General features: G+C 38.3%; 1 pseudogene; it reads left to right on the top strand.

Annotated features, from left to right (window-relative positions):
- Window positions 1–24060: 24060 nt before the first annotated feature.
- On the top strand, window positions 24061–25406 carry LOC111541190 (annotated as a pseudogene).
- Window positions 25407–62474: the final 37068 nt, after the last annotated feature.

The raw sequence follows: 62474 nt of genomic DNA, 5'->3' as shown, positions 1-62474 counted from the left end.
AGATAGATAGATAGATAGATAGATAGATAGATAGATAGATAGATAGAGCTAGGTAGCAGATATTTTAAGGAATTGGCTTACACAATTGTGGAGGCTTGGTAAGTTCAAACTCTGCAAATCTGTGTTAGTTTGCTAGAGTTGCCATAACAAAATATGACAGTCTGGGTACCTTAAACAACAGAAATTTAGAAATTTATTTTCTCACATTTGTAGGGACTAGAAGTCCAAGATCAAGCTGTCAGCAGGTTTTTTGTTGTTGTTGTTGTTGTTGTTTGTTTTTTATTTTTTCCTGAGGACTCTCTCTTTGGCTTGCAGATATCTGTCTTCTCAGTCTGTACTCACATGGGCTTTTCTGTGTGTGTGTGTGTGTGTGTGTGTGTGTGTGTTGCATGCACACGTGCGCATGCATCCCTGGGCGTCTCTTTGTATGTCCAAATTTCCTCTTCTTGGACGAACAGCAGTAAGATTGAGTAAGGAACCATTCCAGTGGCTTCATTTTAACTTAATCACCTTTTAAAGATCTTCTGTTCAAATACAGTTTCATTCTAAACTACTGGAGTTTAGGGCTTCAGCGTACAAACTTTGGGGGGGAACACAATGAAGCCCATAACAGATAGGACCTGAAGGGTAAGTAGGGTTTGCACTGGTGTGTTCTGACAGTGAGACTCATCACAGGCACATTCTCTGTGGGCACTCGGGATGCATTCTGTCTGGTCAAAGTGGAGCATTCACTGTGGTGATGAGCTCCTGGTGAATCTATCCAAGGTACGAAGGAGTTGGGGAAAGAAGGTTCCTTTTTCCCAGAGAGAAAAAAATCTTAAAATGCCCTCCAGCCTCTTGCTAGTGCAAACCTGTTGAAGTTATTTTAACCCGCATAATTCCAAAATGAGCTTAGGAGGTAAGGATCAGTATTGCCCCTGCCTCAGCAATGAGGCAAGTAACTCATTCAAGATCATATAGCTAATCAGGTGGGGAGCCAGGATTTCTAACCACTACCCAAGAAGGCTTGTCTCCAGGCCAGAGCTCAAGATCAGCAGAGTATGAGCAAGGAAGGGTGTGTGGTGAGAGATGAAGCTGGATAGGGGCCTTATAGGATTCTAGAAGGAAATTGGGCTCTACCTTGAGATCAGTGGGGAGCCTCTGAGAGATTTAAGAGTGAGAACGATAGGATTAGAAGAGTCCTATGGCTGCTATTTGAAGAATAGATTATTTAAGGACAAGAATGCAAAGCAGGAGACCAAGGAGGAGGTTTCCACTGTTTTCTAATGAGAGAGCACATTGACTTGGACTATAGGAATAAGTAAAAATTCCAGATGTATTTTGAAGATGGAAGAAACAAGACCTCATAATTAATTAGATATTGAGAGATAAATCTTTAAAGAGCTATGATGACATGATTAATTGCATATAATATTCAATTATATATTATCAAGCAAAATACTTTCAAATTAGAAAACATCATGATGATGACAAATAATTTAAGATAGGCTGAATGTATTTCCTTTGGTCTAAATAAAATGCCCTGCTCTCAGTTTGTCTCCTTTGCCTCCACTCCCCATCCCCCATTAAGGAAAATGTTAGAGAAAGAAAATGTGCTACACAAAAGTCAGATTACAGCAAAGTCTAGGGTAATTGGCTCATACTCCAGTTCAGTTCCCATAGTTTCTGTGCATGTACCTTTTTTTAAACATCTACAGTATGTGGAGATATAAAATGAGTCCATTTACAGTGACACATTTAGCTCTAAGATGTGTTATCCTAGCCAATATGTTCATAGATGAACTGCCTTTTTGTAAAGTGTGTTTTCTTTATTACTGTGAAAAAGAGGTTTGGGGCCCATCATGAGGAACTGGGATACAGTGAGATTCATCCTGGGCACATGCTCTGTGGGCATGGAGGATGCATTCTGTCCAGTCAAAGTGCAGCACTCGCTGTGGTGGTGAGCTCCTGGGTCCAGTTCCAGACTGCTTTGCAGCCAAGCTTCTTTGGCAGGGTTTGCCAGTGCTTTGTCATGGGGGAAGGAGGGTGGGATGTGAGCTCTGCATTGGGTCCTAGGTGAAAACTGTGCCATTAGTGAAAAAGATCTGTGCTGAAGAACATTAACTGGAGTGAGAAGCAACTGATTAAAATAAAAGATTGAAGAGCCAACAGAATAGAGGCTCCCTGCTCCTCCCCACTACACTGCATGAAGAACCTGGCCCTGAGGACGTGCCTACAGGACTGGGCACCACTGGTCCTTCAGGCAGACCTAACTGCATGCCCATTCCTGCCTGCATCCTTACCAAATGGCATTTCCCACAGCAGAGTCCAAACCATTCCAACCCTGTGAAGGACAAGCTCAAGTGTCACTGCCTCCAGGAAGTCTTCATCAGTACCTCTTTCCTGGCTCGTCTGTCCTGAATTCCTCTAGTCTGCTGCTTCCTCCAGCCTGGCATCATGGGTGGTGCTCTGGGATCTCTGTAGGTAGCACATGAACAAGGGATTAAATAATCTCTTACAGTGGGGAGGTCACTGCCTTTCAATTCTCTTTCAATTCTTATCTTTAAAGCGAGGGAAAAAGTTCAGGTTTGGTGCTAATATGTCTTTACTAACTCTCTGATACTTGCTAGCCATTTTTTCTTAATAAAGAGAGAGCAGGCCTTGGGCTTAGAGGCTTGGCAGCAGTATCTATCCGGAATTTAATAAGATTGTTTTATTTTTCAGATACTTTCTATTTATGGCAGAGATACCAGTGTTCCACTTATGTTTGTGACACAGATCTTCCTTTTAAAATAAATGTACTTAAGTAAAAAGGGGAGTTAAAGGGAAATGTTAAGTGATAGGAGCAGAGTTAGGAAAATATAGCAAACACAGTGAATGACAAAAGTTTAATCAACACAGATCTAGATAGCTCTCATACCCTGATTCACAGATAGGCAGGTCTCCACATTCCTAGACAACTGTGTCCCAAAAGGTTGTGGGAGAAATACGTGCAATAGGCAAACTTATTATGAAAGCTAACAAAATTACATTTCCAGAGTCCAGCATCTATTCTTTCATTGTCTTCCTTTACATTTGAACTCCTAGTCAAATGTGGTCTAAAGAACATTCAACTGAGGAGGGAGACTTGCTAATTTTCCCTCACCGAGTGACGCCTATGCTTGAGCTTCATGAAATTTAAGAGAACTATTATTACACAGTGATATAATTATTTCATGTACTATCTTTTTCTTCTTATTTTTATTTTTTAAATGCCAAAAACAATAAAATGGCCATCAATCGCATGAATACTACTTTAAAAAGATAACAGTGAAGTGGAACCTGAACCGTTGGCTGCCTGGCAGTGCCATATTGATAGCTTACAAGGATCAGATACAGAAATATCAATCACAGGTGGTGTAGAGGTGTCTCTGTACAGAGCACAACATTGTATATTAAAAGGATGTTGAGCCTTTGTAATTATTGATATGGTTTTATGCAGTGTAATATGCCCATGATAAATAGGAGCTCATACTTGATCTTAATGAAGTGCTATTTTATATTACTTATTGATTCGTGTTTTTCCCCCAACAAAGTTTTAACCTTCTGAGACTTGGAGACTCATCTAAATGCTTTGACCCCCAGCCCCTCTTTGCAGGGTGCAGGAGGATGTGTGTGTTCTTAACCTTTACAGCAAATCTCCTCTTTTGGATGGAGTATTGCGATTTTCTTTTAGAGGATCACACTTAGTCCAGTTCAATGTAGTTTAGAAGGGGCTGACTTCATCTCTGGTTCCACAGGTGGACACTTGATCCACTCTGGTTAAGCAAAATACTGCATCAGTACACCTCATTTGTGAATAGGTACATGATCCAAGCTGGACCAAAAAGAGCCCTACCTAGAGTTTTGCTTGAATTGTTAGGATAAAGGAATTTTCTTTCCTGAAGCACCAGGGTTATTTTCTAGAGAAACCATGACCAAGAGTGAAGCCAATGCATAGAAAAGCAGAGCCATGAGTAGTAAAGAAAGCCTGGATAATCCTGTTTGTGCTCTAGTTCAAGCCATTTCTGGAAGTATTACTCTAGAACTTTTCAGTCATATAAACCAACAAATTCCCCCTCCACCTCTTTAGGTTTAAGCTAGTTTTGATTGGGTTTTTGCATTTTGCTCTGGAAGAGTCCTCACTAATACATCTCTTCTTCCCACAAGTACGGTGCCAAGCATGTGATGTGTATTTGGTAAATACGTGTTGATTTGAGTGCTGCAAGTTCCCCTATACTTAGAGAACGAGATGGTGTAATCTTTTTTTTTTTTTTTTTCCTTTAATATACTTTAAGTTCTGGGATATATGTGCAGAACATGCAGGTTTGTTACACAGGTATACATGTGCCATGGTGGTTTGCTGCACCTATTAACCCGTCATTTACATTAGGTATTTCTCCTAATGCTATCCTTCTCCCATCCCCCAATCCCCTGACAGGCCCTGTGTTGTGATATTCCCCTCCTTGTGTCCATGTGTTCTTATTGTTCAACTCCCACTTATGAGTGAGAATATGCAGTGCTTGATTTTCTGTTCTTGTGTTAGTTTGCTGAAAATAATGGTTTCCATCTTCATCCATGTCCCTGCAAAGGACACGAATTCACGGGACGGTATAATCTAAACGTCATTTGAATGTGAGTGCGCAGATTTAAATCATTGCCTCATTCAGCACATGTTTATCAAATATTTCCTTAGTGCCAGGCACTGTTCTAGCTTCTGGGAATATTGTAGTGAGCAAATAAAGCCCACTTTTAATGGAAAGAATATTCAACTAGAAGAATATATAATATGTCAGGTGGTGATATATTATATGCAGCTATGAACAAAGACTTGCTACCAGGTAGGTGTGAGACCTTGAGAAAGCCACTTTATCATTCCAAGTTTCAGTTTTCTCATATATAAAGAGTTGGAGTTCAATATTCTCTCTCTCTTTCTTTCCCCAGGAGCACAACCACCACCCACACGAACAATATTTCCATTTCTTAACACACTTTTATAAACCTTAATCCTGAAGCACACCTGAAAATATATTTGTTGGTAGCTGATATTTCCAGGAAATTTTATTTTTTCCTGTGTTTATTGGTAAATTTGTCTTTGTACAATTTTGAGATCTATGAATCCGTTCCTGTTCAAGTTTCCCAGAAATGAACCGGATTCCCATGGGGATTTGGGGCTGCCTCAACTAGCTGAATTCCCTTGAGGTCTTCACCTGAGAGTGCTGTCTGAGTCTACCTGTTCTGTCTGCAAGCTTTTCCTGAAATCAATGATAGTCGGTCGCTCAGTCACCTTTCATTTGGGGAAAAGCTTCTGTTATCTCTGAACCTTGGCTAAGTTGAGACATCTTTTTCCCACTACACAGCTCCTCAGTTAATCACTTTACTTATCACAATCTCTAGTCTTGCCTGCCTCTTCCTGTAAGTTTTCAGAGCCCTCAGAACTTCTCTCCCAGCGGAAATGGTCTCAGTAGCACTACTGCTGCTGCCTTTTAAAGTGATATCATAAATAAAATTTGGTTCTGAAGAGTGAATCACATCCTGTGCTTCTCAAGTGATGTTTGTAGACCTTATTTCTATATTTGCATATTATTTGAAGAAATAGTTATTAAGCATATACTATGTGCCTGTGGATGCTGCATTGCTGTGTTTTCTCCAAACCCCTTCTTCTTCTCTCCAGTAGGAGTAGGAGAGAATTAAATTTGCTTTTGGGCAGACACCTCCTTTTCTCATCACACTTACTGTTCTCTCCATTTTGCATACTACATGTACACTTAGCCCACCACTCCTTATTCCTATATCTCATCACAGCTAGAGGTCCAGTGTTTCCTTTCCAGACAATTCCCAGGATGTCTTCCAGGCCACTAAGACATCAGGGTCTTGGAAAAACATATCCTTTAGTTTTTTCTAAAAGCCTTTTGGAAGACAACTGTGAGCCTTTGGGAGGAACTCCTCAAGAGGTGATTTTGAAACCCTTCCTGGGCATTCTGCTCATAGCATTAGCTTATTTCAAGCTAAAAGCCCTTGAACGGTGCGCTGAAGGGATTCCTCCTCCACTTATCCCCCACCTGCCATGACATTGGTAGGCTGTAGTTTGGGAATCTCCAGTAGCGACAGCATAGTTTGTCTAATCCTAGGTAGCCCAATTTTAGTTCCATCCTGCTGATTAAGTCACATGGCCTCCACGATGTTTGTCTGTAAAATGCATGTCAGAATCACTGCTCTGGTTCCATGACCATGCTATTTTGTGCCATTTCTCCTAAGGAGGGAGACTGCATCTGATTTCTCTTATTCTTCCCAGCACCTTCTCACTGCTTTGCATGCAGAGAGTGCCCAGTGAATGTTTTCACAATTGGATTTTGAATCAGTTACTTGGATAGCTGTTGACAATATCCCAGCTTCTTGATAAAGTAAAACCTTATGTTAGTCATTGAATTTCTATCAAAGGCATTGCAAACTGGTTATTGATTTTCTTTTATAAAAAAGAGAAATAAATCTACCATTTGATACTTACTCTGGCACTAAAATGTGAGCTAGGGCAGTCAGCTATAACTCAAAAGTCACATGAAGCACTTATTAAATTAAAAATAAAAATAAGAGAATAAACATCAGATCAGGATTTAGTTAACTTTAAACAATAGCTAACTGCACGATCTTGAAAGTCTGGAGCCCTCTCCATAATTTGGGAGATGTTTTGTTTGTTTGTTTGAGATGGAGTTTCACTCTGTCATCCATGCTGGAGTGCAGTGGCGCTATCCTGGCTCACTGCAACCTCCACTTCTTGGGTTCGAGCAATTCTCCTGCCCCAGCCTCCCTAGTAGATGGGACTACAGGCACCTATCACCATGCCCAGCTGATCTTTGTATATTAGTAGAGACAGGGGTTTTACCATGTTAGTCAGGCTGGTTTGAACTCCTGACCTCAAGAGATTCACCCGCCTCGGCCTCCCAAAGTGCTGGGATTACAGGCATGAGCCACCGCCCACAGCCAATTTTAGGGGGTTAACTCTTTATGTTTTTTCCTCTTTTTCCATTGCTCATTCACATAGGCTACCTTAGAGCTGTCCCACTCTATATCAATGTCAGCATGAAGCTCAGTTTCTTCACTGTTTCCACCAAAATTCATGTACACGCAGGCATTTTGTGAATTTTGTAACATGAAAGAACTGGGATAGGTATGAGAGAGAGTGCATGGAGAGCATACATTTGTCTATCTTGATTGATATGCCCATCCTCTTTCCTTTTATTTTCTTCCTCCCTCCTTCAGTGGAGAAACTACTTAATTCTCCCCCTTGTTTCACAACCAACTCTTCCACCTATATGTGCGCCCTCTTCAATCCAAATCATTTTTCTGAACAGTCCACTTCCTAAGAGTACTGGTATAATAAAAATGTTCCCATCTTATGATGCAGAAAATGGGTCTCCCATATTTAATATGGGCTTCAAGTGGAGTTGCTGCCATCTGAAACTCCACTTCTGCAAAGGACAATACACTAGAAATGGGGTGAAACTTGCAGATGGAGTGAAACACTAAAACACCAAAAAGTTGGAGGAACTGATCTTCAGCACCCAAGCTCCAAAATAAAACTGATCAACAGCTGCTTCCCTTGACTTCTGCTTCACTGGGCAGGACCTGAGAGACCTCTGGAGACTAACGGCATGAAATCTAAAGAGCCACATGTCAAGAGTTAAGTGCCTAGCCTGGGGCAAGTGCCTTATGATGGGGATGTCTTTTTACATCCTACCTGTGCCTTGAGAAAGAAGTCAGAAGCTTTCCACGAAAGGTTATATAATGAGTCTCCATCAACACCCTATGGAATAGGCTGTATTAAAACAAATGCAGTAACTGGAGGCCCTATCTTTACCCACCAGAAAGGTCTTTTCCCTCCCAAATGGTAGTGTCCCAATGCAGAAAGCTAATTGCCAGAAGTTTATTGCATGCAAGTGTAGCAATTTCTAGTTTCCGCAGGATGAAAATTAGATAAAGGGTACTCGATAAATGCTTGTAAATTATGATGCTCTCGCAGCAGTAGTGCATATCCATGCTTGAGCCCAGCATGGTGTTGACTCGTGCTCTTCCAGTGGAAACCTAGCTACTCTGCCAACACTCCTTACTGTGCAGCCTTCAATGAGGGTTTCCTCTTAGCTGCAATGCAGCCTTGCAGTGGCTTGCTAGAAGTGTAGAGTGAGGCAGGCAAATAAATAGTGGAGAATCATCAACTTGGCCAAAGGAGTATTGGGTAAATGTGTTAATTGGATTCTAGATGAAACCAAAAAATATATTAGATCATGGAACCTCCAGGGCTATGGTCTCTAGACCAGGGATCAACAAGCAATGTGACCTGTGGGCCAAATCTGGGCATAGCTTGTTTTTGTACAGCCTGTAACCTAAGAATTATTTTTACATTTTTAAACAAACAAAGAATATGTGGTAAAATATGTAGGTGGCTTGCAAAGCCTAAAATATTTACTAACTGGCCCTTTACATGAAAAGTTTGCCAATTCCTGCTCTAGGTCAATAATATTCAATTTTGGCTACACTAAGATCACCCAGGGAATCTTTAAAAACAAAACAGCACAGATAAATAACTCTGCCTTTGAACAGCAGAGAACATACTTTTCTTCTGTCTATATGCACACTCAACACAGAATACCTCTGTGCCCAAACGTGTAGGGTCCACACCAATACTCTATGGATACCAACTGGGTTTTTTATGATTCAGTTCAATTCTGACACTTACCAGGCTTACCAGCAGACCCCACAGGTTAAGGGCTCAATCCCACAAGACTGCTCCCACTTCAAATGTTGATGGAAAGTCCAGGTTGTCACGTGTGCTTCTTACCAATGGCTGTAAATCAGAGGTTCATACCATTCCCTCCTCGGGTTTGATCATTTGCTAGAATGGCTCACAGAACTCAAAGAAAGTTCATTTGCTACATTATTGCTTTAATATAAAGGATGCAACTTAGAAACAGCCAGATGGAAGAGATACGTAGGGCAAGGTATGGAAAAGGGGTGTGGAGCTTTCACACCCTCTGGGCATGACCTCCACGTGGTCAGCAACCTGGAAGCTCTCTGAAGTTCTTCTGTTAAGATTTTTTTTTTTGGTGGAGGCTTCATTAGGTAGAAATGATTGATGAAATCATTGCCCGTTGCAAATTAAGTCAGTCTCCAGCCACTTTCCCTTCCCTGGAGGTCAGGTAGGTGGGTGGTGAAAGTTCTAACCCTCTAAATCACATGGTTGGCTCCCCTGGCAACCAGCGCCCCCCATCCTTAGAGGTTTTCCAAAAGTCACCTCTTTAGCATAAACTCACCACTTAGGACATTCCAAGGGCTTTAGGAGCTCTGTGCCAGGAATAGAGACCAAGAGCAAATATATATTTATTATAAATCACAATATCACAGCTCTAAACTAACCTACTGAATTAGGCTTTCCAAAATGTCATCTGCATTTTTGTAAACCTCCTCTCCAGGTAATTATGATATTTACCTGTGTTGAGACTGATGTATATGTTTTACTTTTAAAAAGATCCTCATTACAGACCTTTGCACTGTTCCACATTTAGTGGAGTGTCAGATCTACAGTGGATTAATTACAGCTTGTTTCAGCAGAAGGGATGTTTGAGGCAGGACTGATTAAGAGAAAGGCTCCAAGAAAGCTTTTACCTTGCCCAGGAAAAATCTGAAGAGTTACAACAAAGCTGACATTTATTGAGCACTACTGTATTTGCTAAACACTTTATGTACATTTTCACCTTGATTCTTGCAGCAACTCTATAAAATAAATTATCACGAGGTAAATAAGGCATAAGAAGGTTAAGTAATCCATCCAAGATCTCCTAGTTATTAAGTGGCAGATCCGGGATTTGAACCTGGGCATGCTGTACCGCCAGGCTGTCACTGAGAGGAACCTCCAATACCTGGAGATCTGATAGACCATCTTGGGAGTCACGGGGCACAAAGCGTGAAATTCATTGGCTGATACTCTTGCTCTTACACAGGGCCTCAGATGCTGGAGATCTGGGGCCTCCTTTCTTGGAGAGGATCAACAGGGCATTAGCCCCTCACTCACCTGCAATATTTCTCTGGTTTTGTAGGCTCCCATCCTTTCCAGGCCTAAAATGCCACACACAGAACTCTACCCCTTTAGACCTCAGGACATCGTAGAAAGCACGCACCTACTCACTGCAGTGAAGGTTAGGCAAACATAAAATATAACCCCAATGGTGCCCTCTGGAGTTGTCCAATGCAGAGGCTCTGCTATTGCTTAATTCTATGGAGGAAACTGAGCCTTAGTGAGATTCATGAACTTGCTCAAAGTTGCAAGGATTCTAAAGGGTAATGACTGTCTAAGGCCCATCCTCCTTCTGTGATGTCACCACTGCCCTGACTGCTGCTGGTTCATGGACTCATCTGATTCCGAAAGGTCTCTTTTCCCTTCTCCATTTCATTGGAAAGTCGCTGGGAGTTTTCCCAATAAAGGAACCGTCCAGTGATTCTGGTAGCCTCCTTGTGAGGTTTGGGTATGAGCTGTCCTTTCTTCCATCTCTCAGTGACCTGGTTCCCGTTGAAGATTTTTCCCCTTCAAGGAGGCCCAACTGCAGCCACATTGTCAATTGCTCACCGGTTACCATGGAAACAGGTCTCAAGAGGGACTGCTTTTCTCCCTCCCTGAATGAGGCATAGAGGGCTTTGTGAGGGGCAGCGCTTCCCCTTTCGTGGCCAGGAGAAGGACTGGCCTTGGGTGATGAGGTTTATACTATTTTACCTAGGGACTCCCCACTCTGTCAGCATGACATTGCCAGTTTCTCATTCTGGAAAACAACTGTTCTTACTTGGAGACCACATCCTCTTTTTTGATGGTTAAAAGGCCTTCTCTTTTACAAAATGATTATGATGGTAGAATGAATGGTTTAAAAGATATCATCACTTTATTAAAGTAAAAAGTCTGTTGCCACACACAACAACATGGATACGTCTCAAAATTCTTCTGATGGGTGAAAGAAGCCTTGCCAAAAAGAGCACATACTCTGTGATTCCATTTACATAAAATGTAAGAAAGTGTAAATTCATCTAGAGTGACAAAAAATCGGATCAATAGTTGCACAGGCCAAGGTGGAGGGAAGGACAGATTACAAAGGGGCACAAGGAAATTTTTGCAGGGGGTAAAATTGTCTTGATTGCGGTGATGCTTTCACAGGTGTATGCGTATTTCATGGACACAAGGAGGGTAACAACACACACTGGGGCCTGTTGAGGGTTGCGAGGAGGAAGAGCATCAGGATAAATAGCTAATGCATGTAGGGCTTAATACCTAGGTGATGAGTTGATAGATGCAGCAAACCACCATGACACACGTCTACCTATGTAACAAACCTGCATGTCCTGCGCATGTATCCTGGGACTTAAAATTAAATTAAAAATAAAACAAACCCATTGCATGGTGCATATTAAGTAGATGCAGTTTAGTGTACTTCCGTTAGACCTCAATAAAGCTGAAACAAGGTAGCAATCTTTTATTGGTTCCAAATTTTTATTTTTACTTTTTTCTTTTTAAAAAAGTTTTGTAGAGGCAAGGTCTCACTGTTTTGTACAGGCTGGTCTCAAACTCCTGACCTCAAGTGATCTTCCCGACTCAGCCTCCCAAAGTGCTGGGATTATAGGTGTGAGCCACGACGCCCAGGATACCAACGTCTGGAAAGCACAGGGCCCTGATATAAACAGTTCTGGATACAATGATGAAGGAGGTGAAGTCTGCTTCTGTTGTCTTCTCTAGACTCACCCCAACTCCCAGGATTCTCCATTACAGCAGAAGGAGATTCTATAACTCATTAGGGTTAAGATATCTGGAGACTTAATGGAGCCTGTCTCCTAAGAGTATTTATGTTTTACAAATAATTCCTGGGAATTGTCATGTTCTCTCTGGAAGCAGCAATCTTCAGTGGTGGAATTTTAAGTTGCAAGTTACCTAGTCTCAGTAGTACTTTGAGACTCTATATTTGATCGTCTTTGTCAAACGTGGGGATTGATGATTCCTTCTGTGTTCCTGGGGCCTTTTGTTGTGTTTTGACCTATTTATTATACTTACCATTTCTGTTTCCATAGTTATTATTCTGCCCAGAGTTTTTTATGTAAATATGATGTACTGTAGTCATAAACATAAATAAATATGTAGGTAGTTATAAATATATATGTATGTGTATCTGTATGTATGTGTAGTGTGTGTATATGCATTTGTGTATATAAAACAGCATAGTATTTGAACATAATCTACATAAATTCTCCCTCATAATTTAAATCATCTCTAGATTAATTAGAATATCTAATACAATGTAAATGCTATGTAAATAGATGTTATACTGTATTTTTTATTAGCTTGTATTTTTTATTGATTTTTAAAGATACTTTTTATCCACAGTTTGTTGAATCAGAGGATGTGAAATCCATAGATATGGAGGGCCAACTGATTGTATGCACACACATATATATGCATTTATACATTTATTTATATTTATAACTACAGTTTTGACTCATGAAGGTAAAATCTGAATGGATAAAGTGTTGAGTAAAAATATCTTTGCAGGTTGTACATATTTGTTCAACATCAAAATAGACCTCATCACCTACTGTGCACTCAGAACTATTCTAGCAACTAGACATACAAACAAAAATAAGACATAGTCGCTGACTTGGAGGCATTAATAATGTAGTGTGGAATGTAACTCAGTAAGTGGGCCATTGAAATGAATTGGGATATACAGGCATCCTTGGAGATATTGTGGGTCCTAGTTCCAAGCCACCGTAATGAAGCAAATATTGTGATAAAATAAGTCACACAAATATTTTTGGTTTCTCTGTGAGTGTAAAAGTTATGTTTACACCATACTGTAGTCTACTACATGTGCAATAGTATATGTCTAAAAAATATGAATACTTTCATTTAAAATACTTTATTGTTCAAAAATGCTAACTATCATCTGAGCCTTCAGTGAATCATGATCTTTTTGCTGGTGGAAAGGTTTTGCTTCGATATTGATGGCTGACTATTTAGGGTGATGGTTGCTGAAGATTGGAGTAGCTGTGGCAAGTTTTAAAAACACAACAATAAAAAAGTTAGCCATATCCGTTGACTCTTCCTTTCACAAAGATTTCTCTGTACCATGCAATGCTGTTTGAAAGCATTTTACCTGCAGTAAAACGTCTTTTAAAAGTCAAGTCAATCTTCTCAAACACTGCTACTTCTTTATTAACTAATGATGTAATGTTATAAATCCTTTATTGTCATTTCAACAATATTCATAGCAGCTTCTATTTTATCTCATGATAAAACTTCTCATTCTTCCAAGTTTTATCATGAGATTACAGCAATTCAGTCCCCTCTTTAGCTTCCACTTCTAGTTCTACTTCTCTTGCTATTACCACTACATCTGCAGTTACTTTCTCCACTGAAGTCTTGAACCCCTCAAAGTCATCCATGAGGATTGGAATCAACCTCTTGCAAACACCTGCTAATGTTGATATTTTCACCTCCTTCCATGAATCGTAACTGTTGTTAATGACATCTAGAATAGTGAATCCTTTCCAGAAAGTTTTCAGTTTACTTGGTCCAGATCCATAGAGGAATCACTATCTATGTGTGGCAGCTGTAGGCTTATGAAACACATTTCTAAAATAATAAAACTTGAAAGTCAAAACTGACTTGATGTATGGGCTCAGGGCTTAGGGAAGCCTGAGGAGAGGGAGAGAGATGGGGAAATGGCTGGTTGGTGGAGTAATCAGAACACACACAAAATTCATCAATTAAGTTCATTGTTTTATATGGGCGAGGTTTGTGGTGCCCCAAAACAATTGTAATAGTAACATCAAAGATCACTCATCACAGATCACCATAACGGTTATAATAATAATGAAAACATTTGAAATGTTGTGATAATGAACAAAATGTGATATAGAGACATGAAGTGAGCATGTGCTGTTGAAAATATGGCACTGATAGACAACACAGAAACACAATATCCACGAGGTGCAATAAGGTGAAGTGCGATGAAACGACATTGCTTGCATGCTGAGATCGTAATAAGCACAGGAAAATAGGACCTACGGCTGCCACTGGGATGTCAGCAAACAGCTCCGGAAAGATGTAATAGCTATGCTAAATTCCAAGGAGCTGAGGAGTTAGTCAGCAATGAAGTGAGAGAAGGACTCACCTGGAAGTGGTTCTTTTGTGAGCCTGAAAGATTGCATTATTTTGGAATGTCACCTGGGTCCTGGGAAGAGACCAACCTGAAGTGATATTTAGAAACTAGATTATGATTATGTGTTGTCATATGGCCAGTGGGCAGCCTTTGTGAGGTTTCAAGCATGGTAGTGCAGAAATCAAAATTTAAATTTAGAAGAATCATTTTGACTATTGTAAAGCGGTTTATGTGCAGACACGGTAGCAGTTGAGAATCAGGTGAGGAGACTCCTGTGGCAATCTAATGAAAGGCAATGGTGTCTTGAACACTAGGATACTGGGATAGGGATGGAGACCAAGTATATATTTGAAAGGTACTGAGAAGGTAGAATCAACAGGACTAGATTCAGTGGATTGATTGGATATAATTGTGGGAACCATATTGAAGGGAAAGCTAGGAATGATGCCCAATGCTTGGCCTCATGTAACTGCATGGTTAGTTAATGGAGGATGGGCTCAGGTTTAAGTAAGGTTAGAGGAGATGATGAATTCTACAGGGACTGTTGAGTTGGAGGCAGGAGAGACTCATCTAGAAATCAAGAAGAAGGTCATATTTAGGCATCTGGAATTCAGGAAGCAGGTTCAGCCTGTAAATATAGATTTAACATATTGATGGAACTTGAAACCATCAGAAGAGGGTGAAACAGTAAACACATGTTGAATTAAATTCTCAGCGATAGGTTGTTTTAGTAAAGACTTTGTCGTGTTTCACAGGTGATTTTTTGTTTGCGCAGCAAAGAAAGAAGTCCCTAACTAGTGGCAGGTATAACTGAGAATTCTTTTTTGACTGTAAAGATGGGCATGTCTACTGGGGATAGAAATGTGGCATTTGGATTAGAGTTACAAAAGTTCCAATCCATGAATTTTTATCTGATTGTACATATTTAGGCTTTTAGGAAATGTTTCCTTGTCAATCTTCCCACTGCACTTGAGACATACCTCTATGAGAGGAGTCAAGAACCTTGGCTGATATAATATATTTACGTTATGCCCCTGTGCTGTTAAGCCCCTTGAGGCCAGGTGCCAGCATGGCTTATTTAAGCTTTGGCATGCATTGAAAGATTGGTCTGCTAAACTGACTGCTTCCGCTCCACAGTTCCCATGTTGAGTTTCCTTGCAAATTACTCTTGACTCCCACATTGACTTTTGTGTATTCACGAGAGCAAATTTAAATGGAGAGGTATTTGTATTCAAATGAAAGAAGAATTCTACTTATTTTTTACATAAGGAAAAAATAATAATAGATTTTGCATAATGTGTTGAATGATGAATTTCTACATCTGTCTTTGTTGCTTATTATAATCTAAACCACTGGACAGATGTTCCTGTTGGTTTTGTACAAATGCTGAGGAGATCTCTTTTAATTTGGTCCATGGACTCTGTGATTTTCCTTAGCTCGCCAGACCAAGTATTCATTCTCCATAATCACCCGGAAAAGTAACCAAAGGTCTCTTTGTTTCTGTCAAATGCTAAGATATACCAATCATATCAGAACGGTGTCCGTTTGTGTTCACATCTTAATTTTCAGCCAACTGTTTTTGTGTTTACAGTCTGCATTAATTAATTTAGGGCATCATGAAAATGGTTTGTGTTTGATGGGTGAGTTTCATAATGAGCAGAATTTCTGCATGGATTTCTTTCTCATTTAACAGCTGAGAACATGCCATTATTTTATAAGCACTACTGATAAATCATTTGGCAAATACTTCTCAGCCGTTTAAAATAATTTTTATTTCCTATGATTTCAATTGTCTCTGCATTTTTCCTTGTAAATAGTTGAAGAGTAAGCACATTTTCAAAGAGCTGTAGGGAGGCTGAGATGCCAGTTGCATTTTAACGATATAGGGCATTATCGTTCTTACTGTAGCCAATTCTCTTTTAAATCATTGCAGTTTCTGCTCTAGCCTCCAGCTATAGAATTCTTTTCAAGCTGGCAGTGAACTTGGCAGGTTGCCAGAAGAAATATAAAGGTGTTTTGGTCCACCAAAGTATTTTGAGTGGTTCTTAGTGATACAGTTTTCTTCAGTACATCTGCAAAACATTTTTCTGAAGTGAATTTTCATGTGAAAAGCCTCCTTAATCATCACCAGTATTGTTTGTTTCAATGCAGTTATTTAAGTGCCCCCCTGGGTGCCTACAAAATAAACAAGGGAATCTTCTAAAGAGTTTTAAAAGTGGCAGGTGCTGAGGCTGTGCCCTATTCACTTAGTTTGCAATGACATTTTTGTGCTAATCTATAGACAAACAAGAGACAGGTGACACACCAAATCAAGAACAATGCACAAGAGAAGGAGGTTTTAGCCAATGGGGTCAGCTCTAGATAAGATGCTTTTGAGGCAAACACATACAAGAAGTAACTGCTTTTTAACCCCCTTGCTGTTTGCATTCTGGCTGTAAAAATCTGATATTGAAACTTGAGATGTTAATTAAACTTTTCAAATTTTAAATAAAAACAAAGGATTCAAGATTAAAATGTCTATGTGTCTGAATTTCATGTGTATGTACATGTTCACATAAGTATATCCACTCACATAGACATATATTTGTATTTTAAAAAATGAATACTACCGTTAAACATTAAAACATGTGAATATAGCCATTTGTTTGCTATTTTGCCATGAATTCAATTCATGTATGTCATATTTTCACAACAAACCCATGGTATTTGCATGCCAAACACCAACACACATGACGGAATTTAAGAAATAAATGATTGAACACATTCGTATATTTTTGTCTTCTTTATTGATTGCCATGTGTACGTAAAAAATTTGTTTCTGGTGAACTTCTGTTAAAAGTTGGATTAGTCATTAATTTACAGATACTTGATGGGAAGTTGATTTTGTTAAGCTTTAATGCTGGCACATTATTAACCACCAATCTCCTATTCCTTTGTTAAAGTAATCCTACTCATAAGTTGGTGAGCAAGTTTTATGGAAGATTTTTTTCAAGTTTATTTTTTGGTAAACATTGTAAATAATACTAAATGCAAAAACAAAAAAAAGAAAAAAGAAAAAAAAAAAAAACACTGTAAAAGCATCAAAATATTCCACTAGGCTAAAAGGTAGCACTTTGGGGACATTTATATACTGCTTAGGAAAAGCTGAAGATTTTGCATATAATCCCTTAAAAAGAGAATCAGATGATGGCATTTTACCCAGCCCTTTCTACTTTAAGAAGCCTTGGCAAGATTCATTTTGATTATCGTGATCAAGAACAAGAAGTACTCACTGTGCTGATGGTTAGATCTTTAGTATCACTACATTTCAAACTTTGTATCTACTGTTTGGGCTCAGCTGTTTCTGTGACAATCAGCCTTGCTTAACAAAAATGTATTATTTACCAAGTGAAAATAGAAGGCAACGTGTACCTTCTTATAGCAAACATGGCAATCCTAGTATTTAGGAACCAAAGGAAATTTAGATATCAATGTTGTGATATTGGGAACATACAAACATCATTAAAATTGAATTGAGAATCCATGAACCAAACAAAGCACTTCAACAGATTTGGGCTGAGATTTGTTTGTAATGTGGTAGAGTCCTCCTCTCAACTTAGAGATGACTGCTGTTGATGCAGCAGCTGTGGGAGAGAGGGCCTGTTGCCACCACTGGAGGGGTTATTATGTTCTGAGAAATATCAGGAAACTCTCAACCAGTAATAAGGCAGTTGAGGGTGAGGTACTGTCCATTGGCCAGTCTGCATCAAGGCTGCAATGAAAATCTTTAGCTTTTATATTTGTAGCCTGCTATTTTTCCTACTGAACACATTGTGATCATTTTTCCTATCAAACAATGACTCGGGATTTATCAAAACCACAAGCCTTCAGCTTGCCAGGTTGGCATCTTGGCCTTCAGAGTCAACCTCCAACCTTCATACACTATTCCAATGCCTGCCAGAAATGGGAGTAAACAGAATAGAAATTTAAAGAAATGACAACCTTTAAGGAAATAAATATGTTTAGGGAACACATTGTCTGAGAGTAGGCTGTTCAGTTTAAATATATTGCGGGCCTTTTTTCCTCATAAAAATGGGAACAATTACAATGAAATACAGATTATGTACAGGATGCATAACTACCAAAAGGAGGTGATGCTTTTCACAAGAGAAGCGTGGATCCCTTTGGTATTTTGACGAAACTCTGTGTGCGCATGTACATTCACACACACATACTGGCCATATACACATATAAATAAACACACATATATGATAGAACTTTAGAGGAAACAGAGACTCCATTGAAGTGAATCCACAGACTTTCCTGAGAACGGTGGACACAGCTAGTTGAGGACTCTGTCTAAGAGCATGCAAAATACTGCCAATCCAGAGTTTCTTTTGGAGGGGAGTGCTAAATACTGCTTTTGCAATATGACTACCTAATTATTTGGATGACCAGCACACAGTGGAGGAAACCAAACGCTCTTGAATTGTCTGTCAATGTAACCAAGATAACTTGCATTTCCACAGGGCTTTATATTTTTGAAACCACATTCCCATCAATAGCCGTGTACAGCAAAGTGCAAATACTGTAGTGTTATCTCCACTTTACAGGAGAATACAAAAATGTGGGAGTTAAGTGCCTGTCTGTAGACCAGAGATCCCTAACCTTGTACTCCTACCGCTCCATTGCTCTAGCAAGGGCTTTATTGGAACCCGTGTCAAATCCTTGTCAATCGTGACTTTTCATTCTTGGTTTTCGAGCACTTAAAGTAGGCCTAAGGTATAACCCATTTGTGTTCTTTCCTATGATCTCTGAGTAGATGATATCAATTTTAGATCTTTTAGGCAGGCCAGTATTTGGATAATTTATATTGCTAAAGAAAATACATCATTTTCACCCCGAATAAGACATGCATCATTATCTAAACTTTATAGCATCCTTTACAAGTTGTCTTCAGAATCCCTCCAAAAATGAGCATGTAGTCCCTACCTACACTGGTTAATCATTTTATTTCAGAATGCCCAATAAAAAAAAAAATGAAATCAACAATGGTGGCAATTTTCCAGCCAACTCACATGAAATTATAATTAAAAAATAATAAGAAAAAGCCCCCACAACTTCTCCTTGAAATATCCAAATAATGGAGACAATAATACAGTCAGTTACTTGACATTGTCGCTAAGAACTGGTGTTTCTTTGTCTCTTTTATCAACATATGACATAAGGGTGCGGTCAGAATGCTCATAAAATATAACCACACCTGATATTTGTACCATCTTTTTTAACTTTGCAATGTGATTTTGCAGCTATTTTCTCTTGCCCTTCACATAATGCCTTTAAATGGTTACAACCATTTTATATGACAATCTTAGGCCCTGAAAGGTCAGTTATAGTTCAGTCTGTTGCTTTCACTGAGTCTAAGCCACCTATCTAGAAGCCAACTATCTAGAAGGTGACTGTATACATTTACGGTGATCTGTCATCTATGGATATCTTCCCATTTGTAATTCTATTTCATCCTCATCTATGGAATCATTAAACAGGAAGCTGAAATCCAGTGTTACAGATCGAACAACTGAGGTTGAGAGACACAGAAAGAGAACTAAACGGGAAAAGCGCGCTTCCTAATCCCAACCTTTCCCGTTGTGTTGGAATCACTGGTCCCTTTTACTGACATGATTGTTATGCTGGGGAAGGGCCAATGAAGTTGGTTCTTATTTTATACCTGTTTCTTCTGACCCTTCTGTGTCCTTGCAGGCAGCACCTCAATTTACTTTCAAGATTCAGGTAACCAATTTTCTTGGTGTTTGCTTAAGAGCACTCATTTTGAAGTACATGAAACTGGCTTAGACCTTTAGACAGATCCCCAGGGGATGACTTATGTGTGCAGTGGTGAAAGTCGATTTAACAAAACCATTAATTTGAGTTTCTGGGAATAAACAGTAGCTGTCACCCACCATCAGAAAATACACAGTGCTGTGTAGTCCAAATTGCAAAGTGCCTGAGAAGACGACTGAATCAAGGAAAATAACTTTGGTGGTTGTTCAAGTATGTGTATTGTTTTAACTTTCTGGCCAGGATGGTTCATTTCAGTGTGGTTTTCAGAAAACTAGATATTGGGTTGTGCCTGCCACATTTCATCAGTCATGCTGCATTACGTGCATTAGGAGGCCCTATGAATTCTTTTGGTCTCAGATTTACTGCAAGATGAGGCAGAAATCCATTTATGAATCCAAGGAAAGAGACTGTTAAAGATAGTCCCCCTTCACCAGGGGAGACAGCATTTGTTTCTTTCTCACCATTCTTTTGCAACAACCCTCCTGCCAAACCTGGTCCCTCCCCCACAGTAAAATGCCTAACAACTCAAGTAAACCTAAACTCAAATAGTGAAAAAATATTTCTCAAAGACCCATGGCTGATTTCAAAATTGTCTTTGTTTTTTTCTTAAACAATTCACTGTAGGCAGCATTACTACAGTAAGCATAAAAAATAGCTTCAACACCAATGATCTGATGTGCCCGCAAGGGAACACCTACTGATATTCTCAGATGCCTGGAGTGTATGCTCCTGTATGAGCCATGTTCATTGACTTTCTGTTTTGAAATTATTTAAAAAGATTTAATATAGAATGTTTCAAACGTACAGAAAAATAGAGAGCACCATATCTGACACCATCAACCAGACAAATCTAACAATGTGAACATTTTGCCATATTTTCTTCAGATTGCTTGTTTTTTATATAAACAACACAATAGTGTGTATATATGTATACATATATGTGTATATACACACATGCATGCATATACATGTATACATATATGTATATATACACACATATATGCACATATACATACATATGCATGTACATATACACGTAGAGATATATGATTTTATAAAATATATGTAAATGTAATTGTCCAGAGATCACACTCAACAAAGTGATTATTATCAGACATACTGTATTGGGATGTGAAGCTTTCTGTTTATAATTGGAACCCTAAACTTCTAATATAGTATGTCTGCTAATAATACTTTAAGAAAGAATATCTCTTGTCAAATTCTCTAAATGTTTATATGTCTAAAAACGTTTATTCTGGCCCCCTCTTTGAATAAAAATTTAGAGGCCGGGCGCTGTGGCTCACGCCTGTAATCCCAGCACTTTGGGAGGCCGAGGCAGGCGGATCACGAGGTGAGGAGATCAAGACCATCCTGGCTGACACGGTGAAATCCCATCTCTACTAAAAACACAAAAAATTAGCCAGGCGTGGTGGCGGGCGCCTGTAGTCCCAGCTGCTTGGAAGGCTGAGGCAGGAGAATTACTTGAACCCGGGAGGCGGAGCTTGCAGTGAGCCGAGATGGCGCCACTGCACTCCTGCTTGGGAGACAGAGCGAGACTCCCTCTCAAAAAAAAAAAAAAAAAAAAAAAAACAACATTAGAGAACTCTAACATTCTAGGTTGACAGGAATTGTTTGTATTGCCTGTTGATTTTTTCCTTTTCAACGTGAATCTATTGTTCCGCTCTTCCGATGTCCCTTGCTTTCTGACCATGGTCTGCCATCTAATGTGGGTTACATTTAGATCCAAATACTCAGTGGGAGTCACAGTGTTAGCCCCTGCTGCAGGTTCTCAATTTCACCTTATTAGATGTTTTACATTTGTCTGCCATTTCTGCCAAGGAGATATAAACCTTGTTTTTGAATCTGATCATATAGTTTATTTTTTTTTCTTTTTATACTCTACTGTTGGGTGAAATTAATCTCATAAAGGAAACAAATAAAAATTAAAATTTTAAACTACTAATCTCATAAATGTGCATAAAATTTTTAAAAGAGCAGTATGTGTTTAAAAAGAAAAGAAGTAATTGAAGGACAAAAAGAGTTCACAGAGAAAAAATGTTTATCTAAATTAAAAATGAAATATAAACACTAAATAGCTAAACAGTGAAATAATAAACTGGTAACAAAAGATATTTTCTTAAAATACAGAGCAAAGAGGATAAAAATTAAGATTATGGATGAAAGAGAAGATAAACAGGATAAATCCATGAGATGGGATATCAAATGGGCATTACAGAAAGAACAAACATAGATAGGGGAAAAGTAAAAAAAAAAAAAAAAAAAGTGATAATAGAACAAATGGATACATCCCTCAAATGAAGAAATTCTTTCTTGAGTCTTTAGATTAAAAGAGCACACTAAATTCCAGGCAGGGGCTAGGAAAAGAAACACACAGAGACCTATACTAGTGCTGTTTTTGAATTATTAAGAGATGTAGAGAGAAACCTACACAATTTCAGAATAAAAGGTGTAGTATTTATTAAAGAAGGAGAATCAGTCAGGCATTGTATTATATATAATATGAAAATGTATGCATAATACACATTTATAATATAAAAATGTGTAACATAATCATGTATAATATAAAAATACTAGTAATAATAGAGCAGTAATTCCCAATTCTGGAGGAAAATGATTCTGACTTCAGCATTTTTGGATCCTCTCAAACTATTCTCCATGTGTAAGAACAAAAGAAAAGGACGATAATATAATAACAATTATAAAAATGAAGTTCAAGAACAATGTTTAATTAAAGGATAATTTTGTTCAAGGTTGCAGGCAGAAGTTGTAGAGATGCTATTTAATTCTTGAAGGAGAAATATAAACTTGTTTGTATTTGGTAATTTTAGAGTAGGTATCATTGGTTGTATGAGACAGACACATACTGAATCTAGCTCAAGGAAGAAAGGATTATTTTAAGGATTTGATGGGCAAACTCAGAGTTACAGCCAATGCCATAGGAACTAGAAATCAGAAGAAATGAAAACTTCACTCTCAGTTTCAGGAGCTATTTGGTCCTGTTTCTCTCTCTTAGCGTCTGTGTTCTGCCATAGTCCTGTTTTCTTGGCAGCCTCTCTTTGAGCTGGCTATATTTCTTTTTTTTTTCTTGCTTATTTATTTATTTATTTATTTTTATTATTATACTTTAAGTTGTAGGGTACATGTATACAACGTGCACGTTTGTTACATATGTATATATGTGCCATGTTTGTGCGCTGCACCCATTAACTCATCGTCCATTTTTATGGCTGCATAGTTTTCCATGGAGCATATGTGCCACATTTTCTTAATCCAGTCTATCATTGATGGGCATTTGGGTTGGTTCCAAGTCTTTGCTATTGTGAATAGTGCTGCAATAAACATACGTGTGCAGGTGCCTTTACAGCAGCATGATTTATAATCCTTTGGGTATACACCCAGTAATGGGATGGCTGGGTCAAATGGTATTTCTAGTTCTAGATCCTTGAGGAATCGCCACACTGTCTTCCACAATGATTGAACTATTTTACAGTCCCACCAACAGTGTAAAAGTGTTCCTATTTCTCCACATCCTCTCCATGAGCTGGCTATATTTCTATGTACACAGCCCAACAGTGCCATGAGTCATGAGTCTACCAACTGGACACATGTGACTGAATAACCACAGTCTCTTTGGCTCTTAATTCAAGTTTTCAGGAAAGAGAGCCAATGATTGCCTGGCCCTGGGTTACAGATCTGATCATGGATCAATTAGCTAGGATGGGGTGGGGTGGGATCATGAGGTACAACATGGCTAATTGTGCCTGTCTCTGCACAGAGCATAAAGATGAGATGCTCTCATGAAAGAAGTGAGCTGATGGCAAAGAAACTTGCCTAGCAAGGTGGAAAAATGTATGACTGGACACTTGTAGCATAAAAATAGGACAGTTTGGTAATTCTCAAAGAAGATAGCATCTTAGGGGAATACCTTACTTAGAAGAAAGTTCCTACTGATGTCAAATTAAAATACCTCTTATAGGTATTTAACAAGATAAGCTTTCTTGAGCAATGCAGAGAAATACTATTTTACTCCGGCAGCGGCAGCTCAAGTGGCCAAGGCAAGATGGGTGAAAGTCAGAGTCGTGGTCATGGTCCTGGAGGTGACAAGAAGGATGACAAGGACAAGAAAAAGAAATATGACCCTCCTGTACCAACTAGAGTGGGGAAAAAGAAGAAGAAAACAAAGGGACCAGATGCTGCCAGCAAAGTGCCAGTGGTGACACCTCACACTCAGTGCCTGTTAAAATTACTGAAGTTAGAGAGAATTAAAGTCTATCTTCTCATGGAAGAAGAAATCATTATAAATCAGGAACAAATGAAACCATTAGAAGAAAAGCAAGAGGAGGAAAGATCAAAGGTGGATGATCTGAGGGGGACCCTGATGTCAGTAGGAACCTTGGGAGAGATCATTGATGACAATCATGCCATTGTGTCTACATCTGTGGGCTCAGAACACAACGTCAGCATTCTTTCATTTGTAGACAAGGATCTGCTGGAACCTGGCTGCTTGGTCCTGCTCAACCACAAGGTTCATGCAGTGATAAGGGTGCTGATGGATGACACGGATCCCCTGGTCACAGTGATGAAGGTGGAAAAGGCCCCCCAGGAGACCTATGGGGATGTTGGGGGGTTGGACAACCAAATTCAGGAAATTAAGGAATCTGTGGAGCTTCCTCTCACCCATCTGAATATTATGAAGAGATGGGTACAAAGCCTAAGGGGGTCATTCTCTATGGCCCACCTGGCACAGGTAAAACCTTGTTAGCCAAAGCAGTAGCAAACCAAACCTCAGCCACTTTCTTGAGAGTGGTTGGCTCTGAACTTATTCAGAAGTACCTGGGTGATGGTCCCAAACTCACACGAGAATTGTTTTGAGTTGCTGAAGAACATGCACCATCCATCGTGTTTATTGATGAAATTGATGCCATTGAGACAAAAAGATATGACTCCAATTCTGGTGCTGAGAGAGAAATTCAGTGAACAATGTTGGAACTGCTGAAACAGTTGGATGGATTTGATTCTAGGGGAGATGTAAAAGTTATCACGGCCACAAACCGAATAGAAACTTTGGATCCAGCATTTATCAGACCAGGCCACATTGACAGGAATATTGAGTTTCCCCTGCCTGACAAAAAGACCAAGAAGCGCATCTTTCAGATTCACACAAGCAGGATGACGCTGGCTGATGATGTAATGCTGGACGACTTGATCGTGGCTAAAAATGACCTCTCTGGTGCTGACATCAAGGCAATCTGCACAGAAGCTGGTCTGATGGCCTTAAGAGAATGCAGAATGAAAGTAACAAATGAAGACTTCAAAAAATCTAAAGAAAATATTCTTTATAAGAAACAGGAAGGCACCCCTGAGGGGCTATGTCTCTAGTGAACCACAGCTGCCATCAAGAAAATGATTGGGAGATTTCTCAGTTCCTGAAAGGGATGACGTTGTGGTAGTTGCCCAGAGGAATCCCTGTTCCCATTGATTTTTATTAGCAAAACATCCTGTGTCTTTTGGAGTACGATGTGTAAGTGCCCACTGGGTGGCCTGTCTGTTGGTCGCTGTGCAGCAGTCTACTTCCCAATGAAGCATGCTCTTTCACAAAAAAAGAGAAAGAAATGCTATTTTACCTTCTCTGTGGTAATTCTTTGATTATCTGATGACAGCAATTGATATCCACAGCTTTCCTATCATATCTTCTCCAGGTTAAAGTTCTACCTATTGTTAACTTTAAGATTTTTGAAGGAGAAAGAGAAAATGGCACCATTGTTGCACCTGTAGACACTTCTATCATTGCACTTCTCTCACTTGTCACAATTCATCTGCCTCACCTATGAGTTCCATTGTGAGCTTTTCAAAGTTTTTTGTCCAATTAACTTTTGAACCTCCAGCAACTTGGCCTGATGCCAGGAACATAGTAGGTGCATAAAGTAGTGAAAGCATTACTTAAAATAACATTTATTTGGAATCCTAAGGCATTTTGTTTTAAAATTCTAGACAACTCTTTCTTGTTGCTGATGATTTCATCACAAAACAGAAGTACTAACTTAGAGAATCTCCTACTGCACAGAAACACTGTGCATTGTGTTAAATGTCTTCTTCCTCGGTGCCACTTTCTGGCAGATGCCTTCTGAGCTGATGTGCCTGGGAATCAATCACACATTCTCCAAGGCATGCTGGAAGGGAAGTTAGCAAAAGTGCAGAGGGACAGGGCTAATTTTCTTGATCTTGGCTCACTGCAACCTCTGCTGCCTGGGTTCAAGCGATTCTCATGCCTCAACTTCCCGAGTAGCTGGGACTACAGGCATGTGCCACCACACCCAGATAATTTTTGTATTTTTAGTAGAGACGGGGTTTTACCATGTTAGACAAGCTGGTCTCGAACTCCCAGCCTCGAGGTGATCTGTTTGCCTAGGCCTCCCAAAGTGCTAGGATTACAGGTATGAGCCACCGTGCCCACCCCAGGGCTAATTTTATTGAAGTTGCTTTATCATTTGGGGGGAATGAAGAAAGGAAATGGTGTACCACTATTGGCTTGTCCCCCTGAGGCGCTGAATGACAGCCACTGATTTTAAATCATAATTAGCATTTCAAAAACAAAGATAAAGACACAGTTGTGCTTTCTCACAGTGACCCGGGGTTCCAGGTAGCAATGGACAGGGTTAGTCCATGAGAAGTTCACCTCTGGAATCTGATGACCCAGGTAATAGATTATAGCAATTCACCGTTTGTTTGGAAAAATAAAGTAGCTTAAGGTTTGACAGTTGGGCTAAAGGATCAGAGGGCACTGTTCAAACTGAAACTAAAATGCATTACAAGAAAATTTTCATCCACATAAATATGGGACAGCTGGGAAAAAACAATCCAATCCAAACTGAGTTGGCCATTTTCTGTTCTGTAGACACAGTTAAGGGGCCTAAGAAGAAATGAACACAAATGCCTTCAATGATGGGATTCAAAGAGTGCTCCTGCTCTCAAGCCTGTTTATTACAGCTTTACGTTGTTCCTTATCTGACCCAGATTTTGAATCACTACTCTAAACTTAATTTAAGGAGTGGTTCAGTGTAATGAGTTTCCAAGTCTGTACAGAAAACAAATTTGCATTTTTCCAACTGATTAGTTTCTCTACTGATTAACTAAGCAAGGTCAACTTTTGGTCACTGATGCTGCTGATAGGCACAGCTGATATTTTCCAGTTTCGGAGTAGGGAGAACTCACTAGAAGCTCTTGTTTTCACTGCTGAAGGACAAATTATGGCATTCCAGAAGCAAAGAAAACGCTGGAATGCTCACGTCTACCTGGGTGTTTATTAGCTTCTGTCACTCAGGTCGTTCAGGGACATAGTAAAGGAGAAGCTCCCCTCCTCTCTTCTCCATTCTTAGCTTCTACTATAGAGTCTTTTCATGAGAACTGCCTGAGATGACCAATGGTTGTCACCTCATAGTTTCACTGTAAACATAGTGTGAAGTAGAAAATATGGGCTTTGGAGACACAGAAGGAACTGGATTGAAATCCCCAATTCAATTACTTTGAAAGCTATGTGACCTTGAGTTAGTCTGTTCCTTGGTTTGCTTATCTATAAAATGAGAATAATAACAGGTACCTTATGTTATTAGGATCGAAAGAGGAAACATGCAAAAATGCCTAGTTTAGTGTTTGGAACAGAGGAAGCAACTAGTAAATGTTAATGGGCCATCATTTTTGAAGTCCTAGGTCAGATGTGATGGTCGATTAAGAAAGCAAGCTTAGCATCACTTGCATACTACTTCGATGTCTCAATTCTTCTCTCTAAATGCCCAAATCATTTCTGCCCCTGGGTCCAGTAGTTGGACAACTATGACTATGGATTCAAGCTCTACTCAAATCTTCCATCTTCCACGAATCCTTTCCACGAAGCCTTAGCAGATCACCAGACCCATAGATTGTCCCCTCTTCTGAATTCCTTTCACTGTTATTCTTAACTAATGCCTCCCTAAGTATGGGAAACATACTACTGGTGGTACCATGATGACTTTGGGTGAAAGAAAAGTGATTTGAGATTTTACAGATGCATAGTAGTTCTCAGCGCCTTTAGCAGACAAACATAGCTGAAACTTTAACGTTATTTTATTTTTATTAGAGTGGTGTAAAAGTAATTGTGGGTTTTGCCATAACCGCAATTACTTTCGCACCAACCTAATAGTATATTTGCTTTTATATTTTCTAATTCATGGCAAATAAGGCTGTTTCCATTTATGGTAGTTATCTACAGTTTCCTTTGATTATGAGGTTATTTAAGGAAAAAAATAAATTATTTCACTGACATAAAAACACTGAGTAAATAATAATTCCAGTAGCATATGAAAGTAACAAGAGAAAAATGGCATCAGATTATCATGCATGAGACTGAAATTTAAGAAATATCAGTCTGTTCCACTTACGCAGAAGTACACTCAAGTGAACTTCTGTCTTTTGAGGTTTTAAATTGATTTCTACTCTGAGTTCTGTCTTCCCCTCAAATGGATTATTAACTTCTTAGAAAAGAATGTCTAGTACTTTCTCTTTTCTATCCTGTGTAATAATTCTATGGATTCATTTAAACAATAACTACTCATTACTTAATTGAAGAAAAAAGTAAATTATTTCTTGACCCAGCTTTGTAAATTTGTAGACACCCACAAAGATATAGTCCAAGGAAAAACAGTTATGCTGTGAACAATTAAGAATTATAAGGAAAAGGAAAACCATGACTCACTACTACTTTTCTTCCTTAGGGGTGTCTCTTAGTCCTTGCTGAAAATAGAATATTAGTACGAGCCACGAAATCATAGTAGAAGGCTAGGACACATTCCTACTGGATATTAGATTAAAAATAAGTTCATCTTTAAGACTCTAGCAACAGGGACTGTCTACTCTGTCAATCAGTGATGACTGGCAGCTGGAGAGAGAATTTTGATACGGTGGCCCCTGTCAGACCCTATTAGTCATAGGAATTTTTCTCTACTTTGATTCTTGAGAGTAGCTCTGGTGCCAAAGAACATGAAAGAAATTATTCCTTAAACATGTATTGCACATGTGCTCTCATACCTTGGAAATGGTTCTCATACCCTTTCCAGCAAGCACTTTTATTTGGTTAAAATTAAGTCTTGGTCTGCTAGGGAGAATTACCGTTTATCAGTTATTCAAAGAGAGTGCCTTATCTTAAATGATCATACTGTACTGGCAATATGGAAACTACCCAGTCACCACTAATGCAGCCAGTTACATCCATCTCTATAAGATTCTCAGAGTACTCCACTCTAAAGTTAGAAGTGCCTGCCTCTTTCCCCTTCAATTTCTTTTTAAAAGTGATTCAGTTAGATCACTGAGATTAATTCTTTAATCAAACCTGGCCTGTAAGATGGCCCTCACTTTATGAACAGACAGCTGATCAACCTTTTCGTTTTCCAACATTCAGATGTGCTGAAAAGAGCAGTCATTCTTGTGGTGTGGTATGTACTTTTAGATTTAGCATTATGATTTTTTTTTTCTTTCTCAAGGTGGTTAACCTCCATGTCATGTGCTAAGTAGTCTAACAGAAATATGCTTTTTTCTCTTATGATCTAGCCACTGCTTTGAACTGATCATTTGGTGTAGCATGGCAGGAACAAAATTAGAGTAGCATTTATGGATTGCAGCAACTTATGTTTAGCCTGGAAGAATAAAATCATGCTTTAAAGAGTGAAATTTAATCATATATAAGAAATAGATCTAAAACCAGGTATTATATGACATTGGGTTTTCTAAATTGTTTATTGTTTGCTTCTTGATGGTTCTGGGAGAAATTACAACAAAAACCTGGGTGTTTTAAGTATAATAGGACAGTGTTGCAATAATGAAGTTAATTCCCAGAGAATATTAATCAGAAATCTTTTATTTGCTAAGGACAGAAGCCAGCTCAAACTAACCTATATCAAGATAATTTTGGGGGGAATTCATATGACCTGGGAAATTTAGGGCTCTGGCTTAGGATAACTGGAGACAAGCACTGGGATTTGTCTTCTTCCTTTCCTTAAATCAGCCTCATTCTTTCCCACTGTAAGAAGTCCTTCACAAGTCAGGGAATCTATTTCACAAGAGAGAAAGTGCCCATTCCCCAGGAAGATCCTAGGAAAGAATTCTGACTGTTCCTGCATGTGGCATGTGCCTATTTCTTAGGCAATCACTATGATCATGGAGACAGGGTCACATAGGTAGATGCATTTCACGTTTGGAACACAAGTTAAAATTATGAGTGGGGATTAAGTAGGGGATAGCAGTAACCAGAAAAAAAAAGGGGTGGCACAAATAAGGTCTTGAAAAGTTAGGTTGCAACCACAATTTGTATATACTACAATGAACTGAGAAAGGAAGATGAGAATCAAGAGTGGCTAGAATGGTGATAAAGTTAAACAAATGATAGGAGGAAAAACAATCTCTTGAGACTGTCTATTAAAATCGAAAGTTAGGGTAAAGGCTATATTGCTATAAAAAGAAACCCTCAGTACAGACTAATGGATAAACATTTATTTAACTCTCACCTTACAGTTTATAATTGGGCGGGAGGTACAGACTGATTAAATTATTTTGTTCCATGAGATTATTTAAGGACCCAGGTTACTTCTTTGTGTTGCTCTGTTATACCCTACATATAGCTTCACAAGATTAAATCTGGCTTACACCTTCACCTTCCCACTCCAGCCCACAAGAAGGGGTCCCCTTATAAAAAAAAAATGATCTCAAGTTACAAACTTGGCTTCCGCCAGCATCTCATTGGTCAAACAGTGCAATGGCCACACCTACCTACAAGCAAGGCTGGGAGAAGTAATCTTCAGATGAGTAATCTTGCACCCAGGTAAAGCTCAGGGGATTCTGCTATTATAGATTCTGGGAAACAATTAGCATTCCACCACACCCAAAATGTGGAAGATCTCTTAAAGTCATGTAGCTTCACTGATAGTGAAAGGAGTGTAATCAATGTTTATGATGCTGATTAAAATACATGTAACCAGGTGACTATAGACCCAAGCAACATGTAGAATTGGGTTTACATAGCCCTATAACTTGATGAACATCCTTGGTAGAAAAAGCACCCTTTGCTTTGCCACTGAGGTTGCATTTGCTTTGCTTTTTTTCCTCCTTGTGTCTGTTAAAACAAAAGGTAGGTAGATTGCGTCTACAGTGTGATGATATTTTTCCTAATTTAAGTCTGAATAATACGGGTGAAGGGTAGAGTGAGACTTCTTCAGCTTGGAAGAAATAACATGCATTGTGGCATTTGTAATGAATCCATTTGTACCATCATCATTGTTTGTAATGAATCCATTTGTACCATCATTACATTGTTTGTGTAATTTTTCCTAGGCATTCTCTGGCAGTTTCCCATAGAAAATGCTGCCCCTCATAACATCTCTCCTGTCTTGGGCTAAACCAGCTTTCTCTTCCCAGGTCTCCAGGCAACAGAATCTTAAAAATGAAATATTCATTTTCTGAAACCTAATTTAATTTCAGCGATGACTGGGTTGCAGAGCTTATCAGATCACAGAATCTGAAAAATTCTCTAAATTAACAATTCTCTCCTAGTGATGGAGGTTTTTTGATTTTTTTTCTGCATCTTGTTAAAATGTACACACTCAGTTTTAACCTTGGTTTGTCTGACAGTGATTTACTCATTTGTGATCTAGGGGTAATGAGAAACATTGCAGGCAATCATCTTGCTGTCAATAAATGAAATACATAGTTATTTTTCTAAAGCACGGATTAGTGTTTTTCCCAAATGTAGCTTCTACCCCGAGTGAGAAATAAACTCTTCTTTAGTTTTATTTTTGGAACAAATTCTAAAGTATGGTAGTAAGGAATTCATCTTTCATAACTTCTGGGGCTGATGAGTCATTACTGACATGTAACATCCAATTAAAGCAGTGACAAATGTAATTGCGTGTCATGCACCGTGGGGGTGATAAATTGTACCACATTCTAAAAGACATGTTTTGGTAAATGCTGTTTTGCTGAAAGACTGCAATTATAGCCTGCTTTGAATGAGGTGCCTTTGTTTTAAACACAGGGTAATGGAGTTCTAAATAGAGAGTTCAGGTTAACAAAAGACATTTCAGAGCAGAGTTTAACCAAGCTAACTAGCAATTGAAGTTTTGCTATCACTATCATTTCGACCTGCAGCCAGAATTTATCTTAATTTTTCAAAATATGGCTGTTCCTACAAAGTTTGGTCCAGATGACTTAATTTCTGTCTTAATAACATGGGCTATTTTGGCGAATATTAACTGCTTGACACTGTGGGCTCTCAAAACAAAACAAAAACTCAGAAAGCATTTAATGAAGTTGGCTTATATTCAGACAAATTGGAAGAGTTTACATTCGTTAAAATTTACCTTTATCTAAAATATTTAAAGAGGGTGGACAAATTTGGTTAAATTTTGAATTTATCAGATGATTTTTCATCTGTCTACATAAACTTCCCTTTGCTAGCATATATATTTGATGACTGTTACACTGTGATATGTATGTGTGTAGTGTAAAACTTAGTAATTCCTGATCTTAATAAGGAGATTAATATAAGTGGTAATAAGTATAGTCCATTTTTTAGGTAAGAGAAGAATTAAGGACTTAGTTTTACATGATGATTGCTTTGTCCATTAAACTAAGTTGGCCCAATTTGATAAATAGATAAGTCATTCTCAGCAAATTCTATTAGTGTAATAACTTTCTTTATTGTTTTACTGAGAATTGCATTGGAGAAATAGAATATTACACTTATAATAGTAATGACAATAATAGACTACATTAATTGAGAACCACTAATATGCTGAAAGTAATAATTCTAGTGTTTTTTGCATTGTATGAATAAGTATTCAGTATCTGGATTCAAATTTATTTCTCTATGCAGATACATGGTCTCTGTGTCTAAGGAAATTGCTCTATAATAGAGGAGAAATAGAATGCAATATAAGAATAATCAGTGTTTTTCCTACAAAAAATATTCATAACATTATTTCAAGATGAGATAGATTAATTACAGCATGTAATTTACATTTATCAGTCAGATATTTATTTTAACAATATGGACAGTATTTACATTTTGAACTAACATGGATGAGTAGAGCAATCCTCCTGCTAAGAAAAACTAGCAATGCTGAATAAAACTTAAAACGATATCTTTTTGAAAGCATTGGGAGGAAGACTTGAGGGTCAAGATGCTGAAGAGAATGAAAGTGCAGAGAAGTTCAATAGTCTCAGCCACTTTTTCATTTAAAGCAATCTCCAATTAAAAAGCAGTTCAAGGCAAAAGGGAGAAAAAAACATGTAGAAAGTAGCAGAAGAAGGATGAGAATCTAAGAAGAAACTTTTGATAATTAAGATAAAATGGATGCATGAATAAATTATAGCTTATTAAAACCGACTTAGGAAGAGAGAGAAAATCTGAATGGTCTTATATCTAGTAAAAAAAAAAAAAAAAAAAAAAAAAAAAGATTCCTCAATAAAAACCTTCTCACAAAGAAACCCTGGCCTCAAATGGACTTACTATTGAATTGGTCCAAACAGGGAATATACACCAGTCTTATGCAAATAGAGAGAAAATTTATTGATTCATTTAATAAAGTCATTATGACCTTGAAAGCAAAATCCGGCAAAGCAGTACAGTGAAGGAAACTGATAGACCAATATCTCAAAAACACAGACATAAAAATTTTAATCCAAAATTCTGGCAAAAAAATTTCTGAAGATGTGTAAAAGGAATAAAAAACTAAGTTGGGTTTATCCTAAGAATCTAAGTGTTGTGTGTATATATATATATTTATATATCTATAAAACACTATAGTTATATACATATATAACTATAATACAAATATATGTATTATATACATATATAACTGTATTATATATAACTATAATATATATACCTATAACAAATTATACACAACTATATATGTATTTTATACATATATAACTATATTGTATGTAACTATATTACATATATAGTTATATATGCATTATATACATATTGTAACTATAATGCTTATATAGTTATATATGTATATAACTATATATAATTATAACAATATAGTTATCTATAACAATATAGTTATCTAGGTAACTATTACCATATTGTAACTATTACCATATAGTAAGTATCTAGGTAACTATTACCATAATAATAGTTATATTATTGTATATATTATTACATAATAACATAATTATTATTGTTTAGACATAATAATATAATAGGTATAAATAATAATAGTTTTAAGAGATCTTCTTGGTATTGATTTCTATTTTTGTTGCACCATGATCAGAAAGTGTGCTTGAGTATGATTTGACTTTTTTGAATTTATTGAGACTTGCTTTATGACTGAGCATGTGGTTGATCTTAGAATATGTTCCACACACAGAGGAGAAGAATGTATATTCTATGGTGGTTGGGTGGAATATTCCACAGATGTCTATTAGGTTCAATTTGTCAAGTATTGAATTTAAGTCCAGAATTTCTTTATTAGTTTTCCCCCTCAGTGGTCTGTCTAACACTGTCAGTGAGGTGTTGAAGTCTCTCACTGTCATTGTGTGGCTAAGTCTTTTTGTAGGTTAAGAACTTATTTTATGAATCTGGATGCTCCAATGTTGGATGCATATATATTCAGAATAGTCAAGTCTGATTGAATTGTACCCTTCATCATTATGCAGTGTCCTTCTTTAAAGTCTGTTTATCTGATCTAAGAATAACAACTCCCACTCTTTTTTGTTTTTTGTTTGCATGGTAGATCTTTATTCACACCTTTACCTTGAGCCCATGTGGGTTTTGTTATATGAGCAGAGAATTGGCTTGTCTTTTATCCAGCTTGCCACTCTATGTCTTTTAAGTGGGGCATTTAGCTCATTTACACTCAGGGTTAGTATTGATATGTAAGATTTTGATCCTGTCATTGTATTGTTAGCTGATTGTTATGTAGACTTGATTGTGTAGTCGCTTTATAGTGTCTGTGGGCTATGTGCTTAAGTGTGTTTTTGTGGCAGCAAATAAAGCTGCATAAACAAAAGAGAAATAAAATCCTTCTCAGACAAGCAAACACTGAGGAAATTCGTTACCACTGGACCACCCTTACAAGACATGGAATTGGCTTCTACACACATGAAAATAGTGATGGCCTACACCAAATGAAGTAGAAATGCTAGGGAAGCCAGAAATGGCAGTAAAGAACCACCATGCCCGTCAGTGGGAGGAGAAATAACATGCATTGTGGCATTTGTAATGAATCCATTTGTACCGTCATCATTGTCTCCCTTGTGTAATTTTTCCTAGGCATTCTCTGGCAGTTTCCCATAGAAAATGCTGCCATTTACCAAATGAGGCAGATTACCACATGCACTACAGTCCACCCTGTGTGCCACTCCAATTCACCTCTTCATGGAGCTTCTGGGAACAGCCCCCGCCAGAACTCCAATGGGCTTCTTTTCCCAAGGGAAATTCAAATGAAGGCTAATGGTATAACCTTCAGCTCCTGCCACTTGCAGCTGGTCTCAGAGCTATAACTAATAGTCACCATTTCCCTCTTCTTTGCCATTTTAGATTCTCCTCACTGTTAGCTAGCACCTCTGCTGGACTTGGTGGCTTACCTGATGCTATGATCCAGATCCTTAACCATGAGCAGTTCGAGTTCCTGTTCACTATGCCTTTTCCAAGCCATGGCTGCTGTACTTGGGTATTTACAGACAGCATCTCTCAAGCAAGACCAACAGGCATCCAAGTGGATCATCTGGACACCAAACCTATTCCTCCCTGCTGCCACTGTGTATCCACAGCTCTATCACTTCATGAGATTTGGGTAGTTAATGATCTCTTCAAAGGCTTTATAAAACATTAACTCAAAGGGAAAAAACATATATGTATACAGAAAAAAATGAAACATTAAAATGTAGATCAAAAGCCAAATTTAAGGAAGTAAAAAGGCAGAGTGGGATAATTCATTTTCAAGACATATATCTAATACATATTTGTGATATATAAAGAAATTCTACAAATTACATGGAAAGGAAAAATTAACCCAATAAAAAATAGGTGAAAGACAGTCTTTTCAGAAAGAGGATATCTAAATGGCCAATAAACATATGAAAAGCAATATCTTATTAGTAATAAAGGAAATGAAAAATAAAGTCATAGTGGATATTATTGTGATTCTATTAGAAAAGCTAAATTGCCGAAGACAGAGAACACCAAGTGCTGGCGAAGATATGGAGTGACTGAATGTTTACTAACTGCTGTTTTAGAAGTGTAAGTTAGTTCAATCACTTTAGCAGCATTTACTAAAGCTGGAAATAAAAACACCCTATATATTAAGCAAATGTATACATACATATACTAAAGGCTTGTACAAAGACCTTCATAATAGCAGTATTTTTAATAGTCAAAAACTAAAAATAAGTCAAATGCCCATTAACAGTAGAATAGAGAAATAAATTATAGTACACTCAATAAGAGACTACCAAATAACACCTTAATTCCATTCATATACATTTAAAAACCAGGTAAACCTCATGTGTGGTGATAAAAAGGGGAGTTAGTCCCTGAAAAGAAGGACAAGAGGCATTTTTGGGGATGGTCGTGGCCAGTAATATACAGTTTCTCAATTTAAGTACATACCCAGGTGTCTTCACTGAGAATAAATTCATTTAGCTGTAAAGTTATGATTGTGTACTTTCCTATATGTATATTATAGTTCAGTTAAAATGTTGAAAAATAAAGTGAGGCAACCAGTAGAGTCTAGAATCTAGTAACTTCTACTTAAGGGGAAAAATAAAGCACTTGTACTTGTGACAAAACCTTTTAGTTTGAGTGGCTTTGTGTGTTGCCTTTGTTCCATCAGCAAACCAAGCTTGTTTCCTCACTCACAGGCCCAGGTATTCTCTAGCCTATCAACCTGGTTTTCCTCATGGTAGTCATTGCTGTTTGAAATCGTTTGCTTGTTCTAATGTAATGTCAACTGAGTGACAGCATAAATCTTGTCTCTTGTTTACAGCTGTTATCCCTTGCACCTAGATCAGTGCCTGACACATAGTTGGAGCCCAATAAATTTTGCTGAATGAATGAGAGAGAAAAAGATATCAAGAATATGCATGATAAAAAGACAAAGGCCATTTCTTGAGCAGAAGTTAAACGTATTCCAACACTGGATTTATTCAGTGATATTTGCATTTTTTAGCTATGCACAGGATCTATTAATCTTAAAATTAGTGCAGACAATATAACGACTTTTGTTAGTGTGGATCTGCAGATCTCTGTCTCCTCATTCCTGTTTCATCCTTCAGAATAACAATTTTAAAAACAATATTCTTTATAATAATTACAAACATTTATTAGGGATGCAACTACACATTAAGGCAGGAAAGACTAAAATGTAATAAAGCAGCAAAGTGGAAGGACTAGATTATAGGCACTACAAAAGTTTTGAAATGGAAAAGGTCTTCTGTAACTGAAGCAACCAGGACACTTTACTGAAGATGAAGTTTGAGCTGCTGTGAAGGATGAATAGGACAGGAGGAGGGACAGAGTGTACAGGTAGAGGAAGCAACATAGGAACATGGATGCCTGTGTCCATGCTGCTCTGGCTGGGGTTTAGAGCAAAGTGATAGGATGGGGATCAGTCATGGAAGCTTGGAGGACGAAGGAGGAGGAAATGTATTTCAAGAGCCCAATATAAATGTTTAAGCATCTGGGGAAGCATCTGGTTCAAGTTAATTGCTTACTACTTCTGTTCTCAGAACTACAGTCATTATTATTGGTGATTATAAAGAACCTTGGCCTTATCTTTCCTAATGGGTCAAACATAGGATTTGGTTGTGTGATGACGATATTGTTAGGGGTGTAGTGCATGTGTCTGTGTGTATCTGTGTATGTGTATGCATATATATGTATACATACATCATAGTAGTATTTATTCACTTTTCCAAATTACTAAAATTTTTCCTTTTGCAAATAGCTGTATAAAACTTTCTATCCTCATTAAATAAAAGTTGAGGTCCATCGTGGACTAGCGACTGGGGACAGAAAGATGAAAAACAAACAGTTTTAGCTTTTAAGGAGCTATCTAATAGGACAGAAATAGCTACATAGACAATTACCATTCAATGGGATATGTATGGTATTAGAATTATATTTAAGTTACAATAGAAACAGACAGAGATGGTAATCAAAATTGTTTGGTGCAGGAGGTACTTAGGCACAAGAAAATTCGACATGACTGACCTTTTGGTTCTCCCACAACATACTGATTTGGCTGTTTTGAGTGAGTGATGTTGTCATTGCCAATCCTGAACTAATCAAAATAGAAAAATGAGGAATGGACAGGAGACACAAATAACAGTGTACGGGCTGAATTCTGCTGGAATAAAATGACTGATGTGGCCTATAGAGTTAGAAAGAGAGACAGGAAAAAAAAGATTAGTTATAATGTAAAGATAGAGATATTACATCTGGATTAAAAGCTTCTCTTGAGAAAGTGAAAGATCTGGCAACACCTGGACCTTGTTTTTTCATGGCAATAAGTGGCTTGTGTTCTCTGGTTTACCATTGTCCCTATGCATCCCTTGTTATGAAACTACTCTTCCCTCCTTGTCCCCGTGTGCATTTGAACTTGATCCTTAGTTAACAGGATGGTAGGGTCAAAGAACAGCTGAGGGTGGCTGTAGCACACAATACTGGATAATAAAAATTGGTGCTTTTGGATTATATCAAAATGTTATGTACCTGTCTTAGTTCATTTTCTCTTGCTATACCTGAATACTGCCAAACTGGGTAATTTATAAAAAATAGAAATTTGTTTGACTCACATTTCTGGAGGTTGGGAAGTCCAAAACCATGGCACTGTCATCTGGTGAGGGTCATTCCATGGCAGAAGGCAGAAAGTGGAAGTGAGCACATGAGAAAGAGAAAAACAGGCCAAACTCATCCTTTTATGAAGTGTCAACTTCCATGATAACTAACTCTCTGCCACGATAATGGCATTAATCCATCTGTGAGTGTGGGCCCTCATTGTCTAATCACCTCTTAAAGGCCCCATCTCTTAATACTGTTAAAATGGCAATTAAGTTTCCAACACATAAACTTTGAGGGACACATTCAAGCTATAGCAGCACCCATCAGGGAAAGCCATTAACCTGAAGTCATATGCCAAAGCATTTGAAAAGTCTGCTGTGAAACTGTGCATTCACTGATTAATTAAGATATAACCTTAAAGAGTGGAATCATTAACAGCATTTGTGTCCTTAACATACTTCATTATTCCAGGGTGGCTGTGAGGATTAAAACATGATAACAAATATAAAAGTGTTCTGTAAAATGGACGTGGTTTACAAATACAAGAGAGGATGTAAAGAACAAAAAAAAAAAAAAAAGAATGCAATAAACTTTCACGATGAGTACATTTCAGAGTAAATCTGGCCTTGTGAAAGTAATGGAAAAGAGTGGCATCTGAGGGAGTCCTTTAAATCTTAATAAGTTATATAAAAATTGTTGTACTGGGTAGACTGGAGTAGGGGTGGGGATAGAGACTGTTTTAGTACCACTTGGCTGTGTTCTAGTACTGCCTTCAATATCAACAGATGGCTACTGTGGGTGAATATAATAGTAACCCACACTGGTCATGACCCCAAGACACATCCTAGGCATTCATAATTTTCTGCTTGCAAACCTATTACAGGCCCACTCTTCATGAACGTAAGCCTTTCCTGAGCTTATTTAACGGTAAAGAAAATAATAACTTAAAAAACGAAACAAAGCAGGAAAGCTAGTATGTATAGGCAGACTAGTGAATTAAAGCAGATTAGAAACCCAGCATTGAATGCATATTTTCTTGACATTTAATCCAGCAAGTGGAGATGGTCAGCAGTTAAAATGCAGGGTGGTTATTTTCACTTCCTCATTAGAAACTTGGCTCTTGAAAGGCAACTCTTTTATTGTAATTAGTAAAAGAACCCATGCAAACATTGAATGGGGGTCTCCTTCCAATCAGAAAAAAAAAAAAAAAAAAAAAAAGGGGACAGAAATGAAACTGGTGGACAGAGAGAGTAAGAGCAGGAGAATAATCTCCCCCTCTGAGCACATTTTCCAGAAGTTCCACCTTTTCAGCAATTTCTTCTGTAAGCTTATATGATGACATCATGGTTGTTGAGAGCAGTGTAAAGGCATATTAGAGGAAGCAGTGTGAAAACAAACAAAACAGTGATAAGATAAAGCGTGGTGCCTTTTAATTTACTTATTTTCTCATCATCCAACACATCAGCCCCCAATTCTCTTCCCAAGTGCCCCCGGCATAATTCCCCTAATGTTAGAATCTGCCCTGGAGTAGGGAAAATTAGTATGGCTAACCAGGATGAGGGTTCTCGAGGGTTTGGTAATTTTTCCCCCTTCTCTGAACAAGTTTGCTAAAGAATATACGCAGATGCCCTAGGATGGTAGCTCTCAATCATGGCTGAACAGAACCACTTGGAGAAGCTTTTTAAAAATATCCGCACCCAACCTCTTCCCATCCCCTCTCCAACCGTTAAATCAATCTCTGAGGGTGGAATTCAGTCTTAGAGATGTTTGAAAAGCTCCTCGAGTGATTTTAATGTGCAGCCAATGTGAGAACCACAGCCTTCAAGATTTAGGTCAGTTTCTGAAGCCCTGTGTGCCACAGCAGGGGCTTTCAGGTTGTCCATGTCGGCTCAGCAGTCAGCAACAGTCTTCAGAAGGACACGTAGGGAGAAAACGCCTGCCATGTTGTTTTCCCCATAAGCCCCATCCTACTGCTCCATGGCCTCCTTTCTCCATTCTCCGGAATGTCTGCCATTTTACTGGGCCAGCATCCAATCATGCTACTTCTAGTAACAGCACCTCCGCTCTCCCTTGCATTACCAGTTGGCCTGCTGTCTCCAACTCTCAGCCCTGAAGGTCACATGGGGCCTGAAATACCCTGGAACCTCACCACCAGCCCCCGAACTGGCCAATCAGAATATCAGCTCCTCTCACCCGGTGTCATTGGGTCAGGAATAGCACGTGACTGGATCCCAGCCAATGAGGGGCAAGTTTCTCTGGAGCCTGGAGAGCTGCACAGGTGCTTTAGTGCACTGGAGGTGCTGCCCTTCTTCTGGTCACCATGGAGCACTAGGCAGCATTGTGCAAGAGGCTCTGCTGGGAGAGAGAAGGCAGCCTGAAGATGCCCAGGGCCCCGGAGCCTGGAGATGCCCAGGGCCCTGGAGGTGCCGTGTTGTGTTCAGAGTTGGAGCCACTCCCAGCAGTTCCTGGTTTTGCAAGCTCTTGGCCTTCTTGCCTGAGCCAAGTGGTGTTGGCCTGTCATTTGCAGCTGCCTGCTCTGTCCTTCAGGAAGTGTCAGGAAGGCCCTTGTGCAGGCAGCTGTGGCTGCACCGAAAGAAGATGCCCAGAGGTCCCCTCCATTGGAAGACCCTGTCAGGCATAGCTGGCTCAAATGCGTGCAGAGTGGACCGTGGACCGCGGTCTCAATTTCAGCCCCCGTTCCTTCTCTCGGTGCTCTTGTAACAGGGTGCAGCGTGGATAACTGTCTCAAAGGCTGCCCCGGCGAGTTACGCTTGGCTTTAGGCAGAAGCCTCTTGCTGGGATCCCACTGGGAGAGCCATAGGAGTGTGCCAAAACACGCCACCTTGATTTCATTTCCCCACTGACTCAGTTAGAACTAATTCAAGCTCACAACCTTCTCTCATGATACAGCATCACAAAGGGCAATCCGCCAAGAGTATTTAGTTACTGAGTCTCCATTTGACATTCTCATTTGAATAAAATATAGGTATTATTGTATATATACTGTATAAGCCTTTGGCAGCTATTAACGGCTAACATTTATTGGGGACTTTCTATGAACCAGACTCTCTCTCTCTCTCTCTGTGTGTGTGTGTGTGTGTGTGTGTGTGCGCGCGCGTGTATATACATATGTGTGTATATATAAATATGTGTGGGTGTGTGTATCTCAGACTATATATAATACTTTCATTTCATTCTCATAACAACTGTAGGAGTCTTATTACTGTTATTTTTGTGGCTTTTATAGACATAAAACCAAGGCACAGAAGATTTAAGTAATTTGCTGATAGTCACACAGCCATGAGGTTGCAAACATGGAATTCCAACCCCAGAATGTGTATTCCACAGCCTGGGTTCTTAAGCAGAATGCTTTACCCCAGTTTCTAAAAGGCTACATGCTCAACCCAGAACAAATAGTCATTTATGGCAGAAAACAAGAAAAGGTTGTAGGATCCAGGATTATACGCAGATGCCTTTGGCAAGCTGGTCATTTTTTCAGGTGCCTTATAGCCACCTCTCTCCCTCTCCTGAATGGAATGTTTGCTCTGCTAGATGTGGGCTAGGCTATATAAATACATGTTAATTTGTAGGGGTTTTTCTGGGCAGGGAGTGGGGGTGGGTGAGGAGCAGAGTAACTCAAGAAATCAAACTGGTGTGACCATATTCCATTTCCGGATACATTGCCTGATCAGTAAAACCATATAGGTTGCTTTCTTGACAAAAGGAAATATTTAGCAACATTTTCCCTTTTTATTTTAATATGCAAATAGCATTTGATTCCCGGGGCATTTTTATTTCTAACTAGAGCTCTGAAATGCAACCTAATTAGCAGCAATGCCTCCGAAGTCGAGCTTTCCTCTCCCAGGGAATGGGGAGCCATTAAAAAACACTTCTGTCTGTTGTCCCCCACTTGCCATACACTGATTGCAGTTTGTTCACCTTGTCCCTCTTTGTCCCAAATAGCTCAGCGGTACAAAGAATATAATTTAACTTCTTGCCACACCTTGCATTTTGTTCCTTTTTTCTTCTTCTTGGCGAGGTTGAAAAACAAAGCATTTCAATGTGGTTATTCTCCCCTGTGGTTGAAGGTCAGCCCTGAGATTTCAAAGAAACCTCCTTTTTTCAAGATTTAAGAAAACAATCACTGCACAGCAAACATTGATATGACTTTTAATGGCCATTTACCTGATTAATATCCTTTCATGCTATGAGGCAGCATGAGACACCGTGCTTTAATGAAAGCCAACGACAAAGAGTGAACCAGGTGTGTTACTAAGAAACAATCTCTTGTGTGATTTAATTAGTCAAAGCATTGCATGGAGCAATTATAAGCAACCTTGCAGAAGTGGCAGTGGTATGGAGGAGCCCTCTGCTATAAATTGGTTTTTAAAAGAAAGACATCATGATTTAATAACTGTGCATCTCTAGTGAAAGAAGAAACCCCTCTTTAATTGGGAGCAAGAAGAAAAAAAAATAACACGCTAATCACGATTTTTAGATCTTCCTCCACCTTCTCTAATCTCTAATTGGATACGAAAAAAGCTTTCAACAGTTTCTAGGAGGACTTGAAAATGATGTTTTCTGTTATGTTTATTTGATTCTTCAGTTCCTTGAGGTACTTACTTAGTATCATCTTTGAAACTGGCACTCCAATTGGCATTGCAGTTTTGGAGAAAACCTGGAATAACCCCATCTGATCAAGCTGAATGCAGGACATCTGCAATTTTAAGAGTTGCCTTTTATTGCCTTGTATTGTTACGTATAAAAGAAATGGGAATTGTGATGGTTTGATGGGGTCTATTTTTTTTTTTTAATCCTCATGCCTTGGTTTAATGATGTGTCAACCTGCCACAGGAAGATTGACTGGTGTAATGCTTATTACTTAAGATAAAGATAGATTTCTTGTGTGATGTGGGAGCTTTACAATAGATAGGGTCTTATCAGGGAAAGTCTGCCTAACCCAGGTAGGATTTGTGACTGACTTCTACATTTCAGTTCTCTATGCTTCCACTTAAATTAAGAAGACAAGCATTCAACATAGAGAGAGAGAAACACAGATTTGAGAACCAAAATTGAAACTTCTCTTCCCTATCCAGCTCTTGTGTTGATGTCTGGGGTCAGTTTGTGCACACTGAGGTCCTGAAATTCCTTGAGTACAGGAAGTTGAACATCACATAGTCCCAAAGAGTCCTTTATCTCTGAGGTCATTGGACAATGCTGGGATGGAAGCACTTTGGAGCCCTTTACTCTGTACAGATCTCTTAATGTGTAAGATGTTATCTTGGATTGAGAATCTCCATCTGGCTTTGAGGTTTTGCTACTTCAGGCCAGTGATGAGTTAGAGAGAGACAAGGTATTGGCAATAATACTTGTCAGCCTCAGGAGTTTGTGAAGCATGTCCTGCTGCAGGCTGTTTTTGTAAAGAATGTGTTATTGGAACACAGTCATCATACCCATTCGTTTCCCTGTTTTTAGTAATGTGTTACAATGGCAGAGTTGAGTGATTTTCACAGGGACCATCTGGCCCACAAAACCTAAGATATTTACTAGTTGGACCCATATGAAAAACTTTACTGAACCCTATAAGTTGTCAGAGATGATTTCTGATGAACAATTTTTGCTTTTGCAGCTTGTGAGGTGGGAATGACTGAAGAAGGGCCCTCTTTCCCTATTTCTCATTGTCCAATTGTCTTAGGTTGAGAAGGAAGATTGGATTGGGATTTGAACAATAGGGGCTTAGTCTACCTTGACACATGGCATGGCCATTTCAAAGTTGGAGGTAGGGTTCTGATGCATTTTTGAGTCCAGATGTAGGTGTTGAACTTTTGGAAAACTAGAGATTTGTGGAATGAATCAGTAGATTACAGTCTCTGGACTACAAAGTCATAAACTCTCAACTCTTTTTGTGGATAAAATACATATGCATGACATATACAATCTTTTCTATATATAATTTTTAATGTTAAAAGAAGCACATGAATTCATTTGCTAAGAATATTTGAACAGTAAAGGTAAGGCTAATGACCACGGATAATATTCAAAATACCTAACAACAGTAACAAGAGTTCCACATGTGATATGGCCAATCAGGTGGACGCCAGCCATAAAGGATGAGTGCTGCCTAATGGCCTGTCCCAGTGCTGTGTGTTCTCAGCTAATGGCCCCTTGGACCATTTATCCCTGACTCCATTCCATTTCGTTCCCTTCCTCGTTGTTCTTGGCTTGGTGTATAACTCTCAAGAGAGTGTTACACATTTGTATGTAGGTGCCCAATGAATTTGGAGTATTTGGGGGATGGGTTTCATATCAATGCTTTTATAGTGTAAGTGGTTATTTCTAAAGGTGTTTCTTTTTAGTAGATCTTTTATTACTGACACAGATAGAGCTACCTCATTCCTTTTAGATGCTGCATGACACAGTGAAGTATAGGTGTTCTTAAACACCTATAAGAGAAGGTGTTAAAATGAATGCAGATGTTGTTATTAATAAAACACTAGTTCATTTAAAGTGCCGCTAAATTCAGTACCTATTTTAGCATATGGAAGTAAAAATATAGCAGCTATCATGGGGGCCTGAGAAATATTTCCTGTTAAAAAGAACTACAGAAAACAACAATGAAAGTGTGTATATTCACATATTTTTATCATTGGACATTAAAAATACTTTAGAAAGATTCAGAAATAAAATCTGGAAACTAATAAAGTCATCACCTTTATGGAATGAACTAGAGATGAGGATAAGTAGGGGAAAATTTTGGGGTAGATTTAGAATTTAGCATCATGGAACTATATTATTTGTTTAAAATAATAACCAAAGCAGAAGGAATGGTCTTGGTGGTTGATATTGGGATTCCCTGGTCATGTCTGTGACCCTGAACAATTGTTCTCCTATCAGACCAAATAACTGAGTACTTAAATTACTATCAACAACCTCAAGGGAGGACTGGGGCTTTCCTGAAATAAACTGCAGATTGAAAATCTTTTCTTGAAAAAAATAACATAAAATATAGATCCACTAAATTAAAATCATTTCATTGAAACTTAAGCAAATAATCCCCAGGGGGCACAGCCCAGCAAACAGCAGCTGCTGCTCCTGGGGTCCCTCCCCTTCCCAGCCTGTATTTGACCTCTGAGTCCCAGAGGTCATCTGCTCAGACCCACCTCCCCTAACCCTTCTGGCCTGTGAGTGGCAGGGGATGGGGAGCAGCTGTTCTGAGAGGCAATGGGCCCAGATGCCAAGGCTAGGACTTGAGGCCTCAGGCCCCATTCACTTCTAAACAGTAGGACTGAGGAAGAAGGAACTTCTGTCTCTTCCTTTATCTCTAGTGCCTATAAAGGAGCCAGGAAATCCTCCAAGCTAGGACGGGAGAAGAAGATTTTTGAATGCATTTTCTTATCAAATGGAATTTGTCCATACTAGCAGCTAGAATTCTTCTTTTATTATCTTGTATAATGATAACACATATTTATTGAGCACTTACTATGTGCCAGGGAGTTTACTGAATGTAAACTGTTGAATTATCATTGAGGTATATACTGGCACTATACCTACTTTGCAGATGAGGAAGATCAAGTGGTTAAAAAATGGATCACCCTGGCCGGGCACGGTGGCTCATGCCTGTAATCCCAGCACTTTGGGAGGCCAAGGCAGGTGGATCATGAGGTGGGGAGATCAAGACCATCCTGGCTAACATGGTGAAAACCCATCTCTACTAAAAATACAAAAAAATTAGCTGGGCGTAGTGTTGGGTGCCTGTAGTCCCAACTACTCAGGAGGCTGAGGAAGGACAATGGCATGAACCCAGGAGGCAGAGCTGGCAGTGAGCTGAGATCGTGCCACTGCACTCCAGCCTGGGTGACTGAGCGAGACTCCATCTCAAATAAACAAATAAAAAAAATGGATCAACCTGCTACTGGTGGTCAAGTTAAGATCTGAAATCCAGAGGTAGTGGTTCTAACCATACTGTAATTATGCCTTTCCTTGTATCCCAAAAGGTGACCTTCACATTTAGATGCTAGAATGATATAGTTAGGCTCTGTGTCCCCACCCAAATCTCATCTTGAATTGTAATCACCACGTTTCAAAGATGGGAGGTGATTGGATCATGAGAACAGTTTCCCCCATGCTGTTCTCCAGATAATGAGTGAGTTCTCATGAGATCTGATGGTTTTAGAAGACAGTTTTGCCTGCTCTTGCTTGCTCTTCCCTCTCCTGCTGCCGTGTGAAGAAAGTCCTTGCTTCCTCTCTCCATTTTGCTATAATTGTAAGTTTCCTGAGGCCTGCCAACCCTTGCGGAACCGTGAGTCAATTAAAACTCTTTCCTTTGTAAATCACCCAGTCTCTTGTAGTATCTCTATAGCAGTGTGAGAATAGACTAATACACAGAATGAATATTCCTATTTGCTTAATAATGGATAAGATGCCCCAGAAATCTTGCAATGGAAGCTGCCAAATGTAAATCTTAACCTCTGAAATGATTGGTTTAAAATAATAGTAACCATTCCATCTCGACTAAAAAATGTATACAGGGTCTTCTCTGTGCCAGGAACTGAAAAGGATAAAGAAGTATAATAACATCTAGTACGGATTGAACACTTACTTTGTGCCAGATGCTGTTCTAAGAGCTCTACTTATCATGTTTATCCACAATAAGCCTACAGAAAGGGATCTATTATTTCTCTCATTGTACCGATGAGGAAACTGAGGCCTAGAGAGATATAGAGTCCTACAGGTATTAAGTGGTGAGCTGGAATTCAAACCCAAGTCTCTTCTTATACATTATATCTTACATCATATTTTATGTCATGTCATATCATAGCATAGTGGAGTATAATACCAGCATGGCTTTTCGTTGCTGATATTAATATTGACCCCTTGTTTAAGGTTGTGTCTGTTAGGTATCTCCACTGTTTTTCCCTTTTCATGGTCTATTCTTTGGAAGTCAGTCACTGAATCCCACAATCAAAAGAAGGGGAATCAAGCTCCACCTCCTGGTTGGGGAGTATCTACATATCTAATTTGTAAATCTTCAGTAAGAATCATTTTCGCCTTTCTCACATGTATTTTATTGAAGCATTTATTTGTATCTGTATGACTTACATATATTTAGTTTTATACTTTGTGTTATAATCCACTACTACATTGCTTTGTTGCTGAAATTGCTTTGGCATGGGCCACTGAGAATTCTTTCAAGTTGGCTCTTTCATCTCTTTGAAAAGCCTTTGTTCTTTTTTGTTTGTTTGTTTGTTTTGAGCACTTCCTTTTTTTCTGGCATTACAAGATAATCAAATTCATCTTGTACTTTTTCGTGCCCCATCCCTAGAATCAACCATTTTTCTGAGGAACCCTGTTTACTTCAAGAATGGTATTTAGAAACCAAGGTCTGGACACACGGTGTGCTCATTGTTAACTGGTGTGTCATTGTCATTGCTCTTAGACCCTCTCAGTGGACTGTGGACTATATATAATATAATGGACTATATCTATAGTGGACTATATATATTATATAAATTATATATTATATATAATGTATTATATTATATATACATATATTTTATATACATATGTATTTTTAGACAGAGTTTTGCTCTTGTTGTCCAGACTGGAATGCAATGGCACAATCTTGGCTCACTGCAACCTCTGCCTCCTGGGTTCAAGCTATTCTCCTGCCTCAGCCTCCCAAGTAGCTGTGATTACAGGCACCCACCACCATACCTGGCTAACTTTTTGTATGTTTAATAGAGATGGGGTTTCATCGTGTTGGCCAGGATAGTCTCAAACTCCTGACCTCAAATGATCCACCCACCTTGGCCTCCCAAAGTGCTGGGATTACAGACATGAGTTACAGTGCCCAGCCATATGTTTATATATTAACCATTATATACATACATCTATAGTTATTTCTGTGTCTATGTGCATATATATTAAATTTACATAAGTTTATACTAATGTCTCTGATGCTAATTCAGCACTACTGATTTAGTTCTAGTTTTCCTCCCTTGCTTATTTGCCAATTTCTTTCTCTAAGTGTGAACAATCTGGGTCTCATTATCTATCATTTATTGAAATATTTGTTCAACTATAATGTACATATAGCTACAGAATCTCATGCCCCTGAGAGAAACAAATTACCAACTAGAGGGTAATGATTATAGACAGTGCTTTTTGTCTTTAGCCTTAGAGTTTCTCATTAAAATACCAAAATGCCATTTTTCTTAGTTACTTAAGTCAGCACTGTACTCTTGTCAGGGATGAATGAACAGAACCAGGAACCAGGTACATTGTGTTTGACAATAATGCTGTCCACTGATATTTTTAGTTCTCTTCTTTTGGGCACATAGGAGGTTTGAACTTACTTGCCCTCTCCAGATTAGGGAAGAACATGTTACTTGCTTTGCCTAATGAAATGCAGGAGAAGGTGACATGTTGTTTTCAGGAAGAAGGATTTGATTGCTTTGTGTGAGATTGTTCAGCCAGCCCTCTCTTCCCTTGTCTTGGCAATTATTGAAATGTAAGTTGTAATAAAAGTTTGAGCTGACTCACTGCATAGAAGACAGCAGACTAGGAGAATCATCTAGACTCATAGTAAATTTTATGTGAGAATTAAACATTTATTGTTATAAGCTCCTGAGATGTTGGAGTTGTTTGTTACTGTGGGATCAATACAATCTTGCCTGACACATAAATAAATTAGCAATAATAAAATTGAAAAAGTGAATTCCAACACATCCTATGACGAAAATTAGTGGTTCTTAAAGTTGTGTCCACAAATCCATTTGGAGATCTGATGAACACCATCAACTATCTGCATCCAAATACAGAAAGGCATATATACACAGTATTTCGCATTCCATTGCATCTGAGTACGTGGACTCTCTGAAGCCTGACTGGATCACATGGCCCATATCAAGCAAACAGCTGATATTCATATTCACTGACAGCCACCATGTGGGAATGTGGGCTCAGGATTCAGGGCATTAACCTTTGCTATTAATGTTTAGGTTGATTCACGAAGGTGGAGGCCTCTGAGAGGGTTTTTTGGAGGAGGTACTCTTCAGGCTGAACCTTAAAGGAATGGCAAGAGAGAGTGAGAATCAGATTTCAGGTGGAGATCATTTAGGTGGGAGAGACCTTTAAGCTCAGGGAAATCTTATTCCATATCTCACCATTTATGCTTCTCTATAAAGGCAATGCTGGCCCTATTAAACCTCTTTTTACTGCTTTAGGGAGGCCAAGACAGAAACCTAAACTTGATTAGATATGTGGAGCAAGGCTTTGAAGAACTTGAAGATGGTTGCAAACTCTGATGCCTTCAGTACCCAGCAGGTTAAATCAGAGATTGAAGTGAGCTAGGTGGGGAACAATAGGAAGTGGCATGGACTGTGGTGAACTGAAGAGCATGTGGCCCAACTCAAATGAGCAGCTGCTATTCGTCTTCATTGACAGCTGCCATGTGGGAATTTGAGTTCAGTGTTCCACAATTCCAATTTGTCAAGGGAAAATGTAAATCCGTGAGGAGTGTGTGTGTGTGTGTGTGAAGTACTCTGATTTTTTTTTTTTTTAAAGGACAAAGCCAGAGAAGGAGGCAATCAGAACCACCATGCACAACTGCATAAGTTATGTTTTGGCTGAAGATCCCAGAGTAGGTCTACCCAGAGGAAAGGTTGTCCTTTTGTAATTCATGCAGAGGTGCACAGAGGGCTTTGGAATCCCTGACCAGGCCATATCAACCTGCAGGCCTCCAATTTGAAGCCCTGGGTTGGAGGCAGCTTGTTTTGTCTGTTCCCAGCAGACCTTTCTATAAGCTAGTGTGAACAGCTTACAAGGCACACTCAGTTCAAGGCAGTCAACCTTCTAACCAGTGTGTAAATCCCTGGTTTCCCTATGGCTGGCATTCAGGCCCACAGTGGATAAGAAAGGGGTTGGTGAGCATTATGAATTCTGGTCCCTGGACACTTGTAAACAGGTGTTATGTACCTGGTGCTATTTATCTGTTTTTATGAACTACAGCATTACCTGATTTTCCAGGAGGCCTTGCAAATCTAATCACGAGATTCTTGTCAATCGAAAGGATGGAATGAAAACAAAAGCAGAGTAAAATTATGTGTTATGAACGCTTTCTGCACTGCACATATAATACTAGTAATTTGGAGAGCAGCAAGCGTCTAAGCTATCATTAGGGGCACTAATACATTTCCCTAGCATGGTTTCATATGCTACTTATTCATTCCATGAACTGTTCCTTGATGTAGTTTTCTGTGTTTATTTCCTTCTCCTGGATTGTACAGCTTCCAGGGCAACAAAAATGAGTAGAAAAGTGTTTTGGCTTTCCTTACCCAAGAAACACGTGTGCATTCTTCCTGCAGGGCCTTTAAGAGATGTAATCAAACCAAGCTTTCAGAGTAAATGGTAAACCCCAAAACACACTCTCCTCTATGGAAAAAAGAAAAGAATTCTCTGGACTGAAGAGTTTGATTGTGGTTACAGATCTTCCTCATGGTCTTGTGAGGCCTTCCACTTGAAGCAGTGAGTGTCAGTTGATTTCTAGCTGGTCATGGTAGATCAAACAAAACACATACTGAGTAGAGATGGGGCCAATGACTGAGAAATAATTCAGGCATTTCAAGAATGCACAAGCTATAGTCTGCTGTATTCATGGAGCACACAAGAAAGAAATGTGAAGAGGTAATGCTCCTATTTTAAAGAAATCTTTTCTAGTACATTGTTGGTAAGACTTTTTCTTTTCTTTATTTCTTCTTCTTTTGTTTTGTTTTTCATTATTTTCTTTGACTGCTATTAGGTTCTGCCTTTGCAGTTCCAACACTCCTTCTTCTCCCATTACCCATGGGAGTTAGTTTGTGTTTTAATGTGCCTCAAGGGGGCCAAGCTCCAAAAAACAAAAGGAAATGAAAGAAAAAAAAAAAGACCCATTAGAAAGGTAATGAGCTTCTTCAGTTTCTGATTTTTTTTTTTTTTTTTCCTTTCTGGCCTTGCACATAATCAGAAGGAGAGATAAGGATCTTGTGTATACTGTTCATTGCTGTTAGGAAATCTGTTCTGTTGTATGCAGGTGGGGGGCATTAAAGGATTAATGCTGGTAGCTAGTATCCAGAATTTAGTGGGCATTCAAAAATTTAGTGGTTCTCACCTTTGTGTGTTAAAAGTTCTCTGAAGATCTTGATTTACTAGGCCTTGGATAAGGTCTAGGTCTCTGTAGTTTTTCTGTTTTGTTTTGTTTTTATGAGACAGGGGCTCACTCTGTCACCCAGGCTGGAGTGCAGTGGCTCTCTGCAACCTTGGCCACCCAGGCTCAAGTGATTCTCCTACCTCAGCCTCCTGTGTGTCTGGGACTGCAGGTTCACACCACGACACTCGGCTAATTTTTGTATTTTTAACAGAGATGGGGTTTTGCCTTGTTGCCCAGGCTGATCTTGAACTCCTGAGATCAAGCATTCTGCCTGCCTGATTTCCCAAAGTGCTGGGATTATAGGCATTAAATTTTTTAAATGTTCAAAGGCAATTCTAACATACAGCCTAAGAAGGAAAATGTATGTTTGTTAAATGGAAAGATAATTGAATTAATGAAGGAGTAAAAGTGCAAAAAGACTAAGAAGCAATTGTATTAGATTGAGATAAAAATTTTTTAATATCACAATGTGAACCTGAATTGGAAGAATTTCCCTTCCACTGACATATGGACAATTTTGTTTGTGCTAGGGCTTATGGAGTTCTACTAGGTTTGGTGAATGATTAGTAGGGCAGATTGTAGGTGGGTGCATGCTGTACCACTTCATTTACTCATTTAATAAATATGTCTTGTGATTCCCTTGAGCAGCTATAGAAAACACACACACACACACACACACACACACACACACACAGACGAACTGTCAAATTGTGATGGTTAATTATATATGTCAACTTAACTGGGCTAAGTGATGCTCAGGTAGCTGGTAAAACATTATTTTAGAGTGTGTCTGTAAAGGTGTTTCAGGAAGAGGTTAGCATTTCAACATTTCAGTCAGCAGACTGAATCCACATCAGAGTGGTTGGTATCACCCAACTTGTTGAGGGCCCAAATAGAACAAAAAAGTAGAGGAAGGGTTAATTCTCTTTGCATTCTTAATTGGGACCTCTCTCTTCTCCTGCTTTGGGACATTGGATGGAGCTCCTGGTTCTCTGGCCTTCAGATTCTGGGACTTATACCAGTGGCCTCTTCTATCCTTTGTTTTTCCCATCCCTGGTTCTCAGACCCTTGGCTACTACACTACTGATAAGAAAATCTGTATTTGTATGTTAATGTCAAACAAAGTAGACTTCAAAACAGCAACTATTGCCAGATACAAGAGGGGCATTTTATAATAATAGAGCCAAGTTATTGAGAAGATATGACAATCCTAAATGTATATGCATCTAATAATAGTGCATTAAACTACATGCAATACAAATGGACAGAAGTAAAGGTAGAAATAGATCAATTCACAATCAGAGTTGGGGACCTCAACACGCCTTTCTCAGTAACTGATAGAAAAGTAGACCAAAAATATCAGAAAGGGTATTGATGATTTGAACAACCAACATGACCTAACAGACATTTATAAAATTCTTATAATCCACAGATACACAATACGCATTCCGGTTAAGGACACATAAAAGATTAACTGGGACAGACCATATGCTTGGCCATAAAACAAGCTCCTCAAAATTTAAACATTGAAGTCATACAAAATATGTTTTCTGACTGTGATAGACTTAAACTAGGAATCAGCAATAGAAATATATCTACAATGTTTCAAATACTTGGAAAATAAGAAACACACTTTTAAATAAGACATGATGCAAAGAAGAATTTATAAGGAAAATTAGAAAACTATTGAACTAAATTATAATGAAAACACAAATATAACAATTTGTAGAGTGCTGCTAAAGTTGTGCAGAGAGAAAATCATATCTTTATAGACAAAGACTTAAACGTAAAACCCCAAACTATAAAAACCATGTAAGACAACCTAGGCAATGCCATTCTGGACATGGAAATGGGCACAGACTTCATGACCAAGATGCCAAAAGCAATTGCAATAATAACAAAAATGACAAACAGGATCTAATTAAACTAAAGAGTTCTGCACAGTGAAAGAAACTATCAACAGAGTAAACAGGCAACCTACAGAATACGATAAAATTTTTGCAAATTATGCATCTGCAAAGGTCTAATATCTAGCATCTATAAGGAACTTAAACAAATTTACAAGGAAAAAACCAGACAACCCATTAAAAAGCGAGCAAAGGACATGAACAGACAGTTTTCAAAAGAAGGCACACATGTGACCAACAAGCATATGGAAAAAACTCAACATCACTGAGCATTAGATAAATGCAAACCAAAACCACAATGAGATACCATCTCACACTAGTCAGAATGGCTATTATTGAAAAGTCAAAAAATAACAGATGCCAGAGAGGTTGTGGAGAAAAAGAAACACTTATTCACTGTTGGTGAGAGTGTGAATGAGTTCAAATATTGTGTAAAGCAGTGTGGCGATTTCTCAAACATTTGACCCAGCAATCCTATTACTGGGTGTATACCCAAAGAATTATAAATCATTCTATTGTAAAGACCCATGCATGTGTATGTTCATTGTAGCATTATTCACAATAGCAAAGAGAAGGAATCAACCTAAATGCTCATCAATGGTAGACTGGATGAAGAAATTGTGGTACATATATACCACCACGGAATAGTATGCAACCATAAAAAAGATGAGATTGTGTCCTTTGGAGGTGGAGGCCATTGTCCTTAGCAAACTAATACAGGAAGACAAAACCAAATTCCACATGTTGTCACTCATTAGTTGGAGCTAAATGATGAGAATCCATGGACCCATAGATGTGGATAACACACACTGGGGGCTATAGGAGGGTGGAGGATGGGAGGAGGGAGAGGATCAGAAAAACTGAACAATGCGTACAAAGCTTAATACCTGAGTGACAAACCCCCATGACGTAAGTTTATCTATATAACAAACCTGCACATGTACCCCTGAACTTAAAATAGACATTTAAAAAGAAAATCATAAATGCTTATATAAGAAAAGAAGAAAGATGTAAAATAAATTATATAAGCTTCTACCTTAAGAAACTAGGAAAAATAGAGCAAAGTAAGACCAAAGTAAGCAAAAGTAGGAAATACATATTAAAATAGAAAGCAATAAAGTCCAAATTATTAAAATAAATATTAATAAAATTGATAAATGCCTAACAAAGCTGATTAGGAAACAAGAGAGAAAAATGTAAAAACTGACATTAACAAGGAAAGAACCTATAATCGTAGATATTTCATGTCACCAAATTTTATAACATAAATGAAATGGAAAAATTTCTTACAAAATACAACTTATCAAAATTTATTTAAAAGGAAATAAATAACCTGAATATCTTTAAATATTTGTTTAAAATTGAAGTCACTATTAAAAGTCGTTTCCTAAAGAAAACTTCTAACTCCAACAACTTCACTGGTAAATTCTATTACATCTTTAAAATAGAAATACTAATTTTATACACACACATTTAGAAAATAGAGGAGGTGGGATTTTCTAACTCATTTTATAAAGCCAGCATACCAAGACCTGACAAGGACATTGCATGAAAAGAAAACTACAGGTCATAACCCCTCATTAAATAGACTCAAAAAAATCCTTAAGATAATATTAGCAATTAGAATAGCAATATATAAAAAGCATAGTACATCATGACCTGGGTTTAATTCTAGGAATTCAATGTTGTCTTAACATTCAAAAACCAATATAATTCACTGCATTTACAGAGTAAAAGAGAAAAATCATATAGTGATCTTAAGATGTGCAGAAAAAGCATTTGACAAAATCCAATACACATTTATGATTAGAAAAAAAGGAAGAAAAATAATATCTGAGCAAATTAGAAATAGTAAAGCATTTCCTTATCTAATACTGTATACAGATCTCTGAAAAAGAGATCATCATTCTTAATGGTGAAATATTGAAAACATTACATCATTTGTTGATATAATTTTTAATGGTGAAATATTGAAAACATTGATCCTAAGATCGATAACAGGAAAGTATTTCAATTCTGAGCCATGTATCATAAACATTGTTTCATGACAAAATACTACTGTTCATAGTGACATGATTGTGTATATACAATAATCTTTAAAAAAACTAGATCTGATATGTAAATTTAGCAAGGTTTTAGTATAAAAAGCCAATGTACAAAAATACTTACATATTTATATATTAGCAGCAAACAATTGAAAAATTATAGGCCGGGCATGGTGGCTCATGCCTGTAATTCCAGCACTTTGGGAGACTGAGGTGGGTGGATCATGAGGTCAGGAGTTCAAGATCAGCCTGGCCAAAATGGTGAAATCCCATCTCTACTAAAAATACAAAAAATTAGCACAGCTACTTGGGAGGCTAGGCAGAGAATTGCTTGAACACTGGGGGCGGAGGTTGCAGTGAGTCGAGATTGCACCACTGCACTCCACCCTGGGTGACAAAGCAAAACTTTGTCTCAAAAAAAAAAAAAAAAAAAAAGAAAAGAAAAGAAAAGAAAAATTATAAAATGTCAGTCATAATAACATAAAAATAAACAAGTATCTAGAAATAAATTTAACAAAGGATAAAAGATGTAAAGGAAACTGCTCTTTTGCAATCTATAAAACACTGTTGAGGATAAAACAGACCTAATTAAATGGAATTTTATCATGCTAATATATTGGAAGACTCCATATTGTAAAGATGTTGAATTTTATAGAAATCATTCTTTAGTGTTAATGTATTTTTAACAAAAATCCCATCAGATTTTGGGTGGAAAGAGACAAGCTCCTACTAAAATTTACATAGAAATGTAAAGAACCTAAAATAGCCAAAACAATACTGAAAAAGAACAAAATTGGAAGATTTACACAACATGATTTTCAGATTTACTATAAAGCTCCAGTAATCATGATAATGTAGTACTGATAGACATAGAGATCAATGAAACAAAAAAAAGAAAGTTTAATAAAAGATCCACACTTACACAATTAACTGATTAAAAAAAAATTAGGCTTTTATTTTTCGTAAGACATGGGGTCTCCCTATGTTGTCCAGGCTAGAGTACAGTAGCTATTCACACATGTAATCATAGCGCATCATAGCCTCAGCTCAAACCATCCTCCTGCCTCAGGCTCCCAACTAGCAAAGACTACAGGCATGCATGTAGTCAATTGATTTTTGAAGGAAATACTAATAAAATTCAATAGGAAAAGGAAAATGTCTTCTACAAATGATGCTGGATAACTGTTTATCTGTATGGGGAAACTTTTTGAACTTTAACTCTTACATTATACCACACACAAAAATTAACTGGGAATAGATTAAAATCAAAATGTACAAGCTGAAACTATAAAGCTCTTAGATGTAAAAAAAAAAAATAGGTAAATATGTGACCTGGGCATAGGGAAAAATGTTTAGATGGAATGCAAAATGCAAAACCATAAAAGAAAAAGAATAAACTTGACTTCATCAAAATTTAAAATTTATGATCCTCTGTAGTCACCATTACAGAAAGGAAAAGCTAAGCCACAGAATGGGGGAAATATTCACAATACTTTATACAAAGTGCTCCATATATATCCACAAGAACTCATATGAGGAATATGCAAAACCACTCCTATAAATAAATAACAAAAGAGAAACAACCCAATATAAAATGGGTGAATGACGTAGAAAAGACACAAAAGAGAATGCATTAATGATGCCTAAGTACATATATAGATACACAACATTGTAAGTTTGCTGGGAAATGAAAACTAGAACCACATTAAGAAACTACTATATACTCACTGAAATATATAAAATTAAAAACATCTAATGCTAGTGGATGCAGAGCCACTGGATTGCTCTTGTATTGTTGGTGGAGGTATAAAATTATACAACCACTTCGGGAAACAGGCAGCATCTCATAAAGTTAAATGCAGACTGATTCCTATGATTCAGCAATTCAACTTCTACCTACTTACCCAAAAGATATGGAAGCATATTTCTACAAAATGACTTGTGTGAGATGCTAATTGAAACTGTATTCATAATAGTTAAAAATCCAAAACAATTTGAATTCCCTTGACAAGAAAGTGGATACCAGCCTGAACAGCATAGCAAGACCCCATCTCTAAAAAATAAAAATACAAATATGAGCCAGGCATGGTTGTGCATGCCTGTAGTGTCAGGTAATTGGGAGGCTGAGGTGGGAGTATCACTTAAGCCTAGGAGGTAGAGGCTGTATTGAGCCGTGTTTGCACCACTGCACTCCAGCCTGGGCTGGAGAGAGATACTATCTTAAAAAAAATAAAATAAAATAAAAAATAAAAACAAAGAAAGAAAAGAAAAGAAAATGAAAACAGATAAACATATTGTGGTAAATCCATGCAGTGAAATATTACGCAGCAAAAAGGAACAAATTACTAATTCACACAACAACAGGTATAAATCTCAAAAACATTATGATGAATGAATCAATCAAGATGCAAAAGATTTTATATTGTACAATTCCATTTATATGTAGTTAAAGAGCAGGCAGGATTAATTTTTGAGGACAGAAATGAGAATAGTGGTTGCTTCTGGTGGGAAAAGGGATAAAATTGGATAGACACACAAAGGGAAGTTTCTAGAGTGATGAATTGATGCTCTATACCTTGATGGAGGTGTTCCAAGATTATACACTTGTGCCAAAATTCATCCAAATGTTCACTTAGGATCTGTGCATTTTACTGTATGCAAGTACATCTAAGGAAGTAATATAGGAACATCCATTCTGTGTTAGACTCTGTGCCAGGCTAGGGGCAAGGTGGTGAGCAAACACAGACATGATCCCTACCCTCATGGAGGTTACAGACAAGAGAAGGAAAATAAATCAATGAAAAAATCGTAATCTTGTAAATTTGAAAAATATAAATGAGTAACAGTTTTAAGCAGAAAGAAGAGTATAGTAGGTAAACTCAGATTTGCAAAGAGTATCACATCTTTTCTTCTAAATAATCTTCGTTCTCCCCCATCCAGGTGCAGATAGGGAGTTCCATCTCCATCTTCATTGGGATTGCTTCTCCCTTCTGGGTCACTCAAGATCCAGGGTGCTCTTTTGGCACCTGGACAGTGTAGTAATGGCCCCCAGATTCCAGGATCTCATGGTCATGTCTCTTTTGTCCAAAGCAGAAATGTCCTTGAAGGCCAGAGACATGCTATTTTGGCCTCATAAAGAATTCTCTGGAAGATTCCTTAGAGGTCTTGCCATCTCTTCAGGGGATGTATACGACCAAAGAGGAAGTCTCCACTGCTTATAGTTTCTTGCTGTCTGCTCTTCCCTTACTCTCCTCCCTGGATACTTAGCATTATCTCTTCAATGGCCTTAAACTGCTTGCAAAGGCAAAATGCTTTTGCCTTCTGCTCTGAAAAAGTTGGCAAGTCAGGGAAAAACAGAAAGGCTATGCTGCAGCCCTGAAATGTGAGAAGGAAAGAAACACATAATAAATATGCAATGCATATAACACATATACATTTAATAAAGTACATATAATAACAATATTTTAATAAATTGTCTTGTACAAGATTATATATTAAAACAAAATGATTTGATGAGAAAGGCCAGGAAAGAGATCCCTGAGGAACTGATGATTGAATTACAGTTTTGGAAAAAGAGATGGAATTAGGTAGGGAAGGCAGAAGATGAGGGAGGAATGTGTCAGGAAGTAGAACTGCATGTGCAAAGGCCCTGTGGTGAAAGGGAACATGGTTCATTCAAAGGACTGCAAGGACACCAGGGGAGTTGCTGTGTGATGAGGAAAATAGAGGGAACCACAACAAGACCAGAGAGACAGGCAGCAGCCAGACTTATTAAGGCCAAGATTTTCAATCTTTTCCTTGCATAAAGAAGACACTGTTAAAGGGTTCCTTCCTTTTTTCCAGCCCTTTTAAAATATGTTTGTCTGGAGTATTTATTAAAGGCATGTCCTCAATTCTGTCACTGTTGAGGCTGTTGCTGAAGTCAGGAAGCTCTGATGCCACATCCCTGTTGGCCTTTTTGATGCAGAAGGGCTGCCGTACTCGGAGATGGGTATGCCCATGGAAATGGGTAATGTAATCCAGCCCACTCTCACTGCTGTATATTTCAACAACTTGTGATATGTGATCATTTTCCTGTTTGATTCAAAGCAGTTAGGTGAAATGGCTGGAGAAATAAAAGTAATTTAGGTTATAAATGAGAATGCTAACCATATGATAGGTTGCTATAAAGGAAGACCAACATTAATGTGCTGTAATATGCAATTTGAACTCACAGAGGAGTGAATTATGTACTGCAATAATAAGGAAGCAAAAAAGTTATATGAGTACTTAGTGTAGGAATAGCTATTTCGACAATGAGGTTTTTACAATCTGGGTGCATGTCTGTGCATAATTTCCATATGCTTCTCAGATATCATATGTTGTATCTAATGACAGAAAGGGGCTAGTGTCCGGAGGAGGAGAAATCTACTATTAAACTCATTAATTTCAGAGTTCTGGTTGTAGAACGATTGTGAAAGACAATCATTTCTTGTCTGGAATGTGGTCTTGTGCTATAATTCAAAGTGTGAACTTGTGAAAATGTTGAGTGCATCTGCTAAGAGAAGCAAAATGTAGACGGAAACTTTATTTATTTAACCTTATCTTGTCAGTAATAAGGATAGGGAATCTATGAAGAAAGAGTCTTTCTTAAAATAGAAGCTGAAGTGGGAATAAAATGGGGTAATGTACTTAAAATACTGAATAGAATCTGTTTTAATTTCTGTTTTCTAGCACCTTCAAGTATTTTAGAAGCACAAATTTACATATCAGTCATAAATCAGTCACTTATTCCAAAAGTATTTTTATTAGGCAATAGTTTGAACTTGTTGTCATAGTTTGATGACTGTATGTTCCTGAAAGGAACACAGCCAGATGTACTTCTTTAAATATATTCTAGAAGTTTTCCCTAACCTAGAATGAATGCCCTACTTTTCCAAGCAGTTCTACCTACCGAAGTTTTGTGGAAGTGAGATAAGTCCTACCTAGCTAGAATCATTGGCTGGCGGACACTGATGACCTCAGGGAGTCAGAAGATCTGGCCACTGGGCCAGTAGGAAAGGTGTGGGGGCAGAGCCTTGAATGCTTTGTTCTAATCCTATCAATGAGCTTTTCAGGAGAATAACTGGGCTGTTCAGCACCACTGGAGACCTTTGGTGTCTAGGTTCTGTTGAGCTCCAAGCTGCTGCTCTGAAATTTCACTTGTCTCTAATTAACTCCATTCCTTTGTCAATAAGTTGATTGCTCCAGACTTTTCACGTTTGGTCTTTGCCCAGCCCAAGATGCTCATCAAACTTTACAGAGTACAGGGGTAAGGCCAAAAGGAAGCACCTTCATAGATCCTCTCCTTAAGGTATCACGTAAGTGGTGTCTTGTCTCTCTCCTTCTTTCCATCAAAGATTAACTAAACCTTCCCACTTACCTGGTTTCTTTATTTTCCATAGCTCATTACTGGCCCCTTTGTCCCAAGCAGCTCTGCTCAGAATTTCTTCCTGACCCTGAGAGAAGTCTTACCTTGCAGAATGCACAAGTTCACCTTCTGGCTGTTGTTTTGTTTCTCATTTTGTATATTTGCATCTTCTGTTGTGGATTACAACAGGCAGGGAAAATACCCACCAGGCTAAGACCTGTGGCAGTTTCAGAGATCCTGAGTCATCTCCTCAACTTTTCCTACTGGAAAGATGCTTAGCTGCTCTCTATTAAGGCACTTTCTGCCCCCTGTGAGCTTTTATTTTCATTTTAATTTTTATTTAGTGTTGTCAAAGGATTTTCCATTTCTTTAAAAATACATTAACTTTTAACAAGATCACATCCTTTGCAGGGACATGTATAGAACTGGAGGACATTCTTAGCAAAACTAACAGGAACAGAAAACTAAATACCGCATGTTCTCACTTATAAGGGGGAGCTAAGTGATGAGAACACATGGACACATAAAGGGGAACAATACACACCGGGGCCTTTTGGAGGGTGGAGGGTGGGAGGAGGGAGAGAATCAGGAAAAACAACTAATGGGTACTAGGCTTAGTCCCTGGGTGATGACATAATCTGTACAGTAAACCTCTAGGACACAAGTTTATCTATGTAACAAGCCTGCACTTGTACCCCTGAACTTAAAATAAAAGTTAAAAAAATTAACATTTAAAAACTATGTCACATATGAGCATTATGGGGAAAATAAGATATTTATTAGCAAAGGTAGAAAATAAAATTTCCCTTTATCCTTCTAGAGGTTTTGGGCACATAAAGACAATATCAGCAGTATGGTGTCACAGTTAAAAGCACGAGCTCTGGGCCCGACTGTGTGGATTTGAAAGCCCTGTCCTGCCACTTACTGGCTGTGTGACTTCAGAAACATTAGTAACCTCTCTGTGTCCCAGTGGTTTCAGCTTTAAAATGAGGCTAAATATAGTAACATCACTGGGGTTGTAAGGATGAGTGAAAGAACTATATCTGAATAAAGGAAGTCTTTGATAAATGTACTGTTACACCATCTATAAAGAAAAGAGATCATGC

The sequence above is a fragment of the Piliocolobus tephrosceles genome, chromosome 17, assembly GCF_002776525.5.
Source record: "Piliocolobus tephrosceles isolate RC106 chromosome 17, ASM277652v3, whole genome shotgun sequence".
Taxonomy (NCBI): domain Eukaryota; kingdom Metazoa; phylum Chordata; class Mammalia; order Primates; family Cercopithecidae; genus Piliocolobus; species Piliocolobus tephrosceles.
Note: the sequence above shows the minus strand (reverse complement) of the source record. Positions and strands in the feature narration are given on the sequence as shown.